Consider the following 71,675-nt stretch of genomic DNA (forward strand, 5'->3'; position numbering starts at 1 on the left):
TTAGCAGGAAACTGGATCAGAAGAGGAGCAGCCAGGACACAACCTGAATTCATATATAATACTGGCATCACAGGCTATGGCTTAACCCATTATGCCACAATACCAGCCCCTAAATAATTTTTTTTTAAAAGACCCAACTATATGCTGCTTATAAGAAACTCACTTCTGGGGCCGACATCTGGCGTAGCCAGTAAAGCCACTGCCCAGTGATGTGTGCATCCTACATGGGCACTAGTTACAATTCCCAGCTGCTCCACTTCTGGTCCAGCTCCCTGCTAATGTACCTGGGAAAGCAGTGGAGGATAGCCCAAGTTCTTGGGCCCCTGCACCCACATAGGAGAACCAGAAGAAGCTCCTTCCCAGTCCCTGCTGTTGCTGCCATTTGGGGAGTGAACCAGTGTATAGAAGACCTCTCTGTCTCTCTCCCTCTTTCTCTGTAACTCTGTCTTTCAAATAAAAAAAAAAAAGTCTTTAAGAAAGAAAAAAAGAAAGAAACTCACTTCACCTATAAAGACACACATAAACTGAAAGTGAAAGAATGGAACAAGATTCCGTGGAAATGGGCCCCAGAATAAAAGAATAGCCATACTTCTATCTGACAAAATGGATTTTAGATCAAAAGCAGTAAAGAGACCAGGTTTGTCATTTGGCCAACTAGCTTGTTTCACTAGTTATTTCTCTAATAGAAAGGAATTGTTTAGACAGTATCTCCTGAATTAGAACACAGGTGAATAGACAGGAAATGGGATTCCTGAGGACTTCTTAGATCAAGAAACCCTACTTCCTGGAATTAAAAAACCTTAAATATTTAAATGAGAGATAAATTTTCACCTTTTTTTTTTGAGCCACTGATATTTCCAATACTTTAGTCAAACCTAATAAAAGGGAAGATACAAGAAAATTAGAAGAATACATAGGATATCTGATATAAGTAAAACCTGAACTTCCAGGTTTATGAATCAATAAATGGGCTTATTATTTAAAGAAGTTGAGTTGGAAGCTTCCTGTTGTAATGGTTGTTACATGTTTTAATAAGATCTTATTTTAAACACATCACTAAAATGTTTAGGAACACAGAAGAGGGACCGGCACTGTGGTGCAGTAGGTTAAGCTTGTGGTGCCAGCATCCCATATGGGGACCGGTTCAAGTCCCAGCTGCTCCATTTCCAATCCAGCTCCTTGCTGATGGCCTGGGAAAGCAGCAAAAGATGGCCCAACTGCTTGAGCTCCTGCACCCATATGGGAGACCTGGAAGAAAATCCTGGCTCCAGGCTTCAGATTGGCTCAGCTCTTGCCATTGAGGCCATTTGTGGAGTCAACCAGTGAATGGAAGACCTCTCTGTCTCTCTCTTTCTCTGTCTGTAACTACAACTAAGTAAATAAATGAATCTTTTAAAGAAGAACACAGAAGAAACAAATCAAATAATAAATTCAAATAATGGAAATGCAAATAAAGGTCTTGTGTAGTAAGTAAAAAATTCAAAGTAAGAAAAATTAAGAATGCTTTTTTCTTTTTTTTTTTTTTTGTTGTTGTTGTTGGCAGGCAGAGTGGACAGTGATAGAGAGAGAGAGACAGAGAGAAAGGTCTTCCTTTTGCTGTTGGTTCACCCTCCAATGGCCGCCATGGCCAGCACACTGCAGCCAGCGCATCACACTGATCCGAAGCCAGGAGCCAGGTACCTCTCCTGGTCTCCCGTGCGGGTGCAGGGCCCAAGCACTTGGGCCATCCTCCACTGCACTCCTGGGCCATAGCAGAGAGCTGGCCTGGAAGAGGGACAACCGGGACAGAATCCAGCTCCCCAACCAGGACTAGAACCCGGTGTGCCAGCGCCGCAGGAAGAATGCTTTTTTCAAGAAAATGATATTTATCAGTTCATTGAGGGCCAAAATTCATTTATTTCTCTCTTATAATCTTAGTTTTCTGGAGAATAATTTTTAAAATGCAATGCAATTTATGAATGGCTACCAAATAAATTAATTACTAATTATATAAATATTCATAAGATGGGTAAAATTACATTATTACCTTTAATGGATGTAACTAGGGCATCTACAATAATGGAGATAAAGAAGAAAATTCAAATTATTGTACCTGCTGCATTATGTGTGAGCTAAATGAAACCAACAGACCCATACATTTTCTCCAAAATATCTTTGACAGATAATTTGATACTTTTGTGATCTAATAAAGACTCTAAAATAACAGATTAATTAGTTATGTGAAGAGTTCTCCCTGTTGGAAGGACAAATATGCTTGGAGACTACGGTCCTCAGAGACCTTAAAGAGATACCAAACCTAAGAGTAACTTCCTCACAAGGGACCCACCATGGAGAGAAAGGAGAAAACAAGCAGGTCATCAGATGCCACCTGCTGTGTCGCTGGCCAACTCTCTAAACAGAAAGGAGCTATTCAGACACTGTCTCCTGGAAAACACTGAAAGAACCCCCAACGTGGAACGAACACAGGATGCTCCAACTTCAAAAGGATATCACTGTGTGGGCTTGTGTTGCTAATAAGCATTTTAATATGTTTATATTTGTATACGGAATTTGCATTTATATATCTATTTAAATGTTTCTCTGGTTGTATTTTCATATTCAGTGTATCTTGACTTTCTTTATTATTCTAATGATATTTCTATATAAATACAGTACATGATTTATTTGTAACCTTAGACAATTCTGGCACCTGAGACTATCAGGCTATTTTTCTGTGCTTATATTCAGAAATGTAATACATTAGCCAGCATGTAGACTTGTGGAATTGTGTGTGTTGGTTTGGGGGAATGCATATGTGTTGTGATATAAGGGGATGAAGTTGAGAGGCCATAAGATGCAGAAGAAGTAATTAAAGAAGGTCTTGTCATCTCCTTCACGACCCTTTTTTTGAAACTAGAGAGACCCTCATTCCTCTGAACAATTGAACTGCTCACCTGTCACAGGAGGCGACCTCTCAAACTGCTTTCCCCTCCCTTGAAACCTGTGGGCTTCACCTGACAGTAAACAGTGGAGGGGACTGAGTAGATCTGGGAGCTGAAGGAAGAAAGTAAAACTAGAGGCAAAGAGGTGAAAGTTGAGTCACCAAGGAGACAGTTGATAGTAGCAGAGAGAGAAAACATGTAGCAACGGAAAGAGAAAGAAATAGGGGGAAAAGAGAAAAGTCCCTTGACTTGGAATGGGATTTTTCATGCCCTGAACATAAAACCAACTCTGGCTTTGAGAAGGAAAAATCTGTTAGGAGGAGGACATTTCATCCCCAGGTTTTGGGGAAGGATGGGAAGTTGGGGTGGGGGGGTGGAGTGGAAGGGGAGCTGGGATGATCCTGCCCTCTGCCCAGGATAAACAGAAGAGTTCCTTGTGTTCTTGGGAAACACAGGCACTGTCAGGAAGAGATCACAATGGCACTTAGTCCCAGGGTCCAAGAGTGAGCTAGGGTGCACCGCGGACTTAAAGCTGGGCTGCCCAATGTCAAAGGCCATCATATTCTAAAAGTGGCGGAGTCCCAGTGCTTCCACCCCAGGCAGCTTTGCCCGCTGTGCAATTCCATCGCGGCAGCTTCTCCTTGCTTTGGTTGGTTTTGTCCTGCAGTCGGAGGGGATGTGAGCAGCATGAGTACCAACGTCTCCGCTGTGAGCGAGTTCATTCTCGTGGGCTTCTCCCAGCTGGCCGGCCTGCAGGGCCTGCTCTTCTCGCTCTTCCTCACCGTCTACCTGCTCACCGTGGCGGGCAACCTCCTCATCGTGGCGCTGGTCTCGGCCGACGCCGCCCTGCAGTCCCCCATGTACTTCTTCCTGCGCATCCTCTCCGCCCTGGAGATCGGCTACACCTCGGTCACGGTGCCCCTGCTGCTTCACCACCTCCTCACCGGCCGGCGCCACATCCCCCGCTCTGGCTGCGCTCTCCAGATGTTCTTCTTCCTTTTCTTTGGTGCCACCGAGTGCTGCCTCCTGGCGGCCATGGCCTATGACCGCTATGCAGCCATCTGCGAACCGCTTCGCTACCCCCTGCTGCTGAACCGCCGCGTGTGTCTGCAGCTAGCGGGGTCAGCGTGGGCCTGCGGAGCGATGGTGGGGCTGGGCCACACATCCTTCATCTTCTCCTTGCCCTTCTGCGGCCCCAATGCCATCCCTCATTTCTTCTGTGAGATCCAGCCCGTCCTGCAGCTGGTGTGCGGAGACACGTCGCTCAATGAATTGCAGATTATCCTGGCGGCTGCCCTCATCATCCTCTGCCCCTTTGGGCTCATCCTGAGCTCCTACGGGCGTATCCTAGCTGCTATTCTCCGGATCCCATCTGCTGCCGGCCGACGCAAGGCCTTCTCCACCTGCTCCTCCCACCTGATCGTGGTCTCCCTCTTCTATGGCACAGCCATCTTTATCTATATTCGCCCCAAGGCCAGCTATGATCCAGCCACTGATCCTCTGCTGTCCCTCTTCTATGCTGTGGTCACGCCCATCCTCAATCCTATCATCTATAGCCTGAGAAACACTGATGTCAAGGCTGCCCTAAAGAGAATCATCCAGAAAATGGGGTCTGCAGAGATTTGACAAAGGGGAGCTAGTGGTGACTGCTGCTGACCCTTCCCAGTTAGCCCTATCACCGCCTGTCAAAGGCAGAGAAAGCCTGGACCTCGGCTTAGCAGAGAACCAGGAAGCCAAGAAGACAGGCTGATCCCTGAGGACCTCCTGGAACCAAACCCCCTAATCAGGGCTTCACAGCACACACACTTCCTCTGACCTGCTTTCTGTCGCGAGAAACAAGAAACACAGGATGGATAACCAACTTGACAAGCAGAGCTAAGGGGAAAGAAGCAAAATATCACCCCTACCAGACTACAAAGGTGACACAATGTCAGCCACAGTAACGATCCTTCAAGTCATTTGATGTTTGTACAACCTGGGCTAGGTATTTGTTTCCTAGGTGACACTACTGTTTAGTATGGTAGCTCTCATAATTATACTTTATTTGAATCTATCACCAGGAAAAAGTAAAATTTCTTAAGAAGGGAGAAGGGGCCAGAAAAGTATCAAGAAAGGTAAGTCCTTATGGAAATCCGTATGACACAGTAAGAGAGTAGAATTTTGGTATCAGACAGATTTGAATTCAAGTATTAATTCTTCCAACTAATTAACTATGTGACCACAGAAGAATGATGCAATCTCTCTGGGCTTTAATTTCCTTACCTTACCTTGATGTCGGGATAACAAATAGAGTTTATTTCTTGGAGCGTTTACAGGATTTAGATTTGTATATCACCAAGCTTAGTAACTGGCACAAAATAATGTATCAGTAAATGCTTTTACTACTGAATAAGACAAGTCAGCAGAGAAGACAATGTCCAGCTCATACTGGATACTTTTCCTGGAGAAAATGTCAGTGGTATTAGGAAGCCAGAAAACAAAAGGAAGGTAGAGGAAGTGAGCCCACATGACACTGTTACAGGAAACAGTCACCCAGAACAGACATAAACCAGAAACAACCAGGATGCTAAAGAACAAATGTAACACGATGTGCAGGACAGTCAGCCAATAACCTGAAGAACAAATAACTATGATAAGCTTGGATGGTTAGTCAAAAATATAATCCATACATTTTTATTGCTCTCAATGTTTTATTTAATTGTACTGTCATTTATTGAGGAAATTCTATACCCATTGCTCTGCTTGGTACCGTGCAAAAAAAGGGTGGTGATTTTTCTCAGAGAATGCTTGCTTCTGGTTGGAGGAAAAATCACTGATTCCCATGAAACTGATGGAGAATGATGCAAAGTAAGAAAATACTCAAAACACTAAGGTGAAGAGATGTGAGAGATTCCTCCCCTATCAACCTCTCAGAAGGGCAGTAAGGCCTTCTCCATGCCACTATTATGAATAAGTAAAACCTCAAAACTATTGTTAAAACTTCAATAGGGAGGAACAACATTTAGGAAGGGTTGCCCAAAGGATTGGCAAGAGTTCTTCCTCTGATAACCTAAAATCTTATCCCCAGGCTAAAGCAAACCAGCAGACAGCACACTTAAAATGCAATGTGCATTTTCCACCTCCTACTTATGTCCACTTACCTACCATCCTCCACAGAACTGTTCTTGCTGAAGAGTGATTTGCATTGTGCTGTTCATTTACACTAAGGAAGGTTGCAAGAACCAACATTGTAAAAGTCTCAGAGGAAAAATTTCTCTCAAACCTCAGTGATAGGAAACATTGTGATTTACAGGTGATATAAGCGATGACTTTTTCTCAGTTTTGTGGAAGTAAATTGACATAATAAATTGCACATATTCAGTATTTAACTTGACAAGTTTTCAAATATGCATACACTGTAAAAAAAAATTGGCACCATTAGGAAAGAACTTGTCCTCCTCAAAAAGATCTCCTCCTACCCCACTGTAATTTCTCTCTTCCATCCCTCTCTGCATTTATCATTCTAACAACCTCTGATCTACTTTCTGTCCTTGTAGATTTCCTTTTCTAGAGTTTTACATAAATGCAATTATAATTATATACTCCTTTTAGTCTGATTTATTTCATTCAGCATAATTGAGATTCATCCATGTTGTGATGTATACAACAGCTCATTTATTTTCATCTCTGGGTAATATTCCATTGTATGGCTATGCCACAAATTGTTTATTCACCTGCTGATGGAAATTTAGATTGTTTACAGTTTGGGGTTATACAAATAAAAGTTCTATGAATACTTTTGTACAGTATTTGTATACCCCTATTTCTCTTAGGTGAACACATGGATGTGAATTGGTTGTATAAAAGGGAAGGTATGTGTTTAACTTTTTGAGAAATGAAGTAATCACTTCGTCCACTTCACCTGACAGCTAGTAAGCTTACACTTGAATTTGTAACTCATTTCCAGGGGAAAAAAAAGTATCCTTTTGAAATACTCACTTGATTTCTGGTTTCACCTTATTTTTTTCTTCATCCAGTAGCTTTCATCTTTATTTTCTGCATATGTAAGACATGTTGAGGTTTAGAGGCATAGCAAACAAAAAATAAATAAATAAACAGCAGAAGGTGTTTTTGAATGGGGAAAACTCTGAGTAAGACTAAAATCCTGGGTTATATGATCTTCAATTTGTTACTAAAATTTTACACAACCTAGAGAAAACTGTAAACACCTTTCTGGTCTTTAACTTCTTCATGAATAAACAGAAAGGTTGAATCAGATGATCTCTGTGTGGGGTTCCAGCTCCAGTATTCTATTCCTATTTCACCAAAAGACCTTCTACATCCTGTAGCTGATTCTGATTCTGAGGAAGAAATAGAAGGAAGTGGAGAAGGAGGAGGACAAGGAAAAGGAGGGAAGAGGGGGAGGAGGAAGAAGAAGAGGACGATGACTGTGGTAAATATTCCTTGTCCACTATCAATACCAATGAATCTTGAATTACATTAGTCCTTTACCAATTATAATTATGTCCACTTGGTTTCCATGGCAAATATCAGCCAAAATAGGTAAGAAGTTTCTATATTAAGAACCAGAGTCCCATACCTAAAAGAAGTCAGGCAGACTGGTTTGTCTCCTTTATTTGCAGAGATTTCCAGCAGAGAGCAGACATGCATGTGCTCACCAGTGGAGAAGGAATAGATTGGGAGGAATTACTTGTTGGAGGGACTTTTGGGTGACCAAGATGTACTTTCCCCCAAGATTGGGAGACCAAAAATCAGATAACACCTGTTCCCAAAATCCAATGAGCTTTCTGCTCCATCTCCTTCTAATGAGTGCCCATCATATCTGTGGGTTATGTCTAAGAAGCCAGCATCCAATTTAGCTCAGTGCCTGAAAGGAATTTCCCAAAAAGCAGAAATCTCACCAGTATTATCGTGTTATTGGATGGTATGTTTGAGACCAGATACATACATTAGAAACATTGACACAATTGCCAGAAGAGGTGCCTGAAATTCCATTCTTAAAGACTAATAAAAGCTTCTCCTTTGGGTCATGTGTAATTTTGACTTTGAGAATTTCTGTAAAGGTGTATTACCTGAGCCATTTCTCATTTACAGCTGTGGTGTTGGGGGTAGGGGACTGTGAGTCATCTAATAGCAAAACATCAAAGGACTTGGGCCCCAGACCCAAGGGAATGGTAAGTAAGCAAGTAAGCCAAAAGCAAAAAGGAAAGGTCCCAGAAGGTGGGAAGATGGCTGGGTATGACCATGTCCCAGTTGTGTCTCAGTCAACAACACAACTCCCTGGGATAGGCAGGACCTCACCTCCACTGTCCTTACTTCCTAACACTTTTTAGACAAATTGATAGATCGCCTCCTGGTGGCTCAGGAACATGTAACACACTACCCCATCTCTTCAGTTTGCAGACCCCAGCACAGGGATCACTTTTTGTTCAGAGTGGGATGGAAGCCTGCAGCGAAGTGGCTGGGAGCTCATAACTATTGGCCTATCTTTATATGAGCCCACTCTTTCTTTCTTTTTTTTTTTTTTTGCGTTAAGATTCAAGAAAATTGTCAGTTTATTTTACTTTGGCTTGCAAAGGGAGGTAAATATTGCAATTGTTCACTTTAACATCAGCAACATAAATTAAGCTTATCTTAATTCTCTTTCCAAAAACATTTAGCAAGCTATCAACTCTTCCATATCAATTGTTCAAGTTTTTTTTTCATCTTTTATTTAATGAATATAAATTTCCAAAGTACAGCTTATGGATTACAATGGCTTCCCCTCCCATAACTTCCCTCCCACCCGCAACCCTCCCCTTTCCCACTCGCTCTCCCCTTCCATTCACATCAAGATTCATTTTCAATTCTCTTTATATACAGAAAATCAGTTTAGCATATATAAAGATTTCAACAGTTTGCCCTCACATAGCAACACAAAGTGAAAAAATACTGTTGGAGTACTAGTTATAGCATTAAATCACAGTGTACAGCACATTAATGACAGAGATCCTACATGATATTTTTTAAAAATTGATTAATTTTCTATGCAATTTCGAATTTAACACCAAGGTTTTTTTTTATTTTCAATTATCTTTATATACAGAAGATCGATTCAGTATATACTAACTAAAGATTTCATCAGTTTGCACCCACATATAAACACAGAGTGTAAAAATACTGTCTCAGTACTAGCTATATCATTTCTTCACATTGGACAACCCATTAAGGACAGATCCCACGCGGGACGTAAGTTCACAGTGACTCTTGATGTTGATTTAACAATTTAACACTCTTGTTTATGAGCCCACTTTTTCTTAAAATACTTAAATGCTGTCCAGTGGCAATAGCATCACCTGGGAACTTACAAAAGCAAATTCTCAGGTGCTACCTCACAACACTGAATCAGGAATTCTGTGGGTAAGATCCAGCTTAAAATCTGACAATTCCTGCCTTAGGCCTTAGCTCAAAGAAAAGTTCGTGCAGTATTTCAGGATAAGAGAGCCTTTCCAATGCTATAGAAGATACAATTCCCATCTTGGCCACACGGTGGCATAATGATTCTGTTAGTTGCCTGTGAGGAGAGGGGCATTGGCACTGCTAGAGGAAAAGGCCTCTATGCAGAAATCGGTAGGCTCCTGAAAAGTTCAGAACTAGAAAACCAATGTAAAAGCTTTTGTAAACAATAGCTTTAAACAATCCCAAAGAAAGCACAGGAGAGTAGTATTGGTCCAAATAATTCATCTGTAAAGAAATCTCCACCAACCACAAATTTTAAAATGGCATTCTTCTTCCAGTGAAAGGCGGTTCATTGCAGGGAGCAGCTTGGTGCACAAGAAAACAGGTGCAGCCCCACCCTCCGGGTGAATCCATAGACTTTGGGAATGATTTCACCTCCACAAAGTCTGATGTTCCATGTAAGGGGACTGAGAGAAGGATGGGGTTTCCGCCCACACTTTATCACTCCAAAAGTCTCATTGGACTAGGAAATATCCAGTACCTGGAGGAAGCTGAGGCCAATGCAGCCCCCATACCATCACCTTTTCCTGTGTCTGACTTCTACTCTGTGCTCTGTGAAAGACAAGATGTGCTTCTTATCTTGTTTTACTTTCTAATCACCCAGACTCCCACCACATCCAGAAATTCCACAAGTGAGGAAGGGGCAGACTGTGATATAAAGGAAATCCCACCCTGTGTACCATCAAAGTTCAGAATATCCTTAACTGAAACCTGAAGGTTTGGATACAGTGAGGAGAGGGCAAGTGGAGGGGCTGATGCAAATGAGAATCCCTGACCTGTGTTGCTCAGAAGACCATTTGGGATTGGAAACACAGGGTGGGACCATCAGAAAGGTGAAGCACCTTTCCATCGTTAACATTACCAATGAGATAGCCCAGACTCTTCTATGAGCCACTGAGGAACAGGAGGTGAAAACCCTAGACAATAAGATGAAGGCAACAGGATGAGAAAACTCTGAAGAGTTTTTCCCAGATTCATACTGCCTGCTACACTTTTTGTTCCATACCTTCTGCTCCCAGGTAATTCCCTGGTGACCTAAGCACCCAGGGACTTGTAATAAGATTTCCCATGCTTTAGAAGAGCCTGGGAAACTGTAAGGAGATCTGAGTCCCAGAAGCCCAAGTAGTCGGCCTGTGTCCCTGAAAGTGGTGACTGCAGTCACCTTGAAAGTCCCTCTCCACTCCTAGTCTCCTGTGGCTGCGAAGTTCTCCATTTATTTTTTTGTTTATTTATTTTTAACCCAGAACTGCTCCCATGATCCACCCAACTCTCTAGCCCTAAGTTTCTGGCAAGAAAAGGCAGGCTGTGAAGATCTGCATCATGTGTAGACCAGCCAAAATTTAACAGGGAGACCTGAAGGATAAAACATCAAAGTGGTTCTTGATAAGGTCCTACATATCTTTCACATCTTGAAAGCTGTGACCACGCCCAAGGCTGTATAATAGCAAGTTACCCATTTCAGACCGCACATGAGACCAGGCAAACACAGAAAGTAAAAGCCAAGACAAATTTGTAAACTAACTCAGCTTTAAAGGCATTTTCAAGCCACATAGATCCATCAATCACAGGTAGATGATTTGATGGCTCAAGATTTAAATACAATCTCTTACCAACTATTGACTAATCAAGAAGCTATGTCGACCCAGGATGAGCTCTAAGATGCAAGGTTTAAAAAATGAAAACAGCCATTTAAAAATACAGTGGCCACTTTGCTTATGGCTCTAAATAATGATGGAGTTTGTAGACTCAAAAGGCTTCAATAGCCTTGACAGCTCATGACAAAACCCTCAGGTGACACTGTGCACTTGCTCCTCATGTGGGATCTCTGTCCTTAATGTGCTGTACATTGTGATTTAATGCTATAACTAGTACTCAAACAGTATTTTACACTTTGTGTTTCTGTGTGGGTGCAAACTGTTGAAAGCTTTACTTAATATATGCTAAATTGATCTTCTGTATATAAAGAGAATTGAAAATGAATCTTGATGTGATGGAAGGAGAGAGGGACCGGGAGAGGGGAGGGTTGCGGGTGGGAGGGAGGTTATGGGAGGGAAAAAGCCATTGTAATCCATAAGCTGTACTTTGGAACTTTATATTCATTAAATAAAAGTTAAAAAAAAAAAACCCTCAGGTGATCACTGACGTCATAAATAAGGATGTCAATTGTTAAATCGACAACAGGAGTCACTGTGCACTTGCTCCCCATGTAGAACCTCTGTCCTTAAAGTATTGTATTATGATAATTAATGGTAAAACTAGTCTTCAAATAGTACTTTATACTTTGTGTTTCTGTGTGGGTGCAACCTGTTGAAATCTTCACTTAGTATAGAGTTGGTCTTCTGTATATAAAAATACTTAAAAATGAATCAATGAAGAATGGGATGGGAGATAGAGTAGGAGGTGAGACAGGAGTGGGGGTGGGAGGGCAGATATGGGGGGAAGAACTGCTATATTCCTAAAGCTATACTTATGAAATTTATATTTATTAAATAAAAGCTCTCTAAAAGAATAAAAAAATAAAAATACAGTGGCCATTACTGAGGTAAAAGACCTCACAAAATCAGTCCATATAAGTCATTAAATAAATCAACAAAACCTTGGAGAGGATCAAAATCCAGAATTGCTGCATCATCTAAAATGTCCAGTAATCAGAAAAAAATTATGAAAAAGTGCAAACAAACAGGAAACTATGACCTATAACAGAAATTGCTTTTGAGGGCACCCAGATGCTAGTTAAAAAAGAAAAAGGCCTCAAAGAAGTTATTTCAAATTCGGTCAAAAAAAGCAGAGAGAATTAAAGAAATTGTTTAAATGTGATGACAATGCTTTATCAAATAGAAAAAATAACAGAAAATAAAATCACCAAAAAGGAACCAAATGGAAATTATGGAATTGAAAAATACAATAAATGAAAAAAAAATCACTAGAAGGACTCAATAGCAATAAAATGTATAGCTAAATGTAGAGCAATAAAAATTATCTAACTTGGAGAATAAGAAAAACAAAACTGAGCAGAATCTCAGAGAAATGTGGGACACCATCAAGCATACAAACATAATGGGAGGCAAAGGAGAAGAGAATAAGTGGAAATAATTGCCAAAAGTCCCCATGCTTTGTGGAAAAGCAAGGATCTATACATCCAAGAAGCTCAATGAACTCCAAGTAGTATAAAAGCAAGTAAAAATCACACTTGGGTACATCATGGTCAAATTGTTGAAAGACAAAGGTATATATATATATATATATATATATATATATTCTCTTGACAGTAGCAAAGAGAAAAATGACTCATTGTGAACATAGACATCACAATAAATTAACACCTGACTTTTCATCAAAAACAATAGACACCAGATTTTTTTCTTCTTTTGCACTTCAGTTGCACCATTTGAAAAACAGGAATGATGATAATATTCATAGGGTAGTTGCAAACTTCAAATTAAAGTGCCTAAAGGACTTAGAATAATTCTTCATAGCTGTAAATACTACATAAACATTTGTTATCATTTGGATTCTAAAATATGTTGAGGTAAGATACTTTCAGATATGCTGCAAAGAATCATGGGTTCATTTGACACTTCCTTTAAAACTAAGCCAAATCGGGGTTTTGCCTCTCTTGGAGCCCCACTCCATGCCATTCTGGCTGGAGGACTCTGACTTTAATAAATCTTGCTTTTAACTGTCTCTGCTTGTCCACTTGGAAATTCTTCCATGACAAAGAATCGAGGTAATAACATTTTCTCCATTGCCGTTTCACCCAAAACATTTTGGTGCTGTGACTCGGATAGTAACTCCAACATGACACAGATCCCACTGGAATTTAACTCCAGCCAGCACTGGATCATCCTGCCACAATGGTGACCATGCAGATGGCTCTTGTTTTTTGTTTTTTTGCTTGTTTTTTTAAGAATTTCACTCTCCTCCATAGCAACTTTAATTTTCTCAAAAAACACAGGATCCCTGCCAACCAGTTAAAAGCAATTAGCCTGGCTGCTGGACTTAAGACTCAGGGGCCAGGCTTGCTGATTATAGCCAGCAATGCCCTGGAGCTGAAATTCTATTCTAACCTCTCTGTTCTCTTGTGTGGGTCAGCCCTTTGCTGACTGAGAGAAGGCCTCAAGAGATCGGACAGATTCTGGCCAGGGCTATATTCCAGTGCTTCCAGAAGGTCTCTTGCCTGGACACCAGAGCCCAGCAGCCAGGATGGTGTTGGGCTAGAAAATGCACTTCCCTGCAGGGAGCAAGCCCCCTGTTGTTTGGGAGCCCTCACAAGCTGTGAAGCCAGAGGACCAGCTTTTCACAGATCTCACCTCAGCTCTGGGAATGCTGGCTGGTCCAACCCAGCTTCCTTGCACAGGGATCAGCCCAGGGGCCCATTAGGGTGTCAGCCGAAAACTGCCTTCTGTTCTTCCTTCCTCAGAGATTTAATTTGTCAGTGAGACTGGGCGCAGCTTGGAGTGAGGCCATGGGCTCCGGGCTCCATGACTCAGTGAGTTTTTCCTTTACCCCAGATCCTGACAAGATCTCCATCTCTCTCTGCTCCTCTAAATGCTTTCTGTACTTCACGAGGTCTTCTCAATTCCTACAGACTCGATTTCCTGGTCCCATTAATGGGTATTTCTTAGAATTTTTTTGTTAGCTCTAAGTTATATTTTTTAAAGTTTTATTTATTTGAAAGGCAGAGTTACACAGAGAGGAGAGGCAGAGAGAGGGAGCGGGGGGTCTTCCATCCAATGGTTCATTCCCCAATTGGCTGCAACAACCTGTGCTGCGCCAATCTGAAGCCAAGAGCCAGGAGCTGCTTCTGGGTCTCCCACACTGGTGCAGAGGCCCAAGGACTTGGGTCATCCCCTACTGCTTTCCCAGGCCACAGCAGAGAGCTGGATAGGAAGAGGAGCAGCCAGGTCTCGAACCAGCGCCCATCTGGGATGCCGGTGCTTCAAGCCAGGGCGTTAACACAGTGCACCATAGTGCCGTCCCCTCTAGGTTATATTTTAATTATCCCATTTGCAGATGGGTAGTTTTTTTTTATCTCAACTCCCATTAGATGCACATCCTCACATGGCCTGAACTTGTGTGGACAAGTCTCAGCATGTCTCAGGTATCCCCTATGTTCCTTCTCAAATCCCCTCTTTTGGGTCACTTCTGTCTAGTCTTTTGTATGTAGTACCTTCCTCAGGGAAGCTTATTGGGGAGAATTTTTTATTCCCCCACTCTGTTTCTTTATCCCTTCATCTTCCTAGTCACCAACCTCAGTGGTAACAAGGTCCAGCACTCTTTCACCAAACTCTCGCACAAAACACCTTTGTTTCCTAGGGCTCTCACCACAAAGGCTCATTGTCGAATTCAGGCCCATTAGATAAGACTCAAGGTTAAGAGGCATAGAACAACTATTTTTCTTCATGTAGGGGAACAAAGCAACAGTATATATTTGACCAGGCAGAGGCCCAGTCTAGCACATTGTCTGTAAAGGGAATTGATCATTCCATGTGCATGCTATTCTGACAAATATACACCCAAGGTTACAGGCATGGAATGCTGAGTGAGCATAATACATGCTAATCCCACCCTCACCTTCCTCCCTTCCCTGTGGGCTTCAGTGCACATCTGGACACCACAGACAGTGAGAGAGTTTTGAGAGATGTCTCAAACCCAAGAGAGGTAAGAGCTGGGGGATACTTCCATTTTTATACTTTCATTATAGCAGGCATTCCCTGGGGATGCATCCTTAGACTTTGGGACTCCTTTGATCCCTGAGCTTAAAGAAAAATGCCTCATTTTCTGCACCACCATCTGGCCTGGTTACAAGCTAGAAGATAGTGAAAAGCCAACTGAAAGTGAGTTGTGAAAAGTGCCAGCCCTCCTACTCTGACTCCCCATCTCGGGGAGCCTCTTGCCCCTATTTCTTTGTATGTGCTCCAAAATGCATTAAATTATTTTCCATAGTGTCACAGGGTCCTTGGGTCTATTTAGTGAGCCCTCTGATATTACCTTTGACTGCTGTTGGGGCTTCTAATCCCTGTTGGGTGGAGGAGAGTTTTTATCAGGTGCCCATTGCCCCCATTGTTATAATTTTGCCCAGGGGTTTCTAGGCAAGAATCTAGGCCCATTAACCTCAGATGCTAGTGAATATATATGGATTAATCCAGATGATGAAGTCTTGGACTTGAGCTACCTCCTGAGCTGACTCCTTATTGCTGAGACTGGTTTATCTGCAGCCTCATGATTGCACACTTGCAGTGCTGGCTCTTGGTTTGGAGTATCAGGTTATTGTCTCTTTTCAGGGTCTCCAGTTTCTCCCTTTAGCCTGCCTCTTTGTGAGTTCTTATAGCCTCCTTGTTGGTCATTGCCCTCTATTCTGCCTCCTATCAGATTCTCCTTAGTAATGTTTGGAGGGGTGCCCATCTACTCTGATGGATGCCCTCTCCCACTAAACTTCACATAATGGTGAACAATCTTCAGTGCAGTTCTTGTCCCTGGCACATCGGTCCCTAACCACAGTCACCCTCGGGACCTGTCTGGCAGCTTCCTGAACTTTTTTTTTCAGAGGCAGTTCCAAGTACTGAATGTTGGCTAGACATCATTAGCCTAATGTCCTTTTTTTTTTTTTTTTTTTTTTTTTTTTTTTTTTTGTAAAAAGAAAACTAGACTCAAATTCAATTAAAATCTAGAGAACTCTATGGTAAACAATCTTGTACATGAAAATTTGGTTCAACTGCAATGGGACATTGAGTTTAAGAATACTGCCTAAAAATATTACTTTGTAACTTGCCAACCTTGTCTTGCAACTTGTTCTAGCAGGTTTCTGATGAAATAGCTTGTTATAGCCCCCCTAAAATGGATTTGCAGTTTCTGGTTTATGTCATTGATTTCTAGCTTGAGAGGAGAAAGCTAGGCAGCAGTAGCAATGAAAAGATAGGTGGCAGGCTAAATAAAGGCTGCTTTACACAGTGATCTGCCATCAAGGAGACCCAGCAGGTCAGTCCACTGCAAATGGCATTGGTTTTTGATGTGGAAAGCCAGGGCTTCAGATGGACATAGAAGTCAGTTTTTGAAGAGCCCTGGCAGCTCTGCCAGTGAAGAGCTGGGTCACTGGAAACAAAACTTCCCTGGGGGTTGGAGGATTCCTGGGTCAGAGCCACAGACCCTGTTGGCTCTAATCTGGAAAAAACCCTTCACTCCAGCTTACAAAGTTGGCCACCACTGTGGAGGGGACAGCCAAGCAGGGTCAGTAACACTGCAGGCAGACCTATAAACCTCCTTCCAGAGATGCCACTTGCCTTCTATTCAGGCCAGCTCTCCTACTGGGTCAGCTAGGTAATGGAAGTCAACAGAGTGCCTTCTCTTATGATGTCTCTTCCGATAACCTATATGAAGAGACATATAGGTCTGGGCCTCAAACCTGGGCATGCCTTAAGCCCATCTGGTTATTATCAAGCCCCTTCTGTCAGTTTCTACTTGCCTCTTCATGAGAAAACTTGCTCATGGTTTAGACATTACCTTTCTTAGGTCTTCTAATAATGACTCTGTCCTTTGTTTTAGACCCTGAAAGTTTAATCTGCTTATTAGATTTGTTTTCTCCAGACCTGAAGCATCTATGTACAAAGATCTATGGCTATCTATGTACATGAAACCTCAAATGGAAGCAGTTTCTGCAGGTTGGCATTGCATTCCCCCACCTGCTGCTGGAACCATCTTGACTGCTGCTCTGCCCCTACTCAGCTTGAAGAAGCCAGGGCAGTCATCACACCATACCCCCTACAGAAGTCAGGGTCCATTCCTCTGGGGAGAGCGGGATGTGAGACTTCACATGGGTTAAGCCGGCACTGCGGCTCAATAGGCTAATCCTCTGTCTGCGGCACCAGCACACTGGGTTCTAATCCCAGTTGGGGCACCAGATTCTGTCCCGGTTTTTCCTCTTCCAGGCCAGCTCTCTGCTGTAGTCCAGGAGTACAGTGGAGAATGGCCCAAGTCCTTGGGCCCTGCACCCCATGGGAGACCAGGAGAAGCACCTGGCTCCTGGCTTCGGATCAGCACAGTGCGCCGGCTGCAGCAGCAGCCATTGGAGGGTGAACCAATGGCAAAAGGAAGACCTTTCGCTCTGTCTCTCTCTCTCTCTCACTGTCCACTCTGCCTGTCAAAAAATTTTAAAAAAAAAATGCAGTCAGGTGGTCTCAGTGGAAATTGAAGGTGCAAAATGCTTTCTTCCTTCCAAAAGTTATCTTTAGCAAGGTCAAAAAGTTATCTTTAGCAAGCCCCACTCCTTGGGAGCTTCCAATCTTATCATGAGAATAGCAAGGGAGTGGTGACTCCACCCTTCTGAGCTCCCAGTTTACTATAAAGCAAGTTAGGTATCCCACTCTTGTGATGGCTCTTTTTGTATTAGCATGAGCAAGCCAGACAGGATAAAAGATTCCAAATCAGGTCTTTTGATTGGTTTTGTCCCTGCCTTGTAACTGAATGTCAATCTGATTGCCAAGTTTTTTCTTCCCGAAATTGTGCTTAAAAACCCCACTACCATCAGCCCCTTTGGGTTTTACCTCTCTTGGAGCCCTCTTCCATGCCACTGTGGCTGGAAGTCTTTGTAATAAATCTTACTTTTAAATCTCAAAAAAAAAAAAAAAAAAAAAACTAAGTGTCCCGGTTGCCCCTCTTCCAGGCCAAGCTCTCTGCTATGGCCTGGGAGTGCAGTGGAGAATGGCCCAAGTGCTTGGGCCCTGCACCCCATGGGAGACCAGGAGAAGCACCTGGCTCCTGCCTTCAGAACAGCACGGTGCGCCGGCCGCGGTAGCCATTGGAGGGTGAACCAATGGCAAAAGGAAGACCTTCCTCTCTGTCTCTCTCTCACTGTCCACTCTGTCTGTCGAAAAAAAAAAATAAATAAATTTTTTAAAAAAAGACTCATGAGCACACACGATCCATATAGGAGGATAATCTATTTAACAACCAGCCAACACGACTTCAGATGGGTGACAAATCAATGAACCTGCCACACTACTGCCAGTGACCAACTGAAGGCAATACATGGTGAAGGCATTAGTGTACCTGCTGTTATCCCCAAGCCACATCACCACATAATCTGCCAGTGATAACACCAGGCCTTTCAGGTCTCATATTCTCAGTATAGAAAGAACTTTTTCCCACAGAATTTTTGAAGCACCCTCATATAAAAACCAGGTAGCTCCAAATTTAAATGAGCACCAAGATACTACTTGGCATCACTATCCAAAAAAAATAAAGATATGAGAATTGATTTTAGAAGACAATTTAATTTCAACAACCCTAAAAGTTGACTGTGGCTCCAAGCCGTGCTCCTATCACTCTGACAGTCTTACTTGCAGACATTTGGGGCTACATAAATACGATGTCTTTAGACCTATTTTATTTTTATTTTTTTTTATTTTTTTTTATTTTTTTTTTTTTGACAGGCAGAGTGGACAGTGAGAGAGAGAGAGAGACAGAGAGAAAGGTCTTCCTTTGCCGTTGGTTCACCCTCTAATGGCCGCCGCGGTAGCGCGCTGCGGCCGGCGCACCGCGCTGTTCCGATGGCAGGAGCCAGGTGCTTCTCCTGGTCTCCCATGGGGTGCAGAGCCCAAACACTTGGGCCATCCTCCACTGCACTCCCTGGCCACAGCAGAGAGCTGGCCTGGAAGAGGGGCAACCGGGACAGGATCGGTGCCCCGACCGGGACTAGAACCCGGTGTGCCGGCGCCGCAATAGACCTATTTTAAACTAACTTTTGGAAGAGTCTGTGAGGAAGACAACAAAACGCAAAGATAAGTTGTATGTCTGTGTAGTGGGATTATGAGTGCTTTTAAGTTTTTTATACTTTTTGTGTTTGCAACTTTTCTACAATGATAAGACATCACATTTGTAAGCAGAAAGATGTAACTTTTATTTTTCAAAAACGTACAAAGCCACTCACTCACAAGGTTAAAGAGTAACCATTGTGTTTCACTTATGATCCTGGAGCAACTCCAAGTCTACTTCACACTCCAAATGACAGCTTTCTCAGGTCAGGACAGGCTGGTAGAGCTCAGGAATGGCATAGCTCCAGTATTCAGTTCATTTCATAAATGCTTGCTAAAAAAATGAACAGAGTATAATGAGACCTGAGTGTTAAAGGACTAAAAGACAAGAATGGGCAGTCAAGCATGGAAAACACAGCAAGACACAAAGATGTGGAGAGAAAGGAGACAAAAAATAAAAAAGATAAAGAGTGAGGGGCAAGAATTGTGGCACAGTGCATTAAAGCTGCCGCTCAGGATGCCAGTGTCTCATACTGAAGTGGGTTTAACTCCCGGCTGCTCCACTTCTGCTTCAGCTTCCTACTAAATGCTCTGGGAAGGCAGATAATGATGACCTAAATATTTGACCCCTACCATCCACATGGGATACCAGGATGGAATTCTTGGCCTCTGGCTTTGGCCTGGCCCAGACCTGGCTGTTGCAGTCATTTGGGAAGTGAACCAGCAGATGGAAAATATCTCTCTCTGACTCTGTCTCTCCCTCTCTCTCTGTCACTATGCCTCTCAAATAAGTTAATCCATAAGAAAAAAGAAAAAGAAACACAGAGTGACCTAAAGAAAAAATATAGGCCCAAATACAGGAAGTATGAATAAAATTCCCAGCACTGTTCAATAAATAGAACCACAACATTCACAGCTATTAGATCATTTAAGCAGAAATGTGGTTCAATCTCGTCATTTTGGAGATGAGAAAAAAAAAGGCCTGGAGTGGCTAAAATATGCCAGAAGTCACACAGTGACCCAGCGAAAAGGCCAGAGTTAGAATTCAGGTCCCCAGCCAAATTCTCTGGCCTTTGTGCTCCTGTTTCCTCTCCTCTCTGAATGAATCCTTCGTACCCAGGTTCATCACAAGATTTGAACCAAAGCTGTGGAGTCAGAAAAGGCCAGTGAGATAGAAAAAAGGGAAAGAGATGGCTGAGTACAAACCTAAAGAGGAAAAATGAAAAGGGAGAGAGGAAGAAAATAAAATATGGGCTAGGAAACAACCATATGCAAGAGAATTGGCAGGACTACACATTCTCCCCTGAACTCCAGATGTAAAGGGCATGGATGCCATGGCTGGTCTGTGGAGGATGAAGATGGAGGAAAGTTAAGCTGGGGAAGGCTGTTACAGAGATCCCGGTCTTGAGCCCTCTTTGCCTTCTACCTCCCTGAATTTGACACCTAAGCTCTATTTCCTTCACTCACATCCGGCCCTTGCCCCAGTACAATTCCTGGCCCTTTGGAACTCTTACTGCCCTTTCCTTGTTTTCCTTTCCAGCCTCCTTCCCCTTCCCTATCTCCCCACAAACCCACCATCTAGAGTGTGCCCCAGACTCAGGTGGTGTCTGCTACTGGAGGTATCCTCTGTGCCTCATTTGTAGAACTGAAGTGGAAAGGTGGTTAGGGAGAACTCAAGCTTCCTGGGAAAACTGTGCATGTGCTCACTGAGTCAGTCTTTCTTGTCTCCTGGCCAGAAAGCAGTCCTTCACCCAGGGTTCACTTCGCCAGCATGCACTCACTGGTTCCCCCATCAGCTCCTCCCAAGACAGCACTGTCCCCTACCTAACATCTCCCCCAAGGACTCTAGAATTTACAGATCAGTGCCCTTGGGAGGGACTGGACAGCTCAGTAGGCGAGGACCTCCTGGAAGGGCCAGGAAAAGGATGTGGGAGCAGGAATTGGCACTGAACAAAGTTCCCAGGAAATGGGAGTGTCTGTGTGTTGGCCCAGTCTCCCTAGGGTGGATGAAATGGTGGGAAGAGAAAAGAAACGAGAGTCTGGGTCTCCCACATGAGGGGTAGGGGCCCAAATACTTGAGACATCTTCCACTACTTTCCCAGGCACATTAGCAGGAGCTGGATCTGAAGTGAGGCAGCCGGAACATGAACTGGCACACATATGGGATGCTGGCATTGCAGGTGGCAACTTAACCCACTGTGCCACAACACCGGCCCAGACAGCTGAGTAGTTCTAAATGCGCAGCACACCTGGGCTGAGTAGTAAGATCAGTTTTGCAATCATCTTCTTCAGTAAGCCAAATAACAGGTCAAAACATTGTTTAGAACCCAGACATAGAAAGCAAAACAAGACCTTTATCTACCTTAGGCCTCATGATAGACCTAAACAAAAAAGTCACTCATTTTTTACAACAAAAATATTAACAAAAAGACTGAAACTTATCAACCAGACCAGTGTCTTCTAACTTTTGTATTTTCATTGGATGACATTCCAGTGAGCTTTTTTTACTCTTTATCTCTTACCTCAACCATCTACCCATATAGCTGTTGCTACCTGGGCCTTACTACCCATGTGCATAAAGAACATAGACCATAGTCATGCAAACTAAATATCCATGATTCCAAGGGATAAAAAAGAAAACAGTATAGGAAATCATGCTGCCTATTCTTTGCCCTGAAATAACTGGGAAGTTTTCTAAAGCAGCAGTTGGGAAGTCATTTTAAAATGTTTGCAGTGGGACCACAAATACACATGCAACATCATACATTGTCACTTTAATCTTTGTGCAGCTTTAAAAAAAAAGAGTTTGCCTTGACAACTTTGCATTATTAATTACAAATTGGAATTTTGTACTAATATTTTGGACAGTGATGGAAGACTCTAGAGCACTGCTTGTAACCTTACACCAGCATGGGTGTAAAGATAATGTGAAGGAGGCCTAGAGATAAATACAGGGTTTATCCAGGTGGAAATGAGAACTCCAGTCATACACTGTTTGCAGAATCACAATTAAATGTATTCTTGTACTCTGGAAGTATGTTGGGGCTACCGTAGAGTTATCTCCTATATCATGCCAAGAGAGAAACTGCAACAAGACTGTAATGAAATAAAGACCACAGTGACTGGCTCTCCCCAAGGATTTAGCTCTTTCCCAGTTCCTCTAGAGCACTGGATATGCCTTCTTCGTATACCTTGGATTTTTCACCAGTGTTTTATGGCTAGTAAACCTGTCATAAATCCTTTAGTTCATTCTTCCAACCAGCATTATGCTTCCAATAGCATTATGCTATTGGTACTCAAAAATGATCCATGATCAATAAATCTTCTCCATGGCAGTTAGCATGGCAGATGGAAAACAGAGTGAAGACCTCTTAAAAAGCTGAAAATAGACTTGCCATGTGATCCAGGAATTCCACTACTGGGCATATACCCAAAAATGTGAACACAATGAATCAAAGTGACACCTGCACACCATGTTTATAGCAGCACTTTTCACAATAGCCAAAATTTGGAATCAACCAAGGTTGATCATCATTTGATTCATCAGATGAATGGATAAAGAAAATGTAGTATACATACACAATGGAATATTATTCAATTATAAAAAAGAATGAAATTCTACTATTTTTAGCAAAATGGATGCAATCAGAGGACATCATATTGAATGAAATAAGCTGGACCCAGAAAGGAAAATACCACATGTTCTCCTTATATGTGGGAGCTAAAATTTAAAAAAACAAAGAAAAAGAGAAAGAAATGTCTACATCAATATTGCTGCAAAAAAAGTTTTGCATACTTTGTTTTATACCTTTGTCAACCTAGAAGTTAAGAATGTTATTCTGATAAAGTTTTCATGACCTATGATTACCTTAAAATTTACTGTATATGGGAGCCAGCATAACAGGTAAACCTGCTGCCTATGACACTGGCATCCCATATGGGCACTGGTTCGAATCATGGCTGCTCCACTTCTGATCCAGCTCCCTGCTAATGCCCCTGGGAAAATAGCAGAAGATGGCCCAAGTCCTTGGGCCCCTGCAGCAATGTGGGAGACTCAGAAGTAGTTCCTGGTTTCTGGCTTCAGTGTGGCCCAGCCCTGGCTGTTGTGGCCATTTGAGGAGTGAATCAGTGGATGGAGGATCTCTCTCTCTCTCTCTCTCTCTCTCTCTCTCTCTCTCTTTCTCTTTCTCTCTCTCTCTCTCTCTGCCTTTCAAATAAATATAATAAATCTTAAAAAATAAAAAAATATTTCTTCAGGACCAATCTCAGTATGCTCCCTGACCATCTCTCATGAATCTGTCTAAATTCTTTCCTACATATGTGATGCTTTCGTAAAAATAGAAATAATTTTAAAAATTTATTGTATATGGATGAAATGGTCATTTTTTTCATTTAATTATTGTTTAAAGCATTGTCTGAATTCCCACTAAACTAGGGTATTTTTGCTGTTTACTTGTTAAACTGTTAATTCGGTGAAGTGTTAAGCTTTTTTACTGTAATGTAAATTTAAAAAGTTATCTCAAAAATGAAAAAAACAGGACAGAGGGAAAGGGAAAAGGAAGGGAAGGGTGGGACAGAGAGAGGGGGAAAGAGGAAGCGAATATCATTATGTTCTTAGAATTGTATCTATATTAAAAACCAATTAAAATTTTAAAAATGACCATCTTCCTGACTACTCACCCATACAAATACATACATATCACACACCCGGCGCTAGTAACAGCGTGACCTGGAGCGAGTCCCTTGCATTCCTCAGCTTTTCACCAGGGTCCGTGGCAGCACAACTCAGTTGCACTAACCTGCACTGCACCTGCCACCCAGCACGACACCTGGAGCGCAGGTGAGGGCGGAGCCCTTCCCGAGCCTCCGGCGCTGCCTTGGAGACGCCAGATTTCCGTGGAGGCCTCGCCCCTCCAGATACGTCAGCGGCTTCCCTCCCCTCTCCGCACCGCCACAACCGCACCCCCGGGCCTCTGTAGGATGCGCGGGAGGTCGGATCTTGATATGTTTCACTGTTCTCTCGAAGTGTGCGAGTTGATGGGGCTAGGAAATCTCAGTGGGTTTTAAATCTTTAGCTGAAGTGGGCACTGAGCGGGCGGAAATAAAAGGGGACGCTCCAGGGAGCTGGTTGAGCCTTGTGTCCTAGCACAGAACCCTTGAACCGGCAGAGGGGGCAAGGGAACGAAAGGACGAGGGAGCCGGGGGAAGGGAGGAAAACGGGGAGGCTCGTGATGAACTTGAGAGGAGAGGAAGAAGGATGCAGTGCAGAGGATACTTAAGGTAAGAGACCGCAGGCGCCCAGGAGAAGAGTGGGAGCAGTTTCTAAGGGCTGGAGCCGCTCATAGGACGAAGCGGTACTTTAGGGGGCGAGGGGAGGTCCAGGCCCACTGGAGGGAAGATGGCCTGGACTAGGGAGGAGTTCTGGTAGGCTGGATGGGCATGGGGTTAACAGAAGTTTTGATCCTTTGAATGCGCTGCACTCCTAATAAAGTAATACGAATAATAGAAGTTAATATGCTTGAAGACTTATCAGTCAACTATTATATGTAGTAATTCTCCTCCAAATTTCTCCTCCAAATTCTGACATTATCACGTTGTCCAGCCACTACACAGAACATCCTACTGACGCTCTTGGAGGGTCTTGGAGCTGTTGAATCCTTACCTCCTAAGTAATCAGAGTATAGTTGCAATTATTCATCGCAGTCAAGAACTGAAAACAATACAAAACCCTCTTCAACAAGAGAATGGATTTCATAATTGTGATATACCTATGCAATGAAGTACCGCTCAACAATAAAGACGAATGAACTGCTGATACCAGCACTACCATGGGTGAATTACTGAAATGAAGCAGTCACAGAGAAGCAATCATAAAAATGTAAGTAAATGTAAATGATAAGAAGTTTTAGAAAATGCAAACTGCAGTGGAAGAAAGATCAGTGGTTGCTTGGAACTAAAGCCACTTAGAAGGGGACAGAAAGAACTGTTGGGAGTGATAAGAAATGTTCTATGTATTGATTGTGGCAGTGGTTTCACCAAACACCTATTTGTCAAAACTCATTAGACTGAGTCAGGCATTTGGCCCAGCAGCTAAGATGTCAATTAAGATTCTCATTTCCCATTTTTATGGTTTAATTCCCAGCCCAGCTCTCACCTCCAGTGCAAACCTTGTGAGGCAGCAGTGATGGCTCAAGTAATGCCCCTCATTGTGGGCATTTGGGGAGTGAACCAGCAGGTGAAAGCATTCTCTCTCTCTCTCTCTATTTCTCTCTGCTTGTCAAGTAAATAAATTCTTTAAAAAAAAAAAACTTAATTCAGCCAATTTTATTTTTAAAATAGATGTGATTTATTGTATGTAAATCATACCTCAATAAAGCTGACTTAATTATATTTTAATTTATTTGAGAAGTAGTAACAGTGCTCTACTTTACGAGGTATTTCAAATGCAACAAAACAAAGAGAACTAGTTGGGGCTGGCTTTGTGATATAGCAGGGAAAGCTGCCACTTGCAATGCTGCCAGCATCCCATAAGGGTGCCAGTTTGTGTCCCAGCTGCTCCACTTCCAATCCAGCTCCCTACTAATGGCCTGGGAAAGGCAGTAGAAGATGGCCACTGCTATCCTTGTGGGAGACCTGGAAGAGGCTCCTGGCTCCTGGCTTTGGCCTGGCCCAGGAGCTAGTTATTGCGGCCATCTAGGGAGTAAATCAGCAGATGGAAGATGTGTGTGTGTGTGTCCATCCCTCTCTGTAACTCTGACTCAAATAAATAAATAAATCTTTAAAAAAGGAGAGAAAGAGAGCTAGCAATTCTAACCTACAGACTCTGAGGATGTAGCTATGAACAAGATAGACCAAGTACCTACCCTTACTGTGGCCTGCATCATCTCTAATCCTCACAGCAGCCTGTTACTAAGGGAGGTGCTATACTCAGATGAGGATTTTGATGCTCACAGGTTTTAAGTGAGTTACTCAAGGTCAAGCACGATGGATCTCCCCATGTGCAAAGCATACACTCTTTCCACTATGTCACCAGAGGCATAGAGCTGCAGGTAGATGATTGATTGATCAATGGGTAGATAAATAGATAGACTCCTGGAATACCACAGATATATCTGATATAATCATTTTATTCCCCACCACTCTTTCTTAGGGAAATGCATAAAAATACAAAAAATTCTATTTCTTGAAATTGTACTTTAAATACTTTTTAAGAAATTAAAATAAATGATATCAAATAATAAAGCAACAGTTAAGTAAATTATAATAAAGCTGACACAGTTGTGTATATATGTGTGATGCTATATCATCATACATTTGGCCATTGGCAGATGATCAATAAATATACATTATATTTTCCAGAAATCTGTAATGTGAAAATCCTTTCATGATGATATTTCATGACAAATCAAAATGCAAAAAAAAAAAAAATACAGAAACACTCAGTTCTATAAAAATTTAAGGGGAAAGGACTATACTAAAAAATTGAAGGTGGATATTAATAATATCAGTTGAATGAAATATGGATAGGATTTTTTCCTTCTTTCTACTTCTCCATATTTCTCAGTTTTCCATAATGAGTATTGCCCTTATAGTTAGAAAATAATTTTTGAGCTAAGAATGAAAAGCAGAATGTGAGAAAGATCATATACAATGGTGTAAAGTGTTAGGACTCTTGAGAGGTGAGAGGAAGCTTAGGAAGGCTTCCTGGAGGAGGCGGATCTTGTGCTGACCCTTGAGGGTCAGAAGTCTCTGATGGGGAGAGGACACAAAAGACCATTTCACTGACACAAGGAGAAATGCAGGTGTAAAGCTGTGAGGCAGAAAAGCTGTCATTCACCCAGGATGACCAAGACTGCACGCACAGTCCCATGAGAAGAAGAGCACCAGTTGAGTGGGGAAGCTGGGGGCCAGATCATGGGAAGCCATGCAGTGTCTGAGATCCTGGTGAGAGAGCTCAACAGGTAACTCTAGCCACCATCCATTCCCCTTACTGAGCCATGAGACATTAAAGTCAAAGCAAAACAAAATCTTCTGAAAATAACCTGAGGGAAGTGAGAAGGAAATGGAGGGGACATTGGGGAAGGCGCCCCTGTGTTTCTCTGTTACTCAAGTTGTCAATCACAGGTGTAAATGTATTGAATTCTGGCTTTTTTTATCTCATCTGCGTATGTTCCTACATCAGCATCTCTGCTGGAAACAGCTCTCTTGACTCTCGGGTTCAGAAGAGGGTCTTGTTCCTCCTTTTTGGAGACAGCCTTCTCCACTCCCACACTCCTGATGCACGTCCTGCTCACAGTTCTCACAGCGCTCGCTTGCCTGTCCTCGATGTTTACTGCATTGTGTTCCAAGTACATTTTGAACTACTGTTTTACTCTGTTTGAAGGGATTTAAGTTGCTTCCTTAAATTGAGGGTTATCTCCTATAGGCAGAACTTTTTGTTATCATCTTTGTAACTCCAGCACCAAACATGAAGCTTCACAGAAAGCAATTCCCCCATAAAATAATAACAGCTGCCACGTGTGCAGTGGTTACCAAGCACTCGGCCTTCGCACTCACTCATTCCTCAAATCTATTCAGTACCTACTACAGACCAGGGAATGCTCTGGGCACTTTCAGATTCAACAATGGATAAGATGGAAGAAAGAAAATCATAGCCTTCAACAAACCTACATTTTAGTGGGAGAGATAAAATAATTTCACCGATTTACTTAAGTAAGAAAATCGGTGAAATTACAGGTATGTTACATAATGATGAGTGCTAAGAAGAAAGCAATGGCAGGGACAGGGAATAGGAATGTCAGCTAAATAAATTTTAAACTAAAAATGGCCATAGGATCCCTCAGTAAAAAGTTGATGCTTAGATAAAGTTTCTGAAGGAGCTGAGAAGAAATGGCCAACAAGCAGTATGAGGAAAACACATTCCCTGCATCGAAAACAGCAAGAACAAAGGCTGTGGGGTGGGCACAGCCTTGGCTAGGTCATAGAAACAGCCAGGGGCCAGGGTGGTGAGGCCAGAGAGGTAACAAAGGATCAGATCAGGGAGGCAGTGGCTCTCAAGTGAGGCAGTTCTGTCCCCATGGGACATGCGGCAATGTCTGGAGATTATTTTTGATTGTCACAGTTGGAGAGGAGGCACTATTGTCATCTTCTGAAGAGGAGCCATGGATGCTGCCAAACAACCCACAATGCACAGGACAGCAAAGAACTATCTGGTCCAAGTTGTCAACACTGCTTAAGTGAGGAGCCCCAATCTTTCCATTTTAAGACTAGTTTTCCATTCTAAGTGACATGAAAAAACTGTTGGGAGATTTTAGGAAAACAAATGATATGATCAGAGTTGTATTTTAAATGGGCTGCTCTGGCTTCAAGAAGAAAGTGAACTGACGGGTAAGGACAGCAGAAGGACCTTGTTTCCATAATCCAGGAGAGAGATAATCATGGCTTGCACCAGGCAGAGGGGTAGTCCTGAGGTTGCTTGCAACTTGACAGTTTCAGGGCAAATTTTTGCAGGTAAAGCCAATAGAATTTGCTGATAGATTGTACCTGGATGAGATGAAAAGAGTCAGTACCCCAATATTTTCATCTGAGCAACTAGGAAGATGATGAAGTCCCATAAGCAGAGATAAGAAAGGCTACAGAAGAAGCACATATGGGGTGGGGGATACAGGTGCTCCATTTGTGGCCTGTTAAACTTGAGATACAAAAATGTTGTTATTGAGTAGACAATTGGACATAGGAATCTGGAGCTCAGATTAGGTAGAACTATAAACGATTAGACAGGAAATGTAACTGTAAGAGTCATCATCACGCAGGTGGTGGATAAAACCTTGAGAAATGCTGAGATTAGCTAAGAAATTTATGTATAAAAGAGAAGATGTCCAGTGAACAACAAGCTGAGGAGAAACCAGCAAAGGAAATGGAAAGGGAACAATGCAGCAAGTGGTGGTGCTTTTGAAATTGCCTTAGTGCAGGCTGCCATAACAAACTGCATAGACTGAGTGGTTCAAGCAGTAGAATTTTATTTCTCCCCATTCTATAGGCTGGAAAATTCAAGATCAGGGTACCTGCTGATACAATTAGTGATGAGGGTCCTCTTCCTGGCTTGCAGATGACCTCCTGCTCCATGTTCTTATATGGTCTTTGTTCTGCCTTAACTCAGAGGGAGTCTACCTCCTATGCTTTTAAGGACCTCATCCTTATGACTTTTTTAAGTATAATTACTTCTGTTTTTATGATTCATTTTATTTATTTGAAAGACAAAGTTACAGAGAGAGGTAGAGACAAGAGAGAAAGGTCTTCCATCCACTGGTCTACTCCAGAGGTGGCCGTAATGGCTGGAGCTGTGCCAACCCGAAGCCAGGAGCCAGGAGTTTCTTCCAGGTCTCCCACTTGGCTGCAGGGGTCCAAGGGCCTAGACTATCCTCTACTGCTTTCCCAGGCCACAGCAGAGAGCTGAATCGGAAGAGGAGCAGCCGGGACTAGAAGTGGCACCAACATGGGATGCCGGTGCCTCAGGCCAGGGCTTTAACCCACTGCGCCACTGCGCCACAGCACCGGCCCCTGTATAATTACTTCTTAAAAGGCCCATCTCAGCAACATATTGGGGGTCATGACTTTAACATATGGATTCGGGGGTGGACACAAAAAGGAAAAATCAGGGCCGGTGTTGTGGCATGGCGGGCAAAGCCGCCGCCTGCAGTGCTGGCATCCCATATGGGTATGGGTTCAAGACCCAGCTGCTCTACTTCCAATCCAACTCTCTGCTATTGGCCTGGGAAAGAGGAAGATGGCCCAAGTCCTTGGGCCCCTGTATGCACATGGGAAACCCGGAAGAGGCTCCTGGCTCCTGGCTTCAGATCAGCACAGCTCCAGCAATTGCGGCCAATTGGGGAGTGAACCAGCAGATGGAAACCCCTCTCTCTCTCTCTCTCTCTCTCTCTCTCTCTTTCTCTCTCCCTGCCTCTGCCTCTCCTTCTCTCTTGTGTAACTCTGACTTTCAAATAAATAAATCTTTAAATGTCATGCTCCTGACATTACATTAGATGCACCAATGCAGAGATGTCGATGGACCACAGTAATCAAGAGTAGAGCAGCACAAGGTAGGTTTGGCTAACTACACAAGAACTAGAATAGGCAGAAACTGGGTGGCCTGGCTAGTGTGAGAACTGAAAACTGAACATTGGATGTAGCAATGCAGAGATCATTTGTAACATTTGACAAAAGCAGTTTCAGTGTTAAAGCCTTATGGAGTAAATTTAAAAGAGAAGGAAAGCAGAAAAGTGCTATATAAGATAAAGCTGGGGTAGTAACTCCAGTCAGTGGAATAAAGAGATTACTTTTAATGAAAGTAATTAAAGCATGCTTACATATTGGTGGGGATGGTACACTAGAGGGTAAATTATGTACAGAAGAGAGAAGGAAATGCTAGAATCATGCCCTCGGGTAGTTGGAAAGGGATGGAACATAACATGGATTGGCCTCAGACAGACACACAAGTAGTATGTTGCTAGCAGTATCACACAAAAAGATGGTGAGTATGAGCATAAATGTAAGTAGGAGAAGAGATGGGTTGATGAGAGCTTATGGAAGTTCTCCCATAATTTCTTCAAAATTTTTTCAGTGACATAAAATTATTATTTAGGAAAGCAGGATATTCTGTAAGAGTGGGGAGGGAGGAATATTACAGATTTGAGGAAAGACCAGAAAGTTTGTACTAGATATATAAAGAGTGTGGACAAGTGAGTGGACTAGGGATTATCAAATGTTTTAGTCCCTGCTCTCTAGAGTGCAGTGGTCATGGAGGCAAAATGAAAGCTCTCAGCATGGTTATGCGCTTTTCTTCAATCAGCTGAACAAATCTAGGGAAAGAGTAGGACTATAGTTGAGTTTAGATAAGATAGCAATTATCCAAGTGAATGTAATGAAGTGAAGCACTGAGAGTGTGCAAAGGAGTGACTATAATGGTTGACATGGCAACCTAAGCTAGATAAGAGGAGAGCAGACATAAAGGAAGTAAATGACAACAATGCATTTCCAGGGGCTGGAGCTGTGGCACAGTAGGTTAAAGCCCAGGCCTGAAGTGCCGGCATCCCATATGGGCACCAGTTCTAGTCCCGGCTGCTCCTCTTCCAATCCAGCTCTCTGCAGTAGCCTGGGATAGCAGAAGAAGGCCCAAGTCCTTGGGCCCCTGCACCCATGAGGGAGACCCAGAAGAAGCTCCTGGCTTCGGATCAGCGCAGCTCTGGCCGTTGTGGCCATCTGGGAAGTGAACCAGCAGATGGAAAACCTCTCCTTCTGTCTCTACCTCTCTCTCTTTCAAATAAGTAAAATAAATCTTTTAAAAAAATACATTTCCAAGCCGGCGCCGTGGCTCAGTAGGCTAATCCTCCGCCTTGCGGCACCGGCACACCGGGTTCTAGTCCCGGTCGGGGCACCGATCCTGTCCTGGTTGCCCCTCTTCCAGGCCAGCTCTTTGCTGTGGCCAGGGAGTGCAGTGGAGGATGGCCCAAGTTCCTGGGCCCTGCACCCCATGGGAGACCAGGAGAAGCACCTGGCTCCTGCCATCGGAATGGCGCGGTACGCCGGCCGCAGCGCACCTACCGCAGCGGCCATTGGAGGGTGAACCAACGGCAAAAAGGAAGACCTTTCTCTCTGTCTCCCTCTACTGTCCACTCTGCCTGTCAAAAAAAAAAAAAATACATTTCCAGACCTTAACTGAAGAAGGAAGTGAGAATAAATCTTCATTTTAAAAAATCTTAAAAGAATTAGAAGAGGCAAAGGGGATGCGGAGGGGGATGACATCAAAGAGGAGTGTGGTTGGCAAAAGCTAATGACATAAGAAAGCTACATTCAAAACCGAGGATGACGTCAACAAATCTGCATCTCTGGCAACTAAAGATTTTCCTCCAAGTTTTGCAGATAACAACACAGAATCACTGAGGCTAAGCAGCCAGCTTAAGATCGTTCAACCGAGAAAAACTCCAAGAGAAATTAAAATGAAAGGGAACTAGGCTGCCTCTGGCCTCCACACACTGCAAGGACTTTCCTCTTCCTCACCCTGGGGGACTTCTCTCTGGACACCTCCATGCAAAGTTCTAATTATGGGAGTGGGACATAGATTCCCCAGAGCTCTGTCCTCTCTTCTAGATAACAGGGGAAGTCGATTCCCCTGTGTCCTCTCCAGTGAGAGGACTCATCGACATGCTCCCTTCTTCTCTCCAGCTCCACGCCCTTTAGACTCAGGACGATATTGTTGCTACCACCTGGCTACTGCTGATTTGTAACCAGTGCAAGGTTCAAGTCCTTGCCTTGTCTGTAACCATCACGAAACTCTCCAGCAACAGACGTCACCACTTACGCCTGGATCTCAGTGTTTCACAGACTTAAATACCTCCTTCTCCAGACGTGCTGTTCTTTCCTCTGCTGAGAGGAAGATGGCACCCACACCCTCCCTTCTTCCTGAGACACAGGACTCTGATCTAAGGCACCCATTCCAGAAATTAGCACAGACATGCAACTGGATCTTCTGTTGATCTCTCCCTCCACTGTCTCAAACCTAGAGAATCCAGAGCAGGAGCAAGGAACCAGCTTATGATCTGAAAAGCCAAAGTCTAAACATCAGGGTCAGACATGAAGGTAAGTTTGCTGTTAACATTGCCAAGGGAAAAAAAATAACCTTGCAGTTGAGAAATACTTTCTAGAATATCAAATGAGGCTTGCAGACACAGTATACAAAGTGTTTTATGAAGAATTTGCCCTCTGGGTATGAGAAAGTATGCTGGGCTGATTGTACATGTGCACATGTTTGAGCTACTTGGAGGACTTGTGCACACATGCAGTGTATCATCTGTACAGTGTTTCCACTGTGTGCCTATTTTCATGGTGTGGCATGTTTGCAGAGGAAAGGGTTAGAGCTCGCCTGACTGAACTGCTGTGTGATAGTGTAATCATAGCACTGAAGAATCTGAAGTTTTGTAACAGCTTCTCAGGCTACCATTAGGTCATAAGCATAAAGGTCACCTCTTATACCTTATTCATGTCCAGTACAACCCCAATGCTGTAAAATTATCTACAAATTTACTTTCTGTCTCTTGCTCTCTTCTCCTACCTCTCCTTTCAAATAAATAACTTTCCAGCTAAAAGTCTCTTAGCTTGTCCTCTTGCCCTTCATAGTCTGTAGCATAGCAGAGCCTTGTTTATAGAAAAGGGGGAAGGGCAAGGACTCTGAGGTTACTCAGATTAGAGTAAAAATCCTATCAAGCATGTGCAAACAAGGTGACCCAAGACAAATTAGTGAATTTATTTGTTAAAAAAATTCATTTATTTATTTGAAAGGCAGAGTTAGAGAGAAGAGACAGAGAGAAAATCTTCCATCCACTGCTTCACAACTCAAATGTTCGCAAAGACCAGAGCTGAGCCAATCCAAAGCCAGGAATTTCTTCCAGGTCTCCCATATGGGTGCAGGGGCCCAAGGACCTAGGCCATACTCCCCTGCTTTCCCAGGCATATTAGCAGGGAGCTGGATCGGAAGTGGAGCAGCCAGGACATGACCAGTACCCATATGGAATGCCAGCACCTGCCATCTACCCTGCTACACCAAAGCACCAGCCCCAAATTATTGTATTTCAGTTTACCTGCTATCCTGCTTCTTAAAATAAGCTCATTGTCCAATTTTCAGGTGAGTAAAAATCAGAGCTAATATATGAAAAGGACTATGAATTTTTATACCAGTTCCATCACTACCAAGTGTAGGAAGAACTCTTTTTAAAAACCTATTTCCTGTTCCTGAAATAGGGATGACAATAGTTAACACTCACTAAACATCTTCTATGTGCCAGGAGCTGTTCTAAGAACTTTGCGTATTTTTTTAAAGACATTTTATTTATTTGAAAGGCGGGAGAGAGAGAGAGAGAGAAAGGAAAAGAGGAGGGAAAGACAGAGATCTTCTATCTGCTAGTTCACTCCTCAAGTGGCCACAACAGACAGGGTTCGACCAGGCTGAACTTCTTCTGGGTCTCCCATGTGGGTGCAGGGACCCAAGTACTTGTTCCATCTTCTGCTGCTTTCCCAGGCACATTAGCAGGGAGCTAGAAAGGAAGTAAAACAGCTGGGACTCAAACCAGCACCCGAAAGGGATGCCTGCACTGCAGGTGGATGTTTAACCTTCTATGCCACAGCACCAGCCCCAGAACTTTGTATATCTAATGCTCTTCACCTACTTCTGTTTTCTTATGAGGAAACTGGTTCACAGACAGGTTAAGCAATTGTCCAAAGTTGCTCAGCTAGGAAACAATAGACCCAAAATTCAAATCCAAGTAGTCCCCCTCCCAAGCACTTGTTTTTAACCACAACATTAATATTTGTTCTGCCTAGTGAGGACAAAATTAGAGAAACATGTAAACAACATTTTTCTTTGCATGAAAGGAAGAGTTTTTTCCTTGAGAACTAAAAAATCAGAGATTCTCATTTTTCCATAAAGAGCAATGAAAAATGTTTAAGATAAGCTGTCTACATTATAATACCAGTCAGAAAACATACAGCGGAAAGGTTTCTATGAAATCTATCCATCATATCAATCATCATAGTTTCTGTCCCATTAGAATAGTTAAACATAATTCAAGGGTCAAAAGATCCTGGAGAATTGTGTCCCCTTTATTCCCTTGGCATTTATTTGAAAATTATTTGATATTAAAGCTGGAGGGCCAAAACAGGAGCCACAGAGACCATCTAGCTCAAAGTCTGATTTACAGATAAACAAATTGAGGCAAAAGGAAATGCATTTTCTCCATACCAACTGACAGCTATGCTAGGTAGAACCACGTCTAACTTCCAGTCTACAGAAAGCATTTGTTCCTCAGTACTTATATCAATCATTACATTAGCTCTTACATCAACAAGGGCGTGGACATTGGAATCAGCCTCTGTTCACAGCAAAGCAGAAATCAACAGCAAAAAGGCGCAGGCCTTGGTGCAGCAATTATGATACCACCCGGGATACTAGCATTCCATATCAGAGTGCCTGCATTTGAGTCCTATCTCTATTCCTGATTCCAGCTTCCTGCTAACGTATAGTGGGAGAGAGTAGTAATGGCCCAAGTACTGGGGTCTCTGACATCCATGTGGGAGACCCAGATTTAGTTCCAGGTTTCTGGCTTCGGCCCAGCCCAGTCTTGGCCATTGCAGGTATTTGGAGAGTGAATCAGCAGATGGAAGATCCCTCTCTGTCACTGTCTCTCTAGTTCTTTCTGCCTTTCAAATAAGAAAATAAATAATTTTTTAAAAAATTTCTGAGTTAACTGAGACACAGTAAAAATTTAGAGTTCATTTGAGCAATCAGGCAGCCACAACCATCTGCTGGCTGCTCCTGATTGGTTGGTCTGTTTTCCTCTAATATAGGCATTTGCAAGAAATAGGTCAAGTTATGCTTTTGTTTCCAAGTCAAGCAAAGTGAAGGTGACTTAGAAGATCTAACTGGATTTGTCTGCTCGGGGATTCTTCCATTCCCATCTCTATTTCAATTTAGCAGCTGTATTAACAAAAACAGAGCACCCGAAACAAAGCAGGCTAAAATGCTGATTACCAAGGGTTGGTTAGGCCAGGCTTTGGGCATTGCCATTATTTTCAGGCATTATGTACTTTCCGAGAGAGAAGTAGACTTAAAATGGAATTAGTTTTCAAACAGCTGAGGGAAATTAGATTGCTTCTGTGGCTCTAAAATTACAACCTGAACCAGGGAGACAGGTGAAGCTGAACTGACTGGGAAATCAGGCCTGAGTTCTAGTACCACACAGCCACTGCTCTTAGGACAACTTTTTTTAAAAAAATATTTATTTATTTATTTATTTGAAAGTCAGAGTTACACAGAGAGAGGAGAGGCAGAGAGAGGTCTTCCATCCGATGGTTCACTCCCCAGATAGCCGCAACAGCCGATGCTGTGCCAATCCGAAGCCAGGAGCCAGGAGCTTCCTCTGGGTCTCCCACGTGGGTGCAGGGGCCCAAGGACTTGGGCCATCTTCCACTGCTTTCCCAGGCCATAGCAGAGAGCTAGATCAGAAGAGGAGCAGCCGGGACTAGAACCTGCGCCTATATGGGATGCAGACACTTCAGGCTAGGGCGTTAACCTGCTACGCCACAGTGTCGGCCCCTAGGACAATTTAATTAGCTTTTCCTGCCCTCTGTTCACCCATAAAGCGGAAGTTCCGTATCCTTCATAAGATTTATACTTATTAAGTCATCTTTGAAAAGCTCCTAGTAATTGTGTGTTACGAAACAAACTGCACAGATTTAAAATATTTTTGCACCAAGATAAACCCCGTTTTTAAAGTCCATTTTCCACTAACTTTTCGAAGTACCCTTGTATCAAAGAACAAGTAGCAGGCGACTCACTAAATTCAGATCTGTAAACGTACAGCCAATAAATAAACATTGCACGGGCTCCCGGCCCTTCCGCCAGCACACCTCCACATTCTGGTGTCCTCTTTTGCTCTCAAACATTCCGGAAGTTTTCCTCCTCAGGCCAACCTCAGCGCAGAGGAGCGCTTCCTCCTGCTGGGTTTCTCCGACTGGCCCTCCCTGCAGCCCGTCCTCTTCGTCCTTGTCCTCCTCTGCTACCTCCTGACTCTGACCGGCAACTCGGCGCTGGTGCTGCTGGCTATGCGCGACCCGCGCTTGCACACGCCCATGTACTACTTCCTGTGCCACCTGGCCCTGGTGGACGCGGGCTTCACCACGAGCGTGGTGCCGACGCTGCTGGCCAACCTGCGCGCCCCCGCGCTCTGGCTGCCGCGCGGCGGCTGCATGGCCCAGCTGTGCGCCTCGCTGGCGCTGGGCTCCGCCGAATGCGTCCTCCTGGCTGTGATGGCGCTGGACCGCGCGGTCGCCGTGTGCCGCCCGCTGCGCTACGCCGGGCTGGCCTCGCCGCGTCTCTGCAGCTTGCTGGCCGGCGCCTCTTGGCTGGGCGGCCTCTCCAACTCCGCCGCGCAAACGGCGCTCCTGGCTGCGCGACCGCTTTGCGCGCCGCGCCTGCTGGACCACTTCATCTGCGAGCTGCCGGTGCTGCTCAAGCTGGCCTGCGGCGGCGGCAGAGAAACCATCGAGCGCCAGATGTTCGCCGCCCGCGTGGTCATCCTGCTGCTGCCGTCCACCGTCATCCTGGCCTCCTATGGGGCCGTGGGCCGCGCTGTTTGGGGCATGCGGTCCAGAGCAGGTCGGAGGAAGGCGGTGGGCACGTGCGGGTCCCATCTGACTGCCGTCTGCCTCTTCTACGGTTCGGCCATCTACACCTACCTGCAGCCCACACACAGCTACAACCAGGGGCGGGGCAAGTTCGTCTCGCTCTTTTACACGGTGGTCACGCCGGCCCTCAACCCGCTCATCTACACGCTCCGGAATAAGGAGGTGAAGGGCGCAGCGAGGAGGCTCCTGGGGAGTCTGCGGAGAGGGCACCCGGGACAGTGATTGGGTTGGGGCGGGGCAAAGATATTGGACAGGAACCAAGAAAGGAAATGCCCATTGGAGAGTCTGCCCGCCTAGCCCCCATGCTATTTATGTATTTAGTGGCAATACAAGATTTGTCCTCAGGGAGTCCAAGGTTATTGGAGAAGATTGCTTCCTCTCATCAGGAAATGTTCAGATTCTTGAAGGAAAATAAATATTTCCTCTATATTTACTTGTTTAGGGAGGGGAAAACGGCCCCCGAACTTTCTCCTAAGCTCATCAAGAGAGGAAATATGACTTGGGAGACAGGTTCCTTGTCCTCAGGGAATCCTGTAGCAGTCACTCAAGACTCTGTGTGCCATCTGACTGGTCATCGGTGTCTACCCTTCAGGACGTCCATTCCTTCCTGAGGTAATCCACACACAAGGGGCCCCACTAGAGACACAAAATCTCCAGGTCCATATGGAAAAGACTTTTTCATGCCCACCACCATCTGCAGAAGTAAAAACAATTGGAACTAAATATGTGACATAGAGGGTAAGCGGAGACACGATTCCAGATTTCATTTCATACCAAACAGCTTTTTTAAAAAGGAGAGAGGAAGCAGTTTAATTGAATCTCTGAATTATTTATTAATGATAATTATCATCAGAGTAATTAATTTACTTCTTCACATGTCATTTTACTATTCTCTATAAGGAGAAATTCAATTTGGTCCAGCAATAATTGAGTGATATTATAGATGAAGCACTGGGTTTAATATAGAAACACAGAAATTAATACAACATGGAACCCAATTTAAAACTTACTATCTTGTTATAGAGGAAAAAAATAGGAGTTTTCTATAAATCAGAAAGGATTGAGTTTCAAAAAGTTAGCTTTGAATGCTATTTCTAGTGTACATTAAAAATTTACTTCCTATCCTCAATAATACATTATAAATGATCCTGCCCTTTCACACACTTGATCTTAGCCAAAAGGCCGAGATCCTGCCATTTAATCAGCTATGTTAGGACCAAAGAATTATAGAGATGGAAATTTTCCTTCATCCTACCCACCTCACCCAAATCTTACTCTATTTGAGTCTCATTCATTTTGAGAAGACATCAGAAGATGTGGCTACTGAGTAAATCGAAAGAAAATAAGCTCTGGTACTCCTACCATCACCCCATCCCCAAGGTGGTCACCCCCCAATATAGTAATCTGTCATCAAGAGTAAAGTGCCTTTTCTAATATTGTAATCTGCCATGATCTTCCCATCCTCCAGTTTTTTTCCATTGCAAGTCACATTCTGGATTTTAGGGGCTGCACCAGTCAGGATCTTGATCATTTCTTTCACCTGGACCACTGAGTTAGATCTTCGCACTTGCAGGAGATGCTTCTGCCCCTGGTCTCCTAACTCCACTAGAAACAAGGGCAGCTCCTCATCACTGGGCTTCACCACCTTCAGAGTGAGGTGGATGGTCTTCTCCTTGTCAATGCCGTAGGATGATAGCTTTCTCTGTGGATCTAGAGTCTTGGAGCCCAGCAGAAGGACCTGTTCCTGCACAGGAATCTTGATCTTAGATCGCACGTGTTCATTGATTTTCCGTACTCTGTCATGTCTGTTGGCCTCGAATGTCATTAATTCCTGTGTCTCACAATAGACACTCACCTGCCCAATGAGAGCCAGAGAGAGTTAGTTGCCTAAATGCCTGCCACTCATTATTCTCATATACATGGATTTCAAACATTTATGCACTAAAATAAATTTATCTTTTCATGCTTTTTCCTCATGAATTTTTTAAGTATTCTTGTACCCCTGGGTCTCCTATCTTAATTGTTCTCACCCTCCTACCACCTTTCTTGTCTTCTGGCTTGTCTACAACGATCTGTGTCCTTCCCCTTCTTGGAATTTCTCTTTCAAAATTTCCAGGTTGCAATATAAGCAAGAATATTAGTGTCATTACCTTATAACCATACATTTTATTCATCTCAAAATATAATAATGATTTCCCACTTTACCTGCCTCTCCTGTCCAGATAAAATTTGTCAAATGCCAAAAAGTAAATCCAACTACAAAGCTTCAAAAGTTGTACACCATATTCTAAAAACAATTCACAAACAATTTTCAAGACTTGGCAGCCTCTCAGGATATTCCTGTCCATAGAATCCCCTCCATGGCTACATTACAAGAAAATCCAGATTAAGACCTGTAGTTTCTTTTCTAATGTTCCATTGCTTTATAGTAACTTTCCTAATGCAGTGACACTATGTTCATATCCTCAGTGTTGCTGTTAATCTATAGTTCCTATACTTCTTTTTTATATCCACTTATTGTACAATATTACCTTTTTCTTAAATGAGACCATGGCCTCACTTAAAGAAGGTAAAGACTACATCTCAATCCTACTTCAACAATTGAAAAATCCTGAAATATAGTGAATTTCACCTCTGTGTTGCCCCTTTAAAGCTGCCCTGTTCAAAAATATCTTCCAGGGGCCAGTGCTGTGGCATAGCAGTTAAAGTCACCACCTTCAGTGCCGGCATCCCATATGGGCACCGGTTCCAGTCCCAGCTGCTCCACTTCTGATCCAACTCTCTGCTATGCCCTGGGAAGGAAGTAGAAGATGGCCCAAGTCCTTGGGCCTCTGCATGCACATGGGAAACCTGGAGGAAGCTCCTGGCTCCTGGCTTCAGATAGGCACAGCTCCAGCCATTGCAGCCAACTGGGGAGTGAACTAGCAGATGGAAGACCTCTCTCTCTCTCTCTCTCTCTCTCTCTCTCTCTCTCTCTCCCCTTCTCTGTATAAGTCTGACTTTCAAATAAAATAAATAATTCTTAAAAAAAAATCTTCCCAACCTAAATGGCACATATACTCCTTGCCCTCATTCCAAGTTCTCTTCATAGGTCATATGTTGTTCTTTAAAGTCTGCATTAGGTCATTGATAAGTTAAGATAAATGAACTTTGTAAAGCTATCCTTTGGAAGGACCAAGAAACTTAGTTTGAAAAGCTTTAAAAAATTTCCATAACTCTAAATCTTGACATAATTCTAAATCTTGCACACTAAGTCCACCCCCACTTCCTACCATTTACCCTGAACAGCAGTCAATCCAAGGTTTGATTCACAAGAGAACTCAGAAGTCAGAGCACCCTCCTTCCCATTCTACAGATCCCAATGCCTAATTCATCCCCTTTAAGATGCCTTCCCAACCATCCCACTTCCCACTGTTCCTACTAGAACACTATCCATCCCTGAGATATCTTCCCAACTCTTGAAAATGCTTTGCCTTTCCCCGTACCCTTTATTAAATCCAAACTTACAGCAAGGTTGGAAGCATTGGGAGCCATTCCTGCAATCAAAGGAGCAGAAAGAAGAGACTGAGAAAAAGGACCTTGCATCCAGCTTATATGCAAACAGTTGAGCTGGAAATCCCCTGCCTGGACAGCTGTGTTGTCCAACTTGACTGTGCCCTTTGTTATTGCATGCTGTCATCAATTTTCTTTCACTTTTGCTGCAGTGTAGTTAATAAACAAATAATACTTTATGTTCAAGCACTTTGCTATCCAGCAGGAAAGGGCTACCCCACATTCACTGTCCAATAGGATTTGGTGATTTTGAGAAAATGAGCAGTGGTGAGGCAGAAAATGTTAGATCAGGTTGAGGGAGATGAAGAAACAGAAATCCTTGCAGCAGGTTAGGGATGGGGAAGGGACTGAGGAAAGAGAAAGGAAAAGTTCAACCCCAGGCTTGCATAAACTGCTTTCACTTTTGAAACTTTATTTGTAAGCATTACTTTCTGAGAACTTCATGTCATTTCTCGGAAGGCAAGAAGGAGAGCAGGTGGTTAAATGTTGCTTAAAATTAGTCCACTCTCTTTTCATATCCTTTCCTTCTCTGTCCATCTGACCATTTCACCTTAATACAGCCCCTTTATCAGGGGCTGTAGAAATGACATTTCCCAGGAAATATTTTATCTTCTGAGACCCCCAGATCTATACCCACAGCCCTCACCTGAGTTGCGTATCTTTAGGTCACTTCCTTGACCATATAAAGTTCTCTGCCCTCTCCAAGCCAGTGAGCGTATCTTTCCTTCCAACTCTATCCCCAACACTACGAATTTTAAGAATACACAGTATAGGCAGTACCTCATTCAGGAAGTTTTCCCTAGATCTCTTCTTCCCTACCTGGGTTATGTGACCATCTTCTAACCTCCATCCTTCCTCTAAAAACCTCTCAGAGAACATTTCTCTTTCAATAGGGACATCTGCTTTTCATTTTCGGTAAACAGAAGGAATCTTGAGGGTCATGATTGTGTCCTAACTAACATGTATTTAGCACTGCCAGCATGCTTTCTGGCACAGGAAATACTTAATAAATATTAAAAGCATGAATGAATTATAAATGAATGAACAAGTAAAAAAAACAACAAATGGAAAGCAATATTTAGTGAATCCTTGGAACTACACAAGATATCAAATGGTATCTCATTTACTGTATTGACGTTCTACTGATATATTAGTATTCTTTGGAATACTAACAACCAATAGTCATGTAAGCAGAGTAGGTAATGGTTCAAATGAAAATGTCAATTTCTATATGCCTTGTATTATTATTATGTTGCTTCAGGGCAAAGAAAAGAGGCAGAAGAGTCTCCCCTGGAGTTGGGAATTTCCAACACATGTTTACAATGAGGGTGAGCCTGGGATATTCCCAAGAAAAAATAATTCAGACGTTTCCCCACCTGAGAGGGCCTGGATTCTGAGAAACAGTGTCCTTTCAAGGAAGGTGAACAACAAACTTGGACTGTGATCTCTCTCTCTCTCTCTCTTTCCCTTTCCCCCTCTTCCCTTCCTTTATGAAAGTCCCTCCCTGCCCAAGGTCAGGGCAATCTCCGTCCTGGGTGCCCTGCTGCCAGTCTGCAGACCTCATCAGAATTTCTTCTTGGAACTTGATCTCCTCCTTCTTACCTCATTCTCACTTCAGCTTTTTACCTCAGTGTCCATCTGATTTTTTTTTCCATCTATGTCACAATATATTCTTTTAGCAACAAAGATCTCATTTCATTTGCCCCTCTAACAATTCAGAAGATGAGCCAAGGTGAAAGATCATGCCAGGGAGATTCTTCCAGGTTACAAAACACCTCAGACATCTACAAACCTCCCAGCTGGGCCTAGGCTGATGAGGTGGCCTTAGCTCATCACTGCTCCCATTGAGTTCCCCTTGGAACATAGGTCTCTTTCCAGTGTGTTTAACAATGCCTGTGAATTTATAAAACTTTGCAATCTGAAATACTGGTTCAGAAATGTCAACCTAACTCAGTTAAAAAGCTACTATAAGTTATCATTTTTTGGTGGTTGGCAGAAAAATTTGGTCCATCCTCAAAGAAAGATAGCTTGGAAAATCTTACCAAAAATAAAAATAGACATGCCAGACCAAAACAACCCAAATGTCCTTCAGTAACAGAAAATAGATAAAGTAACTGTGGAATATCATCAGCAGATAAATGGATGGATTATTCCTACAAGCAACAATATGGATGAATTTCTAGAAACTTATTACATGAAAAAAGCAAGAACAAGAAGACTATAAAATGTGACATTCTTTATAAAGCTCAAAGACAGGTAAAGTACAGAGAGTCAGAGAAACTACTTTGAGATTCTGGCATGTATCCTTCTTAACAGAAATGAAGTCAAATCTAAATGCTGATATGAGTTATCTGAAGGAACTTTCAAAGGGTAGCAAGGCCCTCGGGATCCCTCTGACATCATCTCATTGTCAAAGTCAGAGTCCCCGGGGCCAGCACTGTGGTGTAGCAGGTAAAGCTGCTGCCTGCAGTGCCAGCATCCCATATGGGCGCCAGTTCCAGTCCCAGCTGCCCTTCTTCCAATCCCCCTCTCTACTAAGTCCTTGGGCCCCTTCATCACATGGGAGACTCGGAAGCTCCTGGCTTCTGGCTTCGGATCAGCGCAGCTCCGGCCATTGCAGCCATCTGGGGAGTGAACCAGCGGATGGAAGACCAGTCTCTCTGCCTCTCTGTAACTCTGTCTTTCAAATAAATAGATAAATCTTTAATAGAAAGAGTCCAAAATTTAACTATGAGAACTGTTTGTTAAAGAAGTTTATTTTTATGATTTTATTGATTTATTTATTAAATTCAATAATTTTAACATTTTGCTATATTCAGTTAATATGTAAACTTCAAAATCTGACATTTAGTACATACTTACACATACACACTATTTTTCTTGAAAACAGGAATATTAATATCATAATATGGAATTCATAACAATCAAAGTCAGAAAAGAAAGATATATTACTATGTAGAGGGTAAAATTCATTTAAGACAATATTTCTATCTATTTACCAAATAATGTGTTAAAGAAATGAATTACTTAATTAAGGAACATAAAATATTAAAGATAAAATATTGTTGTTTAAAGCAAATATTCAAAAGGGACATTAACATAAGCAAAACTAAACACTACAGTGTTTAGGAGCACATATGTATGTAATAAAACTGTTGTAAAAATGTAAAAATCAGGGCCAGTGTTGTGGTACACTGAGTTAAGCCACTACGTGCAATGCTGGCATTCCAAATGGATGCTGGTTCGAGTCCTAGCAACCCTACTTCCAATCCAGCCCCTTGCTAGTGCTGTGGAAAGCAGTGGAAGATAACCCAAATGCTTGGGCCTCTTCACCAGGTGGGCGTTCCAGGCTCCTGGCTTTGGCCAGGCACAGCTCTGGCCATTGTGGCCATTTGGGAAGTAAAGCAGTAGATAGAAAATCTCTGTCTCTCCCTCTGTTTGTAACTGTGCCTTTCAAATAAATAAATAAATAAATAAATCTTTAAAATAAAATATGAATATTCATTATGATACTACTATACCTTATTGTTTATGTGCATGTTACATATAATTATTTGTGTTATCAAAGGACATGGTAAAAATACAACTTAAGAATTTTCATGGGGCTGGCGCCGTGGCTCACTAGGCTAATCCTCCACCTATGGCGCCGGCAGCTGGGGTTCTAGTCCCAGTTGGGGTGCCAGATTCTGTCCCGGTTGCTCCTCTTCCAGTCCAGCTCTCTGCTGTGGCCCAGGAAGGCAGTGGAAGATGGCCCAAGTGCTTGGGCCCTGTACCCACATAGGAGACCAGGAGGAAGCACCTGGCTCCTAGCTTCGGATCGGCGCAGGGCACTGGCCGTAGTGGCCATTTGGGAGATGAACCAACGGAAGGAAGACCTTTCTCTGTCTCTCTCTCTCACTGTCTAACTTTGCCTGTCAAAAAAAAAAAGGAATTTTCATGTACAAATCTTCTAACTTGGCAATCCCATTTCTAGGAATTTATCCTAATTCTTTTTTTTTTTTTTTGACAGAGTTATAGAGAGTGAGAGAGAGACAGAGAGAAAGGTCTTCCTTCTGTTGGTTCACTCCCCAAATGGCTGCTACAGCCGGAATTTATCCTATTCTTATATGTGTATGAAATAAGCTATGTACAAGAATATCCATGTGATATTATTTGTAACTTAAAAATGAAAACAACATCAATAGGGAACTAAGTAAACAAAGGTTTATTCAGTGGAATTAGCTGAAAAATTGATTCAAACAGTGTATATATGGTATTTTGTTTTTTAAAAAAGAAAAGAGGGGTGAGCATCTGACCTAGCAATTAGGACATCATTAGGATGCCTGCACTGTATGTCAGAGTACCTGTGATTGACCCCCAGCTTCAGCTCCTGATTCAGCTTCCTGCTAATGTGAACCCTGGGAGGAGGCAGTAATAGCTCAAGTGACTGGGTTCCTGCCACCTGGATGGTTTTCTTAGCTCCTGGCTTCTTCCCACTGACAGTTGCAGATGTGGGAGAAAGAGATATGGGGAGAATGAATCAGCAAATAAGAGCATTCCCTCAAATAAATAAATACTTAAAAAATTTTTTTTATTTATTTGAAAAGCAGAGTTACAGAGTGAAGGAGAGAGACAGAGAGGTCTTCCATCTGCTGATTCATGCCCCTAAATAGACATTAGAGCTAAGGCTGCACCAGGAAGAAGCCAGAAGCTTCTTTCAGGCCCCCCAGGTGGATGCAAGGGCCCAAGCCATTCCCCACTGCTTTCCTAGGAGTATAAGCAGGGAGCTGGATCAGAAGTGGAGCAGCTGGGACTTGAACCAGCTCCCTTATGGGATGCCTGTGCTGCAGGTGCAGCTTAACTCATTATATCACCATGCCAGTCCCCCCAAATACATTCTTAAAAATCAAAATTTAGATGATTTAGAGCAAATATGGCAGTTCTGCTCCACAAAGAACTCATGGCCAGATTCCTTTGAGTTCACTGCTCAGCTATTCTTAAAGTATGGCCCACATTTTTGTGGTCCAAAACAGCAACTAGTGCCCTACTCTTTATTTCAGCATTCCAGGAAGAAGGATGGCAGAAGTTATAAAGGAAAGGAGCCAAAGAGAGGGCTTTAACTGTGCTTAGAGGCTGCAGGGGAGACAGAACAAAGTGGAGTTGAGTAAGGTACTCCAACAATCATCTCAGCATAACTACAATTTGAACAGTTGATCCTACAGTAAGTCACCTTCACAACAATTGTGGGGTCAGATGAGGCACCACAGTGCATGGTTTCACAAACTGAAGAAGGCAGGAAGGAAAGAGTTGCCACATCTCCACCCCACACCCCCCTCTCATACAACACTTGGAAGAAAAATCTAAAGTAGCTGGGTTTCCTTCCCTTCTTTTTTTTTCTTCTTAAATTTTTGCAACAGCATATTTTGAATTTACTTTAGAATCACAGGCATAATGCTCCACTAAATAAAGAGTTCATCAAGTAAAAAGTAGAAATACTACAGTTCAGCAGGAATATAGACCAGGGCTACAAATAATAAACTCCAAGATGCCAGTTGCACTCATATACATTAAATTTTTGTACTCTATATATTAGTTACCACAAATCAGAGAAAAGATGTTATATTTGTCTTTCTGGGTCTGGCTTATTTCACTAAGCATAATGGTCTTCATTTGAATCCATTTTGTTGCAAAAGACAGGATTTCATTCTTTTTTGTGGATGAATACAATTCCATTGTATATACATATCACATATTGTTTGCCCACCAAAATAACTGTTTTAAGGAAACTCAATGAACTTTAAGATAGCAAAATTAACACTAAACAAAATTATAAATGTGATACAGGGTATCAATAGCAGAATGGATAAACTAGGAGAAAGAATCAGTGAGTTTGAAGACAAGCTCTTTGAAAATACACAATTGCAGAACAAAAAAAGAAAAAAAAATCAAAAAGAAAACCTATTGGAACTGTGAGATAGCACTAAAATAACAAGTATTCAAATTGTTGGGATTCCAGGTGTTCTTGAGACTGTTAAAGGAAAAGAGTTATATTAAAGATAATAATAGGAGCACATATTCTAGCCCAGTGGATTAAGCCACCACTTGGGATATCTGTCTCCTGTATCAGACTGGAATTGAGTACTGCCTCCACTTCTGATCCAGCTTCCTGTGAGTGCACCTGGAACGCAGCAGATAATGGCCCAATTACATAGGTTTCTGATTCCCTTTGTGGGAAACCCAGATGGAGTCCCTGACTCCTGGCTTTGGCGGCTTGGGCCATCACCAGCTATTTTGGTCATCTGGAGAGTGAACTAGTAGATGGAAGATCTCTCTCTCTCTCTCTCTCTCTCTCATCTGCCCCATTTCTCCTTCCTTTTCACTCTGCCAAATAAATAAATAGATAGATAAATCTTCAAAGAAAGAAGAAATAATAACAAAATTTCCAAAACCTAGAGACACAGCGAAGGGAGTCAGAGGTCACCAAGCAGCGTCAATTCAACCAAGTCTACCACAAGATATGTTATAACCAAGCTCTTTAAACGTAAAGAGATGATTCGCAAAGCTACAAGAGAAAAGAAAGATATAACATATAAATGTGTTTAGTTAGCCTCACCAGAGATTCCTCAGCAGAAATCTTACCAGCCAGGAAGGAGTGGAATGAGTCTTTTACACAGTATTAAGTTGGAAAAAAAAAAAAAACCCTGCCATCCCAGAATCCTGTTTCTAACAAAGCTGTCTTTTAGATAAGAAAAAGACTTAGACATTTCCAGAAAAACTAAAACTGAGAGAATTTATCTCAACCAGACCTGCTTTACAAGAAATGTTAAAGGGACTTCTTTGGGCTGAAAGAAGGATACTAATGAGTAAAAAGAAAATACCAGAAGGTAGAAAACTCATTGGTAAGACTAACTGTACAAATTCAGGATGCTCTGATGCTGGAGACATGCTTTGTAAACCATCTGTGCTTTAGGGTGTTTTTTTGCTTTGTTTTTGTTTGTTTGGTTGGTTGGTTGATTTTTACTTGAGAGTTAGAGTTATGCAGAGAGAGGAGAGGCAGAGAGAGAGGTCTTCCATCCAATGGTCCACTCCCCAATTGGCTGCAATGACCGGAATTGTGCCGATCTAAAGCCAGGAGCTTCTTCCGAGCCTCCCATGCGTGTGCAGGGACCCAAGGAGTTAGGCCATCTTCTACTGCATTCCCAGGCCATAGCAGAGAGCTGGAACGAAAATGGAGCAGACAGGACTAGAACCGGTGCTCATATGGGATGCCAGCACTTCAGGCCAGGGTGTTAACCCACTGCGCCACAGCACTGGCCCAAAAATGTACAGTATTTAATTAGTACTTTCTCTTTTCTTTCTTTTCCTATGTTTATAATCAATGTCAGGTTGCTTTCCTTTCAAAACAGCTCATTATAACCAAAAGGTAATTTGGTAAGCTCATAGTAACCACAAAGCAAAATGTATAATAGACTTACCAAAAATAAAAAGCAAGGAATCGGAGAGAGCGGCAAGATGGCAGAATAGGCAGGGAGCACACTGTTATATTAGTCCGGGGGGAGAGAAATTTTAATATAAGTGGAGATACTGCAGGGTCAAGGAAGAGTAGGGGATGAAACAGCAGAGGAAACTCTTCCAGAACTAGTGATTCACAGTGGACCTGCGTGGAGAGCGTGGGAGCCCAAGTTCGGGACACCAGCGGCAGACTCAACACACCAGCACTGGAACACGAGGTGAGCCGAACCTCAATAGCCCGAGATACCAGCGGGCAAGCGGAAAGAGGAGGCTAGAGGGAACGAGGCTTGAAACTCCATGGGGAAAAGTTCACCAGGCTAACTAGAAGAGAGAGAGGAAAAAAATAAAAAAAGTGACCGATACAGACACAAGTTTCTATCTCTCCGCTCACCTCTCAAAGGCGAGCAAGACAGAGCAGGCGCCATTTTGGACATACGTCATAAGCAGGGCGACCTCAGGTCTACACCAGCCCTGAGCCTAGCAGAAAAACCTGACTCTGGGGGGAGGGGTGAAATAACAGGAGATTAGCATCTAACTTGGCAACCCAGTGGGAGACTGCAGGAGAATTGGAGCCCACACTGAGGGCAGCAGAGATTCCCTGTGTGGTCCTTGGGAAAGAGCTTCCAATCTCTGGCTCCTGTGGGTATATCATTTGCCTGCTAACTACCTCCAATTACGTTCAGCTGTGCGGAATTACTTCCCTTTTGAATCAAAAAAAGAAAGAGAGATTTACCACGCCTAACCTGGGAGTGTCATCTTTGACACACCCTCAACCCTGAGGAACCAAACACAGCTCTAAGTCCACACTCATCTCAAGCCTCTAAGACTCCACCAAAAGCAGACAGTCCACTTAATATAGAGCCATAGTGTAACAAGAAAAAACACCACAGTGAAGAAACCAAATATCTCCAACATGCCAAACAACAAACACAAAAACCAAGCTAACAAGAACAAGGAAGACACTATGACACCCCCAAATGAAAAAGACACCCCAATTCAAGATTATGAAGATGATGAGATCGAAGAAATACAAGAAGCGGATCTCAAAAAAATTGATAAGAACATTAAGAAGTTCTCAAAAACAAATTCTTGAACTACAGAAATCCTTAATGGACAAGATAGAAAATCTCTCTCGTGAAAGTGAAATATTAAGGAGGAATCAAAATGAAATGAAACAACTAGTGGAACAAGAAACGCTGATAGTGACGAGAAATCATAATGAAATGAAGAATTCAATAGATCAAATGACAAACACATTAGAGAGCCTTAAAAACAGAATGCGCGAAGCAGAAGAGAGAATATCAGACTTAGAAGACAGAGAACAGGAAAGGAAACAGGCAAACCAAAGAAAAGAAGAAGAAATTAGAAATCTAAAAAAGATTGTCGGGAATCTACAGGATACTATGAAAAAACCCAACATTCGGGTTCTAGGAGTTCCTGAAGGCATGGAGAGGGAGAAAGGATTACAAGGCATTTTCAGTGAGATACTAGCAGAAAATTTCCCAGGTTTGGAGAAGGACAGAGGCATCTTAGTACAGGAAGCTTATAGAACCCCTAATAAACATGACCAAAAGAGATCCTCACCACGACATGTTGTAATCAAACTCACCACAGTGAAACATAAAGAAAAGATCCTAAAATGTGCAAGAGAGAAACGTCAGATTACTCTTAGAGGATCTCCAATTAGACTCACAGCAGACTTCTCATCAGAAACCCTACAAGCTAGAAGGGAATGGCGAGACATAGCCCAGGTACTAAGAGAGAAAAACTGCCAGCCCAGAATACTATATCCTGCAAAGCTCTCATTTGTGAATGAAGGTGAAATTAAGACTTTTCATAGCAAACAGAAACTGAAAGAATTTGTTGCCACTCATCCTGCCCTGCAAAAGATGCTTAAAGATGTGTTACACACAGAAACACAGAAACATGGTCACCAGTATGAAAGAAGGTAAAGGAAGGAAACCTCACAGCAAAAGATCACAGGAAGCTCAATTTCTCTTTGACATAGAATTAAACTCTGATGCTCTGTTAAAGCAATGTGTTAAAGTAATCTATTATGTTCTCTTGATGTCTGTTAAATTCTAATTGTTCAAAAACAGCTGAATTTTTATTAAGAGCTATTGATTATTTAAATATGTGCTTATTTTCAAAGATTTGAATAATCACCTTGTAACAATGATCAAATTTGGTCTATGTTATGTCATGATTTTAAGGAATCTTATTTCAACCAGATATTTTGGATTTTGAGCCTTCTTGGCATTCTTGACAGGCATTCAAAAAATCAAAGTTTCAAACAATCTGGTCCCTAAAATTTCCAGTAAATCCTGGACTTTGGTTTTTCCAGTTTGGGCCCAACTGAAAAAATCGAAGGACCTATGTCTCTCATCTTACAGAGACACCAACTAATCAGTCTATTTGGATTATATTAGAAGGACTGTCAAGATGTGATGTGGTACCAGACTTTAAGTTTCTATAATGGAAAATGCTATTAATAGAAATGTTTGAGAATTAAAAAGTCTAATGATCTTGTGTTACTAGACATGATAGTTATCTTAATGAGAAAGCCGCAGAGGCCTAAAGGGTTAAATACTTGTAAAATCCTACAGGTGCTTTCAAAAATACTGTGAAGTAAGCAAGTGCCTCTTGTTGGTTGATGAGTTTATAATTTTAAACATGGCGACTTAAAGTCTTTTGTCATCCATAGTTATATATGATGTGCTGCTCATAAAACTAAAGCGTTGTTGGTTCTGTGTTTAGCTGTCCTCCTATAGGTTCCTATGGACTTTTTCCAGCCACTTCTATTGTATTCAGTACTTTGGGATGGCTCTGTAAACAGATGAAGCCAATAATGTATTACCAGTACCAACTGAGAGAAAGTATGGTTAACTGAGGTTACTAAAAACAAAAAGCAATTCAAAACAATTGGCAATCTACAAAAAGAGTTAAAGATTTTAAAAGCTAGTATTAAAATTGCTATATTGGTCTACTATGCTATATTATATGTGTGTACATATTGTATGTCCACATGGGAAAATTTTATTGAGTTTTATTTTAAATGGCTTATAGATAAGATTGTCCATAAATTTAAGCTGCTAAAATCAATCAAAGATACATTTTAATTTGAGTGACCTGAATCTGTATATCATATGTTTTAAACGTGTTGGTAGAAAGAAACTAAAAACATTTTAGATGGTTGTGCTTAAGTTTACTGGCTAAACAAACTACACCATGTTAGATATTTAAGAGGTGTTTTCAAATACATGATTCTTAAAATTTGTAGAAGGCATTGGACCTTCTGGTAAATGTTTTCTTAAGTTGTTATCTAATGGTTGAAACGGTTTGCTAAGTATTCATGTGATATTGCTATTGTCAGCAAGCGATCTAGGACTTGCTCCCTCATTTCTCTATTCTAAGCCCAACTTGTTCTTTCATTTCTCTATTCTCTTCAAGGTAGGAAACTAATTCTATTATGAAGGAATCTGTAGGATGCACAATTTAATCTTTAGACCTTATAAAAGAGATGGCTAACATTTTTCTGTAATAGCATAGCCAAAATAAGAACTTAAATAATAATTTCATAGCAAGATTCACTTCGCCAGCAGTGAAGTATAAGTAAGTAGAAAAAACCTCCCTTTCAGACCAAAGGGAAAGAAAGTTTTAAAGTGAGAATATAATTTTCCTCATGGGCATTGTCTACCTTAGAAAAACTACTACAGAACATGCCTGTGACTATAGACTTGCAGTTCAGGCCACCGAAGATTAGAGATGGGACTTGGGCACTCCCTTGACTTGCATCCTCTGGTCTGCTTTAACACAAACCAGGAGGAAAAGAAAGCTCGGCATCAGAAGCAATGGGTGGCAGACCTATTAATGGCTGATCTGTACAGTGATCTGCCCTCAAGGAGACCCAACAGGCCAGTCCACTGCAGTGGCTTTCAAAGTGGTAAGCCTGGGCTTCAGCAGAAGTCAGCTTGTGAAGAGCCCTGGCAGCTCTGCCAAGAGTTGGATCACTGGAAATGGACCTGCCCTGGAGTCGAAGGATGCCCAGGTCAGAGCCACAGATCTTATTGGCTCTAAGCTGAAAAGCCCTTCACTCAGCCCAACTTCCAAAGTGACCACTGCAGCTGAGGGGATGGTCAAGTAGGGTCAGCAACATTGCAGGCAGAACTGTAAATTTCTTGTTAGAGATGCCCCCTGCCTTTACCTGGCCAGCTCTCCTCCCAGGCCAGCTAAGTAATGAAAGTCAACAGAGTGCCTTCCCCTAGGAGGTTCACACCTCCCTTAGGATATACCCCATGTGAAGAGATAGATAGGTCTGGGCCTCTTAACTTACAAGGCCTAAAGCCCAACAGATTATTATCAAGCCCCTTCTATCAGGTTCTATTTGCCTCTCAATCAGAAAAATTACTTGTAGCTTAGACAGCACCTTTCTTAGCTCCTCTAATAATGACTAGGCCCTCTAATAATGTTCTAGGCCCTGTCTAGCGCACTTGGGCCTCATTCCTTTGTAATCATAACCTCTACTCTACCACCAATGGCTCTACTCCCAACCTGTGTGTACTGATGGTCCTCTTCCCCACTTAATGCTGTATAATTGTTCAAACCTGGTAAATGCCACTCTTAGGATCATTGGTTACTATCCTCACTCTGTCTTTTATGACCTTGTCTAAATATGATCAGAGTCGGTAAACTTGGAAGGCTTCCATAGCCTTGGCAACTCATGACGACAGCCTAGGATGGTTACTGGCGCCATAAACTAGAGTGTCAATTTGTTGGGTCAACAACAGGAGCCACTGTGCACTTGCTCCTCATGTGGGATCTCTGTCCTTAATGTGCTGTACATTGTGATTTAATGCTATAACTAGTACTCAAACAGTATGTTTCACTTTGTGTTTCTATGTGGGTGCAAACCGTTGAAATCTTTATACTAAATTGATCTTCTGTGTATGGGGAGAATCGAAAATGAATCTTGATGCAAATGGAAGGGGAGAGGGAGCGGGAGAGGGGAGGGTTGCGGGTGGGAGGGAAGTTATGGGAGGGGGAAGCCATTGTAATCCATAAGCTGTACACTGGAAATTTATATTCATTAAATAAAAGTTAAAAAAAAATAAAAAAAAATAAAAAAAGCAAGGAATCAAAACATGCTACTAGAAAATATTGCTTAACTACAAATGGAGATTGCAAAAGTGGAATAAAGAAACTACCGTAAAGCTAGGGAAAAAACAACAAAATAGCAATACTGTTTATCAATAATTACTTTAAATAGATTAGATTCTCCAATTAAAAACATAGATTAATGAATAAATAAAAAACAAGAACCACCTGTTTGCTGCTTACAGGAAACTCACATTACCTCTAAGGACACACATAGACTGAAAGTGAAAGATTGAATAAGTTCTGGGGTGGGCACTTGTTGCAGCAGTTAAGCTATTTGGGATGTCTGTATCCCATGTCAGAGTGCCTGGGTTTGAATCCTGGTTCCACATTCAATTCCAACTTTTTGCTAATAGGTATACTGAGAGACAGCAGGTAATGACTTAAGTGGCTGAATCCCTGCCACCCACATGGGAGATGCAAACTGAGTCCTGGGATCCTAGATCCAGCATTGCCCAGTCTTGGCTGTTGTGTCTATTTGGGGAGGGTACCAGGAGATAGAAGATCTCCCTCTTGGCCGGTGCCGTGGCTCACTAGGCTAATCCTCCACCTTGCGGCTCTGGCACACCGGGTTCTAGTCCCAGTCGGGGCACCAATCCTGTCCTGGTTGCCCCTCTTCCAGGCCAGCTCTCTGCTGTGGCCAGGGAGTACAGTGGAGGATGGCCCAAGTCCTTGGGCCCTGCACCCCATGGGAGACCAGGAGAAGCACCTGGCTCCTGCCATCGGATCAGTGCGGTGCGCCGGCTGCAGCGTGCCTACCGCGGCGGCCATTGGAGGGTGAACCAATGGCAAAGGAAGACCTTTCTCTCTGTCTCTCTCTCTCACTATCCACTCTGCCTGTCAAAAAAATTTTTAAAAAATTTAAAATAAAAATAAAATAAAATAGAAGATCTCCCTCTCCCTGTCTCTCTCCATATGTGTGTGCATGTGTGTGTATGCACACATGCACATTTCAGATAAATAAAAATCAATACATTAAATTTTTTTAAAGAATAGTATTGTTTAAAAACATATATTAGGCACATGGAACCCAAAATAAAGCAAGAGTAGCTATGCCTGGAAAAGGAAAGAGAAAAAGAGGAAGGAAGGGAGGGAGGGAGGGAGGGAGGGAGGGAGGGAGGGAGGGAGGAAGGGAGAGAGAATATAGTAAACCTCAAAGACGTCACCATAAAATGATTAGAACTGATCAACAAATTAAGCAAAGTTTCAGGATACAAAAGAAAATCTACAAAAATTAGTATAGTTATTATACATCAGTAATGCATTATCAATAGTGCATTATCAAGAAAGCAATGCCATTTCCAATAACTGCCAAAAAGTACCTAGGAGAAATTTAACCAAAGAGGTGAAAACTATACAATGAAAACTATAAACAATATGATGAAAACTATAAACCATTAATGAAAGAAATTAAGGTACACATAGGGCCAGCGTTGTGGGGTAGCAGGTAAAGCAGCCGCCTGCAGTGCAGGCATCCCAGTGGGTGCCGGTTCAAGACCCAGCTGCTCTACTTCAGATCCAGCTCTCTGCTATGGCCTGGGAAAGCAGCACAAGATGGTCCAAGTTCTCTGTCCCTGCACCCGCGTGGGAGACCCAGAAGAAGCTCCTAGCTCCTGGCTCCTGTCTTCAGACCAGCACAGCTCTGACCATTGTGGCCAATTAGGCAGTGAACCATCGGATGGAAGACCTTTCTCGCGCATGCACGCTCTCTCTCTCTCTCTCTCTCTCTCTGTCTCTTCTTCTCTCTGTGTAACTCTGACTTTCAAATAAATAAATAATAAAAAAAGAAATTAAGGGACCCAAGGAAATGGAAAGACATCATGTGTGTTCATAGATTGAAATAATGAATGTTAAAATATCCATACTAACAAAAACAATATACCAGTTCAATGTGATGCTTATCAAAATACCAGTAGCATTCTCCACAGAACTAAGGGGGAAAAAAAAAGTTGACAAGACATCACAAATGGTCAAAGCAATCTTGAGCAATAAGATCAAACTCAAAGCAGGAGGCATTGTGCTCCATTTAGAATATATTACAAAGCTACAGAAATTAAAACAGCACAGCACGTCATTGACATAAAACAGATACCTACACCAGTGGATGGTGACCCTAGAAGTAAATTTACATATTTACAGGCAACAGATCTTTAACAATGTTACAAGGAGCACACATTTGAAAAAAGTAAAGCTTTTCAACAATGTTGGGCAAATTGGATATACACATGCAGAGGAATGAAGCTAGACTTCCTCTGCCTCTCATAGTATACAAAAACCAAAATACTAAGGGACATATTTCTTAACAACTGTAAAACCAAATTCTATCAACGAGTGAATGGATGAACACATTGTTTATATTTAAATATATTTAAACAATGCATTGCTACTCTTGGTAAATTTAAAAAAGCAATGGACTATTTATACAATAAACAACAACATGGATGAATCTCTAAAATATTATTCAGAGTATAAGAAACCAAACACCACAAAGTATGTGTTGGATGAATTTTTTATGTGAAGTTCTAAAGCAGATTAAAAACAACCTAAAACAATAGAAATCAGGAAAGTGGTTGTCTAGAGCATGAATGGAGAGAATGATTGGAAATGGGCACAAGGAACTTTCTGGAGTAATGAAAATGTTTTATAGCTTCACTAGGATGGTGTTTCCCTGGATGAATACATTTTCAAAATTCAATGAACTATACATTAAAATATGTGCATTTTATTATGTAAATTATATCTAAATTTAAAAGGAAGAAGAAAATAAGCCAAAGACACACAGAAGCAGAGGGTGACCTGTTTTTTAAAAGCAAAGGGAGTGCTGTGGCTGGCAAATTCTCTCTGAATCCTCCCATCCTTTCCCAGCCATCATTAGGGGCAGTGCATAATTGTCTGTGGACTGAGATGATGAGCTGTGTCTCCCCAAGGGATGTGAGTCCAGGGATCCCTCCCTCCATAATCTCACCATGCTTCCCCTTCTACCTTGGGTATCCCTAAAAGTGAGGTGACCTCACCAGATTGAGGAAAGGAGGACATTAGCAAAGAGCTCCACAGTGAAAAGCTTCTTCTGGTCCATGCATCTGGCAGAGGAAGGCTGGGACATGGTTAGAACATAATCTCTTCAGCCAGCCCATTGGGCTCGAATCTCAGCTCTGGTACATACTACCTACACTTCCCAGAACAAGCTGTTCCTCCTCCGTGTGCCTCCGTTTCTTGATATGTAATTGAAGCCAATATCATCTTTTAAGTTGTTATAAAGAGCAGTACATGTGAAGTGCTTTTGAAATTGCCCATGGAAGTAGCACAAGCCCTCATCACTTCTACCTGAAATCTAAGCTCTAATCACTTTCAAGGATGTAACTAACATTCCTCCATGCTGTGCTTTTAGTTCTCCTTGTGAGAATCAAGTGGAAACTCCAACCAGTCCACAAGCTGCTTTTCATGGGAACTTCTGGCAGCAAGGTGATGAGGAGATTCGGACTGGATTGTAGGTAAGTTACACATTTATTCTTCTAGAGCCCGTCCCTTTCCACTTGTCCTCAATAGTGTTTGGGATCAAACAAGATCTCAAATCTTGGCCCTAGCACTTGCTGACTGGGTAGCTTTGCACAGTTATTTAACTTCTCTATGGCTGTTTCTTCTTAGGTAAGGGAGGGAATAACAATAATTAACTTGCACTGTTGTGAGAATCATGTATTCCAGGAAAATATCAGCACATTGTCTGGTATGTATAGGAATCACTCACCAGAGGGTAACTATTAAAACCATGGGTGATTATCATTGAATTGAAGAGCAGAATTTGTATCTCAGCTTGTAGCAGCTAATACATATCTGGTTCCATGGTGATCAAAAAAGGAATAAATTACTGCATGCATGTGTGGAGTATAAGACCCCTGCTAAAAGTAAATATTAAAATAATTTTAGTAAGGGTTAAAAAGTTTGGCTGCTGACAGTAGCCATTCCTTAAGATAACTGTGTCTCCACCTGCCTGCAGAATAACCTTGGGAAACTGCCTTGTGAAACTGCTCTGTGTAACTGTCTCACGGGATAACACTTGCAGGAGTCCGGAAAAGAGTTACAATAAGGTTCTGTGACTGAGACAAAATGGAGAAACTAAAGTTAACGCTAACCGCATTTTTTGCTTCTGTATAATGGCTAAGCTTACAAAACATGTGTTATTTTTAGAGAACAAAGAAGAACGAAAAGTCTCCAACCCTTATCCTGTTGTCCTCCAACCCTTTATCTTGTGACATACCAAGGTTTTACTGTTTTACTGCCATCCTCGTCCTTGCTTGCTTCAGCTGATAAGAAGAAACTGCCCGTGACCCCCGTCCCAAGCCCCTTACCTAGCAACCATTAACTTACCCAATAAAATGCTAGTAACCTATAGCTTGCCCAATAGAATTGTAACACAATTAAGTATGCTAGTACTGTGGTTTTTAGTTTTAAATACTCTGTAAAGCTATTGTTCGAGGCCGCTCTCTCTCTCTGCACCCTACCAGAGGGTGCTGCTGAGACGGCCCATTTGCAAATGAAATAAACTTTCCTCTTGCCTTTGCATCGATTGGAGTGGAGTCTGTGTTTCTGGGGTCCAGTTTGTGGGACGCCTGCTTAAGGGGTCTTACATGGAGTTAATGGGAAATAGGAAAGGCAGTGCCTGCCTTTGTTGGTGTCAGAGAAAATGATTGTGCTAATAGACAGAAAACTTGACAAAGCAGAGTCAAAGGAAGATACAGACTGGAGATGTTTTTTTAAAAATGCAGTGAGAAAAGTTATCAAGAGAATAAGAATGTGAGAAATTCTGGTTTATGGATGAATAAAACATGGTAGGAAATTACTGAGATACAAAAATATATGATAAAGTTTAAAAAAGAATTATGTGGGGCCAGCACTGTGGCATAGCAGGTAAAGCCACCACCTGCAGTGCCGGCATCCCATATGGGTGCTGGTTCTAGTCCTAGATGCTCTTCCAATCCATCTCTTTGCTGTGGCCTGGGAAAGCAGTGGAAGATGGCCCAAGTCCTTGGGCATCTGCACCCATGCAGGAGACATGGATAACGCTTCTGGCTCCTGGCTTCAGATCTGTCCAGCTCTGGCCGTTGGAACCATTTGGGGAGTGAACCAGCAGGTGGAAGATCATGTTCTCTCTCTGCCTCTGCCTCTGCCTCTCTGTAACTCTGCCTTCCAAATAAATAAATAAATCTATAAAAGAAAAAAGAGTTATAGGGCAAAGAAGGAGAGTGATTATAGAGGCGCACACAGAAAGTTCCTAGGATACTAATAAATTTATTCTGCTTTTAAGTTGGGAAGGGGCCCAGTATATCATGTGTTTATTACTCTGTAAAATACATAGATACATTTTGCATAGTTTTTTGATTGAGTAATTAATTTGTTAAAGAGGAACAAATATTATCTTCAAAGAAAAATGTAATAATGGAGAAAGAAATATAGAAGACAAAAAAAAAGAGGATATCTGGTTGAAAAAGAGAGGTGAGAGGTAGCTTTGAACACAGAATGGAAACACAGGCATGGGAAGATGATGGCGTTGTCCCATAAGTTCCTATTTTCCACCAGTGGGACCACTAACTGGCTTGCCACCTCCTCTAAGCAGCCTTCACAAGATTGTGTCAGATTACCTTGGTGTTTGCCTCTTAACTGTCACTGTGGCTGCCACATGCCACCCCGAACTTTGAGCTCACCTTCTGTGTTCCAACAGAGTCAGTTGTTTATTTATTTGTTTGTTTGTTTGTTTGAAAAGCAGAGTTATGGAGAAGCAGAGGCAGAGAGAAAGGTCTTCATCTGCTTATTCACTCCCCAAATGGCCACACAGCCAGAACTGTGCTGATCCGAAGCCAGGAGCCGGGGCCCACTCCAGTGCAGGGGCCCATGCACTTGGGACATCCTCCACTGCTTTTCTAGGTCATAGCAGACAGCTGGACTAAAAGTGGAGCAGCTGGGACTCAAGCCAGTGCCCATACGGGATGGTAGCACTGCATGGGGGCCTTTAACCCACTGCACAACCGCATCAGCCCCAACTCAGTGTGTTTTGCTATTGATGTAATCTTATATGAAAGGAAAAATATTTTTTAATTGTTTAACCATTTTTATTTTTAAGCCCCAGAACAAGACAATTGCCAGGATTTTTTTTTGTCTTATTTTGCTACATTTCACATAATGTTAAATTCAAGTTAGAACTTTCCATTTGTAAACAAATCTTGTCTACAATAAATAAATGATAATTTAATAAATAAAATAATATTTAAATAAATAATATATTATTTAGCATATTTAAATAAATAAAATAATTTAACAAATCATAACTGTTTTTTAAAAAGGAAGCAAAAAAATTATCCAATTGATCTCACTGTAGTTAAGGTCCCTTCACTTTCTTCAGCTTCTGGATGGTCTTCCCACAAAAAAGGGTAAAGAGGTGGGGGCCATGGCTCACTAAGCTAATCCTCTGCCTGCGGCACCAGTACTTCGGGTTCTAGTCCCGGTTGGGGCGCCGGTTCTGTCCCGGTTGCTCCTCTTCCAGTCCAGCTCTCTGCTGTGGCCCAGGAAGGCAGTGGAAGATGGCCCAAATGCTTGGGCCCTGCACCCTCATGGGAGACCAAGAGGAAGCACCTGGCTCCTGGCTTCGGATCGGCGTAGGGCACTGGCCGTAGCGGCCATTTGGGGGGTGAACCAAAGGAAATAAGACCTTTCTCTCTGTCTCTCTCACTATCTAACTCTGCCTGTCAAAAAAAAAAAAGGGGGGGGAGAAAATAAAACATGAATAACCTTAGGAAATTTATGCCCCACAATAAAAATAATCCTACACAAATATGTATCATAGAAAATTTCTATTAAAAATATGTTTTTGCTAATTCTTCCTGAAAGTATAAGAGCTATCACAGTATTCAGAACAAAAGAGCTGAATGTTTATTGTTGAATTAATGAGGAGTAATTAGTTACTGAGTGTTTTACATTGTCCTCAGCCAGCAAGTCACAGGTGCAGCGTGAGGATTCCTCTGTGGTCCAGCACACTTGTGGTTTCCTCCCTCCCAACAAACGTTTGCTCAGGAGGAACCGGGGAAGAGGAGGGCTGGATGCTGATGTGCCTGGGAAACAGGGCTGGGTGAGTAGAGGCAGAAAAGAAACGACCACCTGAAATAACCTAAAAAGAATCCACACTGGTCTGACAGCCTCTTCCCTCAAAGAGCCTGCACAGGACCAGGTCATGGTCAACCAAAGCTCCCCCATGGGCTTCCTCCTTCTGGGCTTCTCTGAACACCCAGGACTGGAAAAGATTCTCTTCGTGGTTGTCTTGATTTCCTACCTCCTGACCCTGGGGGGCAACACACTCATCATCCTGCTGTCCCTGCTGGACCCCAGGCTCCACTCTCCAATGTACTTCTTCCTCCGCAACCTCGCCTTCTTGGACCTCTGCTTCACCACAAGTTTCATCCCTCAGATGCTGGTCAACCTCTGGGGCCCGGAGAAAACCATCAGCTTCCTGGGCTGCTCTGTGCAGCTCTTCATCTTCCTGTCCCTGGGGACCACTGAGTGCATCCTGCTGGCAGTGATGGCCTTTGACCACTATGTGGCCGTCTGCCAGCCCCTGCACTACGCCACCATCGTCCACCCCCGCCTGTGCCGGCAGCTGGCATCTGTGGCCTGGGTCACTGGACTGGTGGAGTCAGTGGTCCAGACCCCACCCACCCTCCGCCTGCCCTTCTGCCCCCACCGGCAGGTGGACGACTTTGTGTGCGAGGTCCCCGCTCTGATTCGACTCTCCTGTGGGGACACCACCTACAATGAGATTCAGATGGCAGTGGCCAGTGTCCTCATCCTGGTGGTGCCCCTCAGCCTCATCCTTGTCTCTTACGGCGCCATCGCCAGGGCAGTGCTGAGGATTAACTCTGCTGTAGCATGGAGAAAGGCACTCAGAACCTGCTCCTCCCATCTCCTGGTTGTCACTCTCTTCTACAGCCCAGCCATTGCTGTCTACCTCCAGCCCAAAAATCACCTTGCTCAAGAGAGGGGCAAGTTCTTTGGCCTCTTCTATGCAGTGGGCACTCCTTCACTTAAGCCTCTCATATACACCCTGAGGAACAAGGAGGTAAAAAGAGCACTCAGGAGATGGCTAGGGAAGAGTGGACAGCTCAGGGGAAACTGAAGGAGAGCTACTTTCTAAATGAAGGAGTGTTTCTGCACTATTTGTAACAAAAAATAAAATATTGAGTTATGTGGGCCATTACCTTCCCTACACACACACACATGAGTCCCTGCAGTGGGTCATGATGTGGCTACATGGAATCAGACAGGGAGTGAGTCTAGGGGAGGTAGTTGCCTCCATAAAACACTTTAAATTCAAACACCAGCATACCTGTAAACTCAATATTTCCTTCCTAGTCTAAGCCAGTGGACCTCAACTAGCTGCCCAACAGCAACACCTGAGACCACTCAAAATGCACTCCAGGAAATGTGGGGTGGGGTGGGCTGGTGGTGGCCTCATGGTTAAGATGTCCGTGTCCCACACCAGAGAATCTGGACTTGATTTCCAGCTCTGGCTTCTGACTTGTTCCCTGCTGATGCTGTTTCACTGTCTTCGCTTGCATAGATTCCTCAGTTCCACTATGCCCATCTACGACTATGCAATCTCCCCTCAACTGCTGTGAAAGTGCAGAAGCGCTGCTCATCATGGCATTCTAGAGAACTTGCACAGAAAATCTGAGGCTTGGAAGGATGCCTTTTGCAGTCTTCCTGTCTGTTTACTTCGGTGTCATCCTTGGGTGTATGTGGCACAGATACACAGAGAGCTGGTAGTTTTGGCTTTTTCCCACTTTTCAACTGTATATAAATAATAATCTCTCTAAGTCTAAAAGTAACCCATTGACCAGCCACATAATCAAGTCTTGGTGTTACTTGCTTTGTTTTGTTCAGGAATCTTTTATCATTAGAGCATTAGACCCTTTTCAGAAAAAAGTATAATTTGCAGAAATTTACAAGGCAACTTTTTATCAGGTATCAACATTTAGCAGTATTTTCTTTAGATGAAATTTTATTTCAGTTATAAAAGTCATCTCTGGTTACAAAAAAAAAGATAATCAGAGGCCTCAGATTTAAACTGTCTTTAAAATGTCTTACAAAGTCTTAAACTAAATATTTTAAGCCAAAAACCACTAAATTTTAATTACATTGATATTCTAGTTCTGTGGTTTATGTATATGTATTAACTGGTCTCTTTTAAAGGAAATCTGACTAGAAGTTTGTTGCATTAAGCAAGGTGAAATAAAGGTAAGACACCTCCTCACAAAAAATGCTCTGCATGCAACTCCAAGAGCAAGAGCATTATCAAGAGCATTGTTTAGTCATCAGTCATTTCCTGCTACATGATATGAAAAAATATATTTGCTAGGTGGCTTTTCATTTTGCAGACCTCTGGCATCCAAAATATAGATCTCCCATGAATAAAAGCGATATTGCAATTTATTTAGTAGTTGGCTTAGACCAATCTTTCTTCTCCTTATACCATTATTCTCTTTTGTCTCGCCATCCCCCCTACCTTCCTCTACAGTGATACTATATTATTAAAACATTAACAATTTGTACTTCAGATCAAGATGTCATTTGATTAATTTCAAATGATGGGCAATTTTCATGTAAAATTGTTTTTGTGGTCACAATTACTTCAAAAAGTAATTGTATTCAAATAACCTGACATATCATGCCTTAACAATTACAAAACTATGATTTTTAATACACGACAATTTATAAGATAGGCAAATGAGAAATGCTAAAAGACACTAACAGATATTCCACTTAAGTTTAGGGAGCTGAAAAACTCAGATAATGACTTTATTTTTTGAGTTTACATAACCAGCCCAATGTACAGAGTACTAAGGAAATACAAATCTGAGGAAGGCAATCATTTTGCTAAGTTACAAAACTTTAGCAAAACAATACAGTGTCCTTTGATACAATAAAAATCATATTTTGTCATATATTACTTTAGTGCTAATGTGCATTCCAAAATAACATTTAAATACTAAAGCAAAATACTGTGGTTTTTAACAGAGCAGGTTATTTCTGAAAATTAATATCTGTTAAAATCATGTAGTTTCTCCTTTTAAACTGAGTTCCCTCGTGCAAGCCATTAAGGTTTAAGGCAGTCGCACAATCTGTATATGTAAGGAGTGACTCTGTGTTATTCCAAGACTGGCCCAAAGCCAGGTAGAGTCCCAGGGTGTGAAAAGCTATAAATTCTACCTTAAGGAGATTCCACATTAATACCAATTTCCAAGTACAATTGTAATATTTTGAATTAATACTGGAACCCTCTAAATGAGACAGTCATACAGCACTAATTTCAGGTGATTGATTTGATTTAGAAGCCCTGCATCTTTTTATTTTGATCAAAAGTCACATAGCCGTACTCCAGCATATTGAAAACAATCTGTCTAAAATATAATTGTATTTTTAAATAAAAAATACACAGAAGATGCTAATAATAGGGGAATCTGAGTGTAAGGTATATGGGAACTCTTTGCACAACCTATAATTTTTGTTTTGTAAATTTAAAACTATTCTGAAATTGAAATTTAAAAAATAAATAAATACATGTGCAGTCCCAAGAGAACTGGGGGCCTGTTGATAAATGCTGACTGGTAGTATCGTTTCTCAACAAACACTGCTACCGCCAACCATGCTCTTATGCTTCCACTTGTTGAAGGATCACCAATAGTTCAGTCTCGGCATTTAGTTGATGTATTACTCACTCCTTTGCTTCTCAGCCTTTTTGCATTTGAAGATGCCGTCCTTGTCATCAGTCCTTCAAGGCAACCGCCGAGGCTAACTCCTTTCACTATTGTTGTGGCTTCTTGAGTTAAAATATTTTTTTCTGAATCCTGAGGACTTGGCTTGTGTATGTCTCTCATCTACTGCAACCATAATTGTAGATGAAGCACTAAGAGATTTGAGCTCCATTATTTTCTCTACAGGACCAACTATAGAATGCTCTTGCCCATGTGTTTAGTTTTTTGCTGCCCCACTTAGAGACTTCACAACAGAAGGCATTTCTCCCTCCACATGGAGAAATCTGTGGCTGTGCAACTTTCAGAGGGGTTTGTGTATCTGCCCAGCACATCACCTCTAACCACATTCGAGCTTGTGGGTTTGGAGAACTTCTGCATTGCCACTGTTTTAACAGTTTCCATGGATGGTCAAAGATGTGCTCTAAGGTCCAGATCTTCACAGTGCAGGTGGCCTGTGCAATGTCCCGGGGGTGCTAGGGGACAAGGAGGCAGAGAGGCTACACCTACCTCCATTCCACCCTGAACATCTCCTGCCTTTCTTGCATTGAGTGCACTTGACGGTCATCTCTACTTTCATTTCCAGTTCCTACCATGTTGTTTTAGTCAATTCAGGTTTTTGTAACAAAAAGACATAAATTGGACATTTTATGAATATCAGATTTATTTCTCACAGTTTTGGAGGCTCAGAAGTCCATGACCAAAGCAATTTCTGTGGCAAGAAAGTGCTTACTTTGTGACTGCTTGTGTGGTGACTTCTTGTGTCTACACATGGTGAAAGGGCTTGGCTAGCTCACTGGTGTCTCTTATTTGTGGTCACTAACACCTAATGCCCTAATCACTGCCCAAAGGCCTTTATCTCCTAATATAGTTACATTCCGGTAATTACTTCCACATGTGAATGTGGCAGGATAGGTACACGGCATTCTGTCCATTGCACGTGGCTGTTTTCCTTCTTTCTCAGGGTCTTTTCTGTCATTTTGCCACTTGCCATCTTGGTCCTCTTTTGCCTTATTTCTCTTTCTTCTTTTCTCTTCCAAAGAATAGCCAAAATGGAGGAAGACCTGAAACTCAGCAAGTTCATAATCTCATACAAATGCACACAGTGAATTATTACAACCAAAACACAAACCCTAGGATTTTCAGTATGGCAAACTTTCAAATATTTGTGGTTGTTGTCACACTGTAATAACAAATAATAGGGAGCCGGTGCTGTGGCACAGTGGGTTAATGCCCTGGCCTGAAGCGCCGGCATCCCATATGGGCCCTGGTTCGAGACCCAGCTGCTCCACTTTCAATCCAGCTCTCTGCAGTAGCCTGGGAAAGCAGTAGAAGATGGCCCAAGTCCTTGGGCCCCTGCACCTGTGTGGGAGACTTGAAAGAAGCTTCTGGCTCCTGGCTTCTGATCAGTGCAGCTCGGGCTGTTGCAGCCAACTGGAGAATAAACCATCGGATAGAAGACCTCTCTACCTCTCTTCTCTCTGTGTAACTCTGACTTTCAAAAACATGAATAAATCTTTAAAAAAACAAATAATAGTTCCCTTGAGATTTAAATAAAAGTTTAAAATTAAGGGGAACCACTAGTTTGTTTGCAATATTTCCTTCCTTCACACCAAGAAGCCAAGAAAGAATAGGAAAACATCATACAATCTCTGGTTTATAAAAATTTGTGGCAATGGGGACTTTGTTCCATCAAGTAAATGCACAATACTGACCATATGGAACTCCATTCTCCTGGATTCAGAATTTCCACTATCTACCTTTCTCTGAAGGGAGGAGAGAACTTCCACTTTGAATATGGCCTTGTCTAAATAAGATCAGAGCTGGTGAACTCAAGAGGCTTCCATAGCCTTGGCAGCTCATGACAAGAGCCTCAGGTGATTATTGACGTCATAAAAAAGAGTGTCAATTGTTAAATCAACAATGGGATTGACTGTGCACCTGCTCCCAATGTAGGATCTCTGTCCTTAATGTGTTGTACTATGTGAATTAATGGTAAAACTACTACCCAAACAGTACTCTACATTTTGTGTGTCTGTGTGGGTACAGTCTGTTGAAATCTTTACTTAGTATATGCTAAGTTGATTTTCTGTATATAAAGATAATTGAAAATGAATCATGGCCGGTGCCGCGGCTCACTAGGCTAATCCTCCACCTGCAGTGCCGGCACTCCGGGTTCTAGTTCCAGTTGGGGCGCCGGTTCTGTCCCGGTTGCTCCTCTTCCAATCCAGCTCTCTGCTGTGGCCCAGGAAGGCAGTGGAGGATGGCCCAAGTGTTTGGGCCCTGCACCTGCATGGGAGACAAGGAGGAGGCACCTGGCTCCTGGCTTCAGATCAGCACAGCGCACTGGCCGTAGCAGCCATTTGGGGGGGTGAACCAACGGAAGGAAGACCTTTCTCTCCGTCTCTCTCTCTCACTGTCTAACTCTGCCTGTCCAAAAAAAAAAAAAATGAATCGTGATGAAGAATGGGATGGAAGAGGGAGTGGGAGATGGGTGGGATGGTTGCAGGTGGGAGGGAGGTTATGGGGGGAAAAGCCGCTATAATTCAAAAGTTATACTTTGGAAATTTATATTTATTAAATAAAAGTTGAAAAAAAAAGAATTTCCTCTATAAAAATATCTGGGCATATAGGTTGCTAAAAAAAAGCCAAAAGCTACTCTTGGGCAGTCACCTCCAATGTAGTATGTCAAGAACAGAGAATCGCTCTTTCTAATGCCATAATCTACCTTTATTTTTCCTAGTAAGCCACACCTGAAGGAGATATCTCTGCCCCCATTATCTGGCTCCATCAGAAACAGAGACTCCACATTGAGAACATCACCACATTCAGAGTGAATTTAATGGTCTTCTCCTTGTCAATGACATAAGATGGAGAACTTTTCCAAGGCTTGAGATCTTGAAGTCCAGCAGAAGGTAAGTATAGAAAATAATATACATATATCCGTGTATTTATACAACTACGTGTGTGTGTGTGTGTGTAATTAGATGAGAAGGCCTTATTTTGAAACAAAGACATCCCAATAACAATGGGAACACCTAGCACCCAGATCTTGCTTTCTAAACCCCATCTTCCAATAAAAACAACCAAGAGTCCTTGGAGACTGTGAGTGACCCCAGAGACAAGAAAGGGAAGATACAAGATAAAAATGGAGCATTGTGTAGTGCCAAAAATAATGAAGCTTTCAAAAATGATGGAGACTTATCAAAAATTCAAGGGGTTCCCAATAGCTGAATCTAGAAAAATTTAAACATTAAAATAAATAGTGAGAATAGTGGCAAGAGAATTTTAAAAATCCAGGAGTTATTACTTATATAAATAAACAACAAACAGAGAAAAGAAAAAGTTCTTACTTATAGAATTAAAAATTATAAATATAGACGCAAAGATGAAAGTCATCATTCAGGGCCAGCGCCACGGCTCAATAGGCTAATCCTCCACCTGCGGCGCTGGCACACTGGGTTCTAGTCCCGGTTGGGGCACCAGATTCTGTCCCGGTTGCCCCTCTTCCAGGCCAGCTCTCTGCTGTGGCCCGGGAATGCAGTGGAGGATGGCCCAAGTGCTTGGGCCCTGCACCCCATGGGAGACCAGGAGAAGCACCTGGCTCCTGCCTTCAGATCAGCGTGGTGCGGCGGCCATTGGAGGGTGAACCAATGGCAAAGGAAGACCTTTCTCTCTGTCTCTCTCTCACTGTCCACTCTGCCTGTCAAAAAAAAAAAAAAAAGAAAGAAAGAAAAGAAAGAAAGTTAAAGTCATCATTGATAAAACAGGCAAATAGTAATTGTTTCAGGGCCAGGCATTTGGCCCAGGAGTTAGACGGCAGTTGGGATAGCATATGCCGTATCAGAGTGCCTGGATTGAAATTCTGGCTCTGCTTTCAATCCAACTTCCTGCTAACATGAACCCTTGAAAACAGTGGTAATGGCTCCAGTATTTGGGACCCTGCCACCCATGTGGGAGACTTGAACTGAGCCTCAGACTCTTGGTTTCAACCTGACTCAGTACCCTGGCTATTGTGGGTAAATGGGGAGAGAATTAGCAGATGGAAGATCTCTGTCCATCTGACTGTGTGTGTGTGCATGTGTGTGTGCGTGTGTGTGTGTCTGTCTGCTTTTCAAAAAAGATTAAATAAAATTTTTAAAAAGTATAATGAGGGACAGATAAAGAATAGATACTTTGCACAATCTCCAAAGGTTATTTAGCATATTATATGTTATAATTACAACTTTTAATAAGTCAAATAGTACAATACAAATGGGGAAAAATAAAAATATAAATAAAACACATGTTAAGACCAAAATATAAATAAAAAACATGTGAGGACCAAAATAAGCATACGCTAATATGCTTAACATCATTAATCAACATAGAGCAAATCAAAACTGTTATGAAGAATTCTTCATGCTCAACAGGACTTCCAAAGGCAAGAGATAGATTACTGAGAAGTATCAAGAATGTGGAGTGTCTGAAACTCTCAATCATTGTGTGTAAGATTGTAAATAACATAATCACATTGGAAAACAGTTTGTGCATTTCTTACAAACACTCATCCTATAAACCAGAAATTATGTTCTCAGATGTTTACTTAAGATATGAAGACACGTATCCATACAGAGAACTGTATGCAATTGTTCAAAGCAGCCAAAATTGGAAAGTGAATGAATTAAACTGTGGTATATTCATGCATTGAAATAGAAGCCATTCAAAGCAACAAACTACTCTACTGATATATGGAAACATCCTGAATGAATCTCAGTAACAAACTGAACAAAAATACGCACTAATTCCATTCACACAAAGTTCTTACAATATGAAAAACTAACCTTGTATGATAGAAGTAAATGCTCTATGTCTTGAATGGGGTGGTGGCTACCAGATATATACACTTGTCAGAACTTATTGAACTGTACACTTAACATGTGTTCATTTCATTCTATGTAAATTGTTCTTCAATTAGTAGATTTTTGAAACAAAAAAGTTATTGATATGTGAATACATAGCAAAAGAATTATGGCCGGCGCCGTGGCTCAACAGGCTAATCCTCTGCCTTGCGGCGCCAGCACACCGGGTTCTAGTCCCGGTTGGGGCACCGGATTCTATCCCGGTTGCCCCTCTTCCAGGCCAGCTCTCTGCTATGGCCCGGGAAGGCAGTGGAGGATGGCCCAAGTGCTTGGGCCCTGCACTCGCATGGGAGACCAGGAGAGGCACCTGGCTCCTGGCTTCGGATCAGCGAGATGCGCCAGCCGCAGCAGCCATTGGAGGGTGAACCAACAGCAAAAAGGAAGACCTTTCTCTCTGTCTCTCTCTCTCTCTCTCACTGTCCACTCTGCCTGTCAAAAATAAAAAAAAAAAAAAAAGAATTATGCTGCATGGAAGAATCCTGACCCAAAGGAGTACATATTGTATTGTTCCAGTTGTATGAAGCCCTGGAAGAGGTAAGAAATCATGACGGGGCAGCGCTGTGATGTAGTAGGCTAAGCCTCCATCTGTGGCACTGGCTTGTGTCCCAGCTGCTCCTCTTCCGATTCAGCTCTCTGCTAATGTCCTGGTAGAGTAGCAGAGAATGGCCTAGTGCTAGGGCCCCTGCACCCTCATGAGAGACCCAGAAGATGCTTCTGGCTCTTGGCTTCAGATGGGCCCAGCTGCAACTGTTGCAGCTTTTTGGGGAGTGAACCAGTGATGGGAGAACTTTCTCTCTGTCTTTCCCTCTCTCTGTCTGTAATTATACTTCTCAGATAAATAAATAAAATCTAAAAAAAAAAAAAAAGGAGGAAATCATGATAGTTTTTGCCCCTGGACAAAGGTGACAGGGGAGGGTAGTGAGAAAAGCAGAAAGAAGAGGTTTTAAGGTCATGGAAATATTTTCTATCTTGATTAGGGTCATTTAGATATTTGGACTTTATTGTGTGCAAATTATATTCAGTTTTAACAAGGAGATAATAGACTGTTGAATTGAAAGACGAACGCGGGACATTCGACAGAAGTAACGATGACAAAGCCTTTGTACTCCCTATGACGCGATGAGCAGAGGGTGGTGAACTTCCTTACCACAGGGAGCACCGTTGCTGGCACGTTTCCTCTGAATCCTCTCCCCTTTCTTAACCACCATTAGCGCCAGTGACTAATTATCTGTGGGCTATGAGGCTCCAGAGTCTTGTCGGAATTAATGAGCTGTTTCTCTCCACGGCACTGGAGTCCTGGGATTCCTTCCTGCATCACTTCACTATGCCTCCTTTCCACTTGCAGTGCCACTAGAAAAGGAGTTGGCTTGCTGGGCTGAGACCAAGAGCAGCCCGTGTCCTCATACATAAAAGCAGAATGATGGCAGTGTAATATGCTTAGGGCATGATGCTACAACCTACCTGCATTCAAGTCTTAGCTCTAGCTACGTTGCTATGAGAAAATTATTAAATCTATTTGTGTTTTAGTTTCTTTATCTAAAAACAAAACTGGAGAATACTAATAATACCCAAATCATATGCATTGAAAAGTAAGGCAGCAGCATTAACAATCAACTATTACCTGAACCCTAACTTCCAACCCTTTCCAAATTTTGCTTTTAATTCTCATCTTGAGGGACAAGTGGAGGCTCAAACCAATCCAGAAACTCTTTGTCATGGGAAAGTTATAGCAGCAAAGTCATAAGGAGACTCTGACTTAAGTGCAGGTAAGTTGTACATTTTTTATCCTCTTACAACCATTCAGTTTCCATGTGTCTTTCATAGTGGAACCACCAAGAGCGTCATCTTTGGAATTAAAAGGCTTAAAATCCAGGCCTTGCCCTTTTTTAGCTGTGTAAATTTGGGCAGATTATTTAACCTTTATGGAGACTGTTTCTTCTTCCATGAAGGGAGGATAATACTACCTACCCGGAAGGACTGTTGTAAGAACCAGGTAAAAAGGACATGTTGATCACAGTGTCTGCTGTACAGGAAGCACTCAATGGGTGACAGCCGTGAAAGTAATAATATGCTCATCTTTATTGGATGGGAAAACAGAATTGCTATCTGATTCCCTTTTAGCAAGGCTCTGGGGATCAGTTAATAAATAAATAAATGAACGTGGAATAAATAGTGGGAAGTGAGTAAAGTAATAGCCAATGTTTGTTGGTGCCTGAGAAAAAAATTTAAAAAGCAAGCAAAAGAGGATGAAGAAAAAAGAGATTGTGAAACAGAACGTAGGCCGGCGCCATGGCTTAACAGGCTAATCCTCTGCCTTGCGGCGCCAGCACACCGGGTTCTAGTCCCGGTTGGGGCGCCGGATTCTATCCCGGTTGCCCCTCT

The 71,675-nt window shown here is 42.4% G+C and overlaps 4 protein-coding genes and 1 pseudogene across 4 annotated transcripts; 3 read left to right on the plus strand and 2 right to left on the minus strand.

Annotated features, from left to right (window-relative positions):
• Positions 1 to 3,608: 3,608 nt before the first annotated feature.
• Positions 3,609 to 4,547, plus strand: LOC133756798 (olfactory receptor 10C1). The gene has a single exon (XM_062187390.1). The coding sequence runs from the start codon at positions 3,609 to 3,611 to the stop codon at positions 4,545 to 4,547; it is 939 nt and encodes a 312-aa protein (XP_062043374.1).
• Positions 4,548 to 27,082: 22,535 nt separating this feature from the next.
• On the plus strand, positions 27,083 to 37,624 carry LOC133756458 (putative olfactory receptor 2I1). The gene is made up of 2 exons (XM_062187143.1): positions 27,083 to 27,129; positions 36,670 to 37,624. The coding sequence occupies exons 1-2, from the start codon at positions 27,083 to 27,085 to the stop codon at positions 37,622 to 37,624; spliced, it is 1,002 nt and encodes a 333-aa protein (XP_062043127.1).
• Positions 37,625 to 38,786: 1,162 nt separating this feature from the next.
• UBD (ubiquitin D) lies at positions 38,787 to 40,944 on the minus strand. Its single transcript, XM_062187391.1, has 2 exons — positions 40,910 to 40,944; positions 38,787 to 39,257 (listed from the first exon to the last, which is right to left on the minus strand). The coding sequence occupies exons 1-2, from the start codon at positions 40,934 to 40,936 to the stop codon at positions 38,787 to 38,789; spliced, it is 498 nt and encodes a 165-aa protein (XP_062043375.1). The 5' UTR covers positions 40,937 to 40,944.
• A 19,874-nt stretch (positions 40,945 to 60,818) lies between these two features.
• LOC133756459 (olfactory receptor 2H1-like) lies at positions 60,819 to 61,757 on the plus strand. Its single transcript, XM_062187144.1, has one exon. The coding sequence runs from the start codon at positions 60,819 to 60,821 to the stop codon at positions 61,755 to 61,757; it is 939 nt and encodes a 312-aa protein (XP_062043128.1).
• Positions 61,758 to 64,292: 2,535 nt separating this feature from the next.
• Positions 64,293 to 70,501, minus strand: LOC133756460 (PRELI domain containing protein 3B-like; annotated as a pseudogene).
• Positions 70,502 to 71,675: the final 1,174 nt, after the last annotated feature.

This window comes from Lepus europaeus, chromosome 3, assembly GCF_033115175.1.
Source record: "Lepus europaeus isolate LE1 chromosome 3, mLepTim1.pri, whole genome shotgun sequence".
Taxonomy (NCBI): domain Eukaryota; kingdom Metazoa; phylum Chordata; class Mammalia; order Lagomorpha; family Leporidae; genus Lepus; species Lepus europaeus.

What these genes read in the sequence shown, in the direction of transcription:
- LOC133756798 (XM_062187390.1), top strand. Translation starts at nt 3,609, where the DNA reads ATGAGTACCAACGTCTCCGCTGTGAGCGAGTTCATTCTCGTGGGCTTC.
- LOC133756458 (XM_062187143.1), top strand. Translation starts at nt 27,083, where the DNA reads ATGGGAAGCCATGCAGTGTCTGAGATCCTGGTGAGAGAGCTCAACAG. An exon ending in CTGGTGAGAGAGCTCAACAG is followed by an intron (nt 27,130 to 36,669) that starts GTAACTCTAGCC and finishes ACATTCCGGAAG; the next exon opens with TTTTCCTCCTCAGGCCAACC.
- UBD (XM_062187391.1), bottom strand. Translation starts at nt 40,936, where the DNA reads ATGGCTCCCAATGCTTCCAACCTTGCT. An exon ending in CCAATGCTTCCAACCTTGCT is followed by an intron (nt 39,258 to 40,909) that starts GTAAGTTTGGAT and finishes CTCATTGGGCAG; the next exon opens with GTGAGTGTCTATTGTGAGAC.
- LOC133756459 (XM_062187144.1), top strand. Translation starts at nt 60,819, where the DNA reads ATGGTCAACCAAAGCTCCCCCATGGGCTTCCTCCTTCTGGGCTTCTCT.